Below are 72,089 nucleotides of genomic sequence, written 5' to 3' on the forward strand. Positions count from 1 at the left end.
GGTGACTTAGGATTAGGTATGAGTCAACAATTGTGATTCATCCATATTGTTGTTTAAACCTTCCTTTTACCTGATTGGGTGCATGTAATGCATATGAATTCTAACTTAAGATTTGTCCTTATCACCAAAATATTTCAATTCAATATTTAAGTCAGCTCAAAAATGGTTTACATAGTAGTTTGTGCCAATCCAAACAACTATGACAAAATTGTGTTACTCTTCATGTAAAGCCCCTAGTGCTTGGTACATACTAACTTCAATACTGTAACTCGACATCTGAATGACTTGGCATGTACTAATTTCTTGGCTCCTAAATCACTTGTCACATACTATCCTATCAAAACTTAAGTGACTCAACACTCACTATTTACTCAGCATGCTCTAACTTATATGTTGTGCTCAACATATGTTACTTGTTTGACATGAACTAAGTAAATGACTTAAGTGTATAGACACTCACTATCCAAAACCATTTTGAGATCAAAAATCTCCCCCTTTGACATGAGTGTCAAAAATACTTGGTCATGTATTAATACTCTTATTCTTATGAGCATAACATATTTTATTTGGCTTCTATACAAAATTTTGAAATATTAAAATTTTGCAACATGACTTATACCTCAAAATCTCATAACTTCCCCTGAGTTGATTGATCTATTCTATTTTGTATTCTTTATTAAATTATTTCATGCTGAGTAGATTTACCTCAACTAATACTCTTTCACTTACTTTTTGCTCTTACTCCCTATTTTCTCTTACTCTCCCATTCTTTCTCTCTCTGCTCCCCCATAGCTCTTACTCCCCCTTTTTGACACTGATGTCAATGGGTCATACAGTAATAGTATATTTTTCCAAAAAGGATTTATGGACCTCAAGAATAATCTAAAATGAGGCATCCCAATTGTCACAAGCTACTACCAATGACTTAATTTGGATGGCCAACTTGGCAGCAATGTGTACTAAGCCATATAATGTAGAAAGATTGGAGTCTTTCTTTATAAGTGTTTTGGCATAGCCTAACTCCTTGTGTAAAACCTCTATGTGAGGATTCAATGAAGTCTGGATGATAATAAATTTAGCCCTTTTTTTGGCTTTATTTGCTTATAGAGTGGCTAACTAACTTTGGGTTTGCAATAGGGTCCTGAAGTGTTTCTCAATTTGAACTGGAATCATGGGAAATTTTGTATTTGATGAGTTCATTTTTCTTTCCAATCTTAGAATGTGATTCCTTGTCTCATGTGTGAAGAGTGTAGGATTAAATAGTTTAGTTGATGCAGGAGCATCTAGTGGTGTAAGGGCAATCTTGTATCACCCAAAAAAATATGCTTAGAGTTAGTTTTTATTTAATGTGTTTTCATTTCTACATACCCATTTGGGTCAAATAAAGATTCCAACTCTCACAATTCTACTATTAGTTTTCTAGGTTAGAGTTTTATTAGTTTTTAAGCACCTTGGGATATGTGTAAATGTAGAAAATGATTTATTTTGTAATTGAGCCAAAATTATGATGATTTAGAGGGTGTAAGTTGGAGAGATGATTATATTTGTAATTTAAAGTACTCTAGAAAAAGAATTAGGTCAACAAGCTTTACGGTTAGAATGTTATTACGGTTTTAATTTTCCTAGAGACCTCCTAAGAGTGCTTCAAAGTTAGATTCAAGGCACTAAATGACCTTGTATGGGGCTGAAAAATGGGGGACAAGCTAAGCTCTTCCATACGGCTGTAGAGCACTTTGAGAGATTTTCAAAAATGTAAATGTTTCATCAATTTGAGTCACGATTCAAAAGTTATGCCTCCCAAAAGTGGGACTACCATTTCTAGATTCTTCTAATTTTATACCAACTTCTAACATGATTTATGGAATCTTCTATTTTGGCAGTGGATTCCAACTGGTATATTCTAGAATGTATTCCTAACCCTAAACCATTTGGGGCTTACTTAAAAACACTTCTAGCATTGTAAAGGCAGTTCTTAGTGGAGTTAGAGAGAAGGTACTATGCAAAGGATTTCTTTCTCTAGAATTATACTATTCTAAGCCCATACGGCATTTTTTTTCATTGATAATTTTTTTTTTTTCTTGTGTGTTCATTCTAGACTTTGGTTGTGTCTCCATCATTAGTACACAGAGATAAAATATTCTCTAGTATCTTCTTCACACTATCTATCTTAATTTCCTATGTAACTTGTGTAAGTGCTATTTCACTAGATATCTTCTCATTTACTTTACTCTAAAATTTCTTCTCAAACCATTCTAATAATTTGGCATTGGTATCCAGGTATGTATCACTTACTCTTTCCACTATGTTGGTCAATTGTTCAATGATTGGCTTTGTGTCATCTAGAGTAGGTAGACTGAATCCATCTAAGAAGATGTCTTTAGTATCAAGCAAAGCTTTCTTCTACCTATGCTCCCTTCTAAGTAGTTCTTGATGTTTCTTTCTTGCTAGGGCTTCTTGAAGTATACCTACCTGCTCAATTATTATTTCTACAAGATCAAACTTGGGCAATATAATTTCTTCATCTAGGCTAACGTATCCATAGGTTATTACCTCCTCTGCCATGGATGAACTAGGACTTGGTACTAATAATTTCAAAGGTGTTGCATCTATGATGGGCCTTTGAAGAGTTTGACTAGAAGGAGTGTCAGATTTTGATAATGTTACCAATGCATGAATTTTTTCTAGCTCATTCGGCTTGGGTGTCAAATCAATCTCTTTAGGCTTGTCCTTTTCTGCCTCATTGATTTGAATAACACCTTGATCTTGTGTTGGAGGTGCAGGTGTATCTACCTAACCTGTTCAACTTTGTATCTCATTATTGATTGGTGTTTCCACCTTATCTTCTCCAACTATCTCAACCTTATCTATTGCAAATTTTGGTACATTTCCTATGATTGGAGTGCCAACTATGTGTACTAACGGTGAATTCTACTATCTCCTTCCTCTGATATACAACCAAGGGTTGTGTATATTGTAAAAAAGTGACTTGAGGAGTGATTGTAGGTAGTTCTTATGTTTTCATCTTCTCCTTTGTAGTTATAGTCACTAATTTTTGAATCTCATCTACACTAACCAATATAGGGTTGTCACATACTCTAGCCTATAGTGTAGATTGGACAAGTATCCTTTTCAAATCTTCCTCTATTAGGGGATTGATGTTCTGAGAAGTAGGATCAGAAACATCCTTTACTATAGTAGTTTTAGTATTTACACTTATCACCTGTAGAGGGCTAGCACTTAACATTTGTGTATCTTGTACACTAGTCTTGTTGTTGCTCTTCCTCAATTGTTTCCTACTTATCAACATCCATATCAATTCCTCCCTAAACTATTCCTTCTTCATTGTTATCTTCTTCATCATCTTTGGTTTTTGCTAGTCCAGATGTGATTTTCCGCATTTGTTTGGACTTGTGAATAGCATCCTCTATGTTGTGTTGTAGTATGTTGAATGCCCTATATTTAGGTACAAACCTGATAGCATATTTCTTTATAGATTTAGATATTTGTGCCTTGCTAAGTTTTGGCATAACTTGAGCGAGGGTTGTCTCCCTAATTTTCTTCTTTGTATCCAAACAATAGTGTCATTTTTGCTCAACTCTTTCATATAGACTTTTAGGTATAGAGTTGGCGATTTCTAGAGGAGCCTTCTTATAAGTAGCCATCACGGCATATATTACCTCCTCTACTTGATTCTTCTCAACTTTTCCAAGATTTTCAAAATCAATGTGAGAGAAACTTAATAAATTAGCATTGTTTCTGATATTCTCACATAAGTTATCTAGATCTAAAGATGGATTATGAATCACCACTTGGAATTAGTTTTTTCATCAGATTTAGTCCTTTCCTCATCAGATTTAGCCTGAGCAATATATTTTCTTCTTGGTCTTTTCTTTGCTTCACCTTCCTTCTCTCTAGGCTTGGATTTCTCTTTAGCCTTTTGTGCAATGACTAGTGTACTAGCCCTTATGGTAAGTGTTGTTTGTTTGGGCTAGCTTGGTTTAGTAACCTTTTTAGGTTTTATCACTATTTTTGCCTCGGCCTTTCTCTTCTTCTGATCAATAGGAATAGGTACTTTCTTAGCTACTTCTTCCCTGGCACCTTCTATAGTCTCTATTTCTTCCTCTTGTTAATCCTTACCCTAACCTTTTGTCAATACCAATGGTGCTTGAATATAAGTATCTTTAACTTCATCCTTTTCCTCTTCTTCTTCCTCCTCAACACCTTCACCAAATTTTTCTTTTAGTTTCTTCACTAGTTTATCCTTCTTCCTAATCACTGAAGTAGTCTTCAACTCCATAGTAATCTTTGATTTGGCCAACTCATAGTTACCAAAAGTTTTGGCATCTTTTTCCACTTCTTCTATAAGTAATGTTGTGATTGCTACAGAGGCCTCATCAACATTTATCTCATAACCTAATGGCCTTATCCATCTCACTCTAGGAATTATTGCTTGAAAAAATGTGTGATTAGCACCAACTACGAAACAAACATCATCATAATGTTTTTCCACTAATGAAACTCAAATCCTTAATCTCTTCTTCATGGATTGTTTGAAATCCTTAAAATAACTAGTCATTACTAAATCAAAGTTATCACCTAACTATTCAATGAGCTCTCCTATTTGAACTACAATATATGTATTTGTTTTCCATGTAACATTACCAAATGTAGGAAATGTGTTATATACATTAAAGAAGCTATACCAAAATAGATCTGAATTTACATTGAGCACTCTTTTTTTTCCTTATTTCTCCCATATTTTCAATCAATTATTGTAGCTATAGCTTGGTGAGATCATATGTATGATCCTTCTTCATAATCGTGTAGCCCATATCCACTATAATGCAGGGTACACTATTCAATCTTCTTGATTGATAAAACTTATGTGCAATTACTCTCTCTACAAAAGCTATCAAGGGATCTATGATTTTGTGTATGGTCATTCCCCTCCTGTTCCACACAGCCCCTATGTTCTTTTCAATAAATTCTTTCAACTCACTTATCTTATTCTTTGGCCAATCTAGGGTTGGATGCCCTATTACCCTATGAATTATTCTCCTTGTGATTTTAATTGGCCCATTATCTAATCACACTAAGCTATCATGAATTCTACTCAAAATAATCTCTGATGCACTTAGTTTTGAAAACATTAAGGAAATCTAGGAAATGAGTTAAACCTTTCTTTTCTACAACCTTGAATTCTTCCCTCAACACTCTATTTTCACATATTCTTCCAGACTCCTCTTTGATTTCCATGTCACCAATACTTCCAATCTTAAAATTATAACACTTTCTGACATCTTGAATCATTAAAATTTGTGGTGGTATCATAGATAATGTAGCTGAGGGATCTTGTTTGTAAGCTATGTTTGGAATAGCCTTGAAAATAGGTGGTTTTATCTCATTGCTAACTAACTAAACATTTAAAACCTCTTTTCCCTCTACACCTTTCATTTTGAATGAACTAGATGCCATTATATAAATCTAGGGTTTATGAAATTTGAAATAGCATAGCTTAGCATATAATAAATAACTTATAAATCTTGATAAAATGATGTCGAACAACTACTCAAATCTCCTACAAATTCTTTGAATGATATTTCTAGATCCCCTTTAGCTCTTCATGCTCTCTCTCAAATTTGAATGATGTTAAATGAGTAGAAATTGATCAAATACACCTTTAAAATACTACAACTAATGCTAAGTGCTTACATAGTTATAAACTCAACATCAAATGATTTATGGCTCACTCAGCATCCACATGTGTTTCTATTCACTCAGAAACCATTACGAGCTTGAATTCAACTAGCCAATCTGTTATCTTGGCATCCACTGGCATTTCACTTGGTAGCCATAGGAAATTTTTCATGCTTGACAATAACATGAAAAACTAATAAAACTTAAAGATTCTTCTTTCATTCCTAATAACACTTTGCATCTTTATTCACACTTATGTAATCTCATCATAACTAAATCCTTGGAGCTTATGTATCATGCATCCTTTCTAAATATTAGTCCCACATACCTCTTGATTACTTAGTTTGATGAGGTGCGATCACTTGACCCATTGGTGAAGTGATCCCTTCTCCACTTGGTGTGTTGCAATCCTCCTTTCTCCTTCATGTCATGTTCATCACATCTCTAACATTTTCAATATCTACCTTGCCTTTTTCTTTATTGAACTCACAACTTGGTGCCTTTGACCTTGTTTGACAATATATGCTAATGTAACTATTCTTCAAATAGCTAAAAAATATGGTTTGACTTAACCACCTTTTTTAGTCACTCCTAAAGTGTGTTCTAATATAGATCTCAAGAACATGTCCATACTCTTGATAGTAGTGACAACTATACCTTATATTATAATCCCAATTATAAAAGTTTTCATTATTATTTCCCTTTTTTCTTGTTTGATGACCACATTGGGTCAAATCTACACTCAAAATCTCTATATCCATACTTCTAACAATTATAAAAATATCCTTCAAATATTTGAGTTTACATGGTCTTGGTTTTGCATTCATATGCCTAATGACCTTGTTTGTTGCACTTATGGTAGTGATCCATGCTTTTCTTCTTAACATTCTAATTTATAGTCTTGCTCCTATACATATTAGTAGTATGTTCTTTTTTACCATAATTATGAAAAATAAGTTTAGAATTCTTAACTTAATTTGTTACTCCTTTCTTCAGCACTTTTGGATGATTCTCCTTCTTTAGTACTTGTGTATCCCAATCCAGATGTATCATTGTTAAATCTAGGAGATCTCATCAATTGTTCAAGATACTTGATGGATTCACTAGATTTATTGAAACTTTCAGAAAACTCCTTTTCCCTCTTTAGATGATTGCTCAACTATTCATTCTGCAATTTTAGTGTTGTGATCTCAATGTCCTTTGCATTTAGTTCATGATTTGCAATCATCATTTGACCTAAAGTTTCCAAATGAATGTTAGCAATCCTAGTTACCTTTGATGATCTCTCTTCCAATTTGTTGGTTGAAACTCTTTTTTCATCTTCAATCATGGTTTTTTCTTCCACTACTTTCTTTTTCTATTTGATCAGCTCACATTGTAATATGGCTTTTGATTCTTGTTCTAACTTAAGATTTTTGATCTCTTCAACTTGAATTCTAGTCTTTTCCATTAGACCTACAATAGTTGCATCAAATTCATTGGAGACTCCATTTTCAAATAGCTTATAGTGTCCATCTCTTTGTATTATGTGTCATTTTCCTCAATCAAAATTTATTTCCTTCTTCTCAATGATTTCTTTAGATCTTCTCTTTCTTCATTCGAATGATGTAGAATGAGTTGCATTTCAATCTCCTAGTTCTCAATAATCTTTTCCAACTTGTAGACTTCCATTTCCAAGATCTTTCCTCAAAGCTACAAAGCTTCACTTTTAGAGAACAAGGCTCCGATACCAATTGTTGGAATTAAAATAGGAAAGGTAAGCTTCTAAGAGGTGGGGGGTGAATCAGTGCTTTAAACTTTGACCCATAAAAATATTCACCACACATCCATCTCATACATTCAACAAGTAAACTAAAATACCATGAAAAGCACATACATCTAAAACATGTAAGTAAGTATTCACACATATATGACACAAAATATGATTACCCAAAAACCCTCCAATGAGAAGGTAAAACTGGGGTGGGGATGACACCCACAAATCTTCACTATTGTAGTAATAAAGTCTATAAAATGAAGGTTGCAAAATTTGACCATGAAACATGATCTATCCTATGAAAGGTATGCCCTATTAAAGGCTTACATAGACTATTAGGTATTACCCTATTAAAGGATTTCAACACCCTATTAGAAGTGTATCTAGTTAAAGGACTTCAACTCATTATTAAGTAAGCACCTTGTTAGAGGATTTTAATACAACTTGTTAGGACTACTCTGATAAGAGATTTAACTAATTCATCTATTAGAATTTTTTAGCATTGATCTTGTGATTAGCACTTTGTTTCTTGATGTTAGATCACCTATAAACTAATGTATTATTGATCCTTCTTGATTAGATGTCTCTCTATTGTTCACTATTTCCTTCCTCTATTCTCCTTTAACTGATTCTATAATATAATTTAGATCATAATACCTTGGTCACCATGAATGTCCTAGTTTGTGCATGCAAAACTCTCCTTGATCATTCATTCATTCCCTTTCACGCTCATAGAAATTTGAGGGTTTTTCCTCCTTAAGAAGACCTAGGTGACTTAGGGTTAGGTATGAGTCAATGGCTATGATTCATCCATATTTCCACTTAAACCTTCCTTTTACTTGATTGTGTGCATGTAATGCATAGTAATTCTAAATTAAGATTCATCCTTATCACCAAAATAACATAATTAAGTGTTTAAATCAACTCAAAAATAGTTTAGATAGTAGTTTATACTAATACAAACAACTATGAAAAAACTATGTTACAAGGCATCTAAAGTCCTTTGTGCTTGGCACATACTGATTTCAATACTGTCACTCAACATCTAAATGACTTGGCATGTAATGCTTGCTCAGCTCTTAAATCACTCAACACATACTCTCTACTTGGCACATGAGTGACTTGGCACATGTGTGGCTTAGTACTCACTGTTTACTTAGTATGCTCTAATTTATATGTTGTGCTCAGTATATGTTACTTGTTCAACATGAACTAAGTAAATGACTTAATATATATACACTCACTAATTAAAACCATTTTGAGATCAAAATTTAACAACCTCCTCAATAGTTCTTGTAAACCAAATATAATTTTCTATACTCACAACATCATTCATTCTAATACTCATTATTTATGTTAACTCATTTCCCATTCCTCTTTACTTTTTATTATGCCTAGTCCTTTTAGTACATGGGGGAAAAGATAAAAATTCCTACTAGGATATTTAGAGAAACATATTCTCAATTTCCTTTGTAACATATCTCTTTTTTTATCAAAATTTAGTAGTTCATTTTCTTGGTCATATGTTTTTCCAATCTAATCATCAGTTTTATCAATGACAATAGAATATAGAGTACTGATGTCATCCTCCCTACTAATTCATCTATTTAAAATTCCCCTCAAGGTATTCTCATTGTTCTCTAACTCTCTCAAAATATTTACTAACATTGACATTTCTAAATAGAAAAGAAGCCAATTTAATCTATCTACCAAAACCAAAATTGTGTCCCTAACCCTATCTTTATACCAAATTTGCACCTCTACCTATGCTTCTTTGATCTTAGCTTTCTAGTCACTCAGTTCATCTATAGTGTAAAATTCTAGATGTTGGGGTGTGCTAGGGGTTTCCACAATAGGTCTAGTTAGAGGTAGCTGAGTAGGGGAGGATGCAATCAATAGGTGGTTGGGTTCTTCCCCCACCTTTATCCTTGGTGCTTCTATAAGTTTGAAATGATTTTATCCATTTCACTTATTTTCCTTTTCCTCTCATCATAGGCTTCTAATACTTTCTTGAATTTAGCATTCATCTCAAGAAATTTATTCTTATCTTTCACATCTACCTATATACCAATATCAACTATTAGAAATGCTTTAGAATAATTAATAGGTGGGGTGAATTATTTATTCAAGGTCCAAATATCCTGATAAAACTTTTTTACTAAATATAGCGAGCCCATTTGACCATCCAAGCTTAAACTTTCCTACTTAGCAAGTTACTATAAAATTAACATGCAAGAATAACTCATGAAGAATCAACACATAACACAGTGATTTACATGGAAACCCAATTTGCAAAAAACCACTAGTAACATGCTACTCAATTTTAACTCTTCTAAAGTGATGCCCTATGAAAGGCCTGCCATGTTAAAGGCTACAACACATTGCTAAATGTGACCTACTTAAAGGTTTTAACCACCCTATTAGAAGTGGGTCTGGTTAGAGGACTTTAGAACACTCACTTGGAATGTCACCCTATTAAAGGATTTACAAATGATTATTAAACCAACCTAAGTCAATAGGATTTTACCCTAACTAATACAATTGTTAAAGAGTAATAATAAGGGCTTTTGATCTAATACAACTCACAACATAACTTGTAGATTTCATATCTCAATTCAAATTCACAATTTTTCTTGGCTTTCAATTTCTACAGCTCTAACAACTTGCCCTCCTTTCAATATTTGTCTCCTTGAGTCTCCATGCTTGATATACTAGTATAATCTCCTCTATGGTCACCTATCGAAATAGAATCTCTATACTTTGTTCCTTCATCTCTCTCGTTGCCTTCACCTTGACATCCTACCAACCACTTCAACAACAACTCTTGCTTCTTGACCTATAATTCCTTAAATAGAAGTATGGAATACTTTTCACACTCTATTCTTCCCACTTTTAGTTTTAGTTTGAATGGATTAGGTAAGATTCAATGAATCTACCCATAATCTTGTTTCTTCTAGAAAGATCAAGAAGAATCCACCTATATTCACCCAAAAATGGTTTGCCTAAAATTCTATGCCACCAACTCATCATCCTTATCCTACATCTAGTTCACAAAATTCAAGGTAACAAACTTGTCAGCTCATAGTTGGCGAATCTTTAGCTTTTCAAATAATGAAGCAGCTTGGCACTATTGAAATTCTAATGCTCAACACATACTATGTTATTCAGCACAAACTATGTTTTACTGATGCTCAGCACCTATTACTTGCTCAGTAGTTGAAGTTGCTCAGCTCCTATTTCACTTGGCACACACTAGATTTTTCATTTTCTCGGTATTTACTAATAATCTTCTTAGCATAAACTAGCTTGCTTGACACCCACTAATGAATTTAGTTAAGCTTTGCAAACAACTTTGTTACAACTTATTCTTCCAAAGTTTCTAAGTGTAGAGAACCTCTGTATTTTCAAGTATAGTATCATTACATCATTTTATCATTTTCTTAACTGATCCTTGTACTTCATTACAAAACCATAACTCAACCTTTCCCTTAGGTGCTTTTGTTACATCTTATTGATTAAACCCTCTTCATCAATCAACTAAGTGATAGTACTTGGATCTTATAAGCAATTGTCATTCCAACAAATAGTAGGTTTCACATTAGTGACAAAATAATGATTGAAAACATTCTTTATCAACAATCTCCCTCTTTGTAAATAATCTCTCTTCTTTAATAATGATATTTTCAATCAAATCTCAATAATCTCCCTCTTTGGCATTGATGGAAAACCAAACTAATCAACTAAGTTATCAAAATGATAAATAGGTTAAAATAGTAAATCAAATGCCAAATAGAAAACTTTATCAAGAAATGTTCATTCTATCAACAACATAAACTAGCTTGTGACTCCCTCAGAATTCTATAAGTAACTCCCTCTTTCAAAGTATTAGGAATATCTCTTTTGATAATACATTATCTTCTCATCTTTTATTCTACTCTCTCTCTTTGATTAATTCTTGTCTACATTGTTTTCTCCCTCTGAGCTGCTATTTTCTATTCTCATTTTCTACTATTTTTCTTTTACACATTTCTTTCTCTACATGTCTGATCAATTTTTGTATGACTTCCTCTTTTTTGTAGCTTACCACTTTGATCAGTTTTGCTCTATCTCTTAGCTACTATTTCTCCCTTTACACATTTTATTCTATAGATTTGACATTTGATTTTGTAAATTTGATTAGTTACTGCTATTTCTCCCTCTTTGACAACAATGTCGAAGACATAATATTTCAGCATCTTGTCATGCAATTGTAGCATTTGCAAGAACTTCAATGTCTCCCTCTATCACCTTGCTTTTGACTTGTTTGGACTTTTGGTACTTTGATTACTTCAGGAAAAAACCTAAAGTAAGTATCCTTTGTAACAATTTATAACATTTCAACAATCAACTCATTTGATGCAAGGCAATCTTGTTGTTGCTTAAATAGCCTTGGATAGGGTATCACCCCTAACTTAACTCTAAGATATTCAAATGCATTTTTAGGTAATGCTTTTGTGAAGATGTCAGCAATTTGTTCCTTTGAGTTGACATATTCCATCTTCACTTGCTTTTCTTCCACCAATTCTCTTATATAGTGATACTTGATTGCAATGTGCTATATTTTGACATGCATCATAGGATTCTTTGATATGTTGATGGCATGTGTGTTATCACCATACAGTATCATAGGTTCAGTTACCACTTCTTTCATACCTTTCAATAGGTGCTTGATCCATATGATATTGGTGCAATTTATAGCAGCAACAACATACTTAGCTTCTGTTGTGGACTGTGAGGTACAACTTTTCTTTTTACTAGTCCAAGTGACTAATCTTTTACCTAAGAAAAGTGCTCCTCCACTAGTACTTTTTCTATCATCAATATTGCCTCTCTAATTTGCATTAGTGTAGGCTTTCAATTCAAACTTTTCAATCCTCTTGTAATATAATCCAAAGTCATTAGTTCCTTTTAGGTACCTCAATATTCTTTTTACTACCATAAGATGATTTTCTCTTAGGTTTGGAAAAAATCTTGCCACTATTCCAATAGCTAATGCAATGTCTGGTCTACTTATGTCAAGTTACCATTTGTGTACTGACTAGTTTTGAATCTTCTAAGCTAAATTCTTAAGTATCTCCTTGATATGTTTTGATTGGGTCACAAATAAGCCATATTTTAGTTGATGTACTTGCAGTCCAACAAAGAATTTAATTTCTCCAAACATTGACATCTCAAACTCATGTTTCATCTGATCAGCAAAATCTTTGCATAGTGCATCTTTTCCTCCAAATATTATATCATCAACAAAGATTTCAAATATCAAAATGTCTTTACCTTTTTCTAACTTGATATACAAGTTGTTGTTGTCATCTATTCTTTCAAATCCTATCTTCACAAGATATTTGTGTAATCTCTCATACCATTCTCTAGGTGCTTGTTTCAAACCATAGAGTACTTTGTGCAGTTTACAAACCATATCTTTATTGTTGTCATCAACAAATCCCTCTGGTTGTTCTATGTAGACTTCCTCTTCCAATATATCATTCAAAAAAGCAAACTTTACATCCATTTGGTAGACTTTAAAAACTTTGTAAGCAGCATATGCAAGTAGTGTTCTTACTCCTTCCATCCTTGTAACAAGGGAAATTGTTTCCCCCTAGTCCATTCCTTCCTCTTTTGCACAACCTTTACAAAATACTCTAGGCTTATTTCTTGTGATCTTACCATTCTCATCTAGCTTGTTTCTAAATACCCACTTGCTACCAATCACATTCTTATAAGCTAGTCTTGGAACTAAAGTCCAAGTTTTGTTTTTCTCTATATGGTCAGTCTCTTCTTCCATAACATTATACCAATTGTCATCTTACAGTGCATCTTTTACTATTTTGGGTTCAATCTTTCTTAGTAGACATGATTCATTCCTTAGTTTGTTCCTTTTCATTGGTCTAGCTTCCTTGTCTCCAATGATTTATTCTGCAAGGTGATGTCTTCTCACATACTTGGATAGTCTTGGTACTATCCTTGTTTCCATGTTTGGCCTTTCAGCTTTAGGGTCACTATGCACATCTCTTTTAGGTATTTCATTAGCTCTTTAATGTGTACTAATTTTAGAATCAAAATGTGCATTATCTTAATTCTGCAACTTGACTGGTAGCTTCTTCTTCATAGAAATATACAAAGGATGTGTACTCTTTTGGTTTCTTGTTGGGTTCATTATCTTGAACTTTTGCATGCTCATCAAAATTTATATTTGCACTTTCCACTATTTTTTTAGTGTTAGTATTCAAACACTTATATGCTTTACTTCTAGTAGTGTATCCAAGGAATATGTCGTCATCACACTTTGCATAAAACTTTCCATTTCTAGTATCTTTAAGAACATAGCATCTACAACCAAATACTTTGAAATGTTTTACACTGGGTGTGTGGCCATATCATAATTCAAAAGGTGTTGCATTTGTACCTTTCTTAACTTGTACTTGATTTAGGGTGTAGACAGTTGCACTTATAGCTTCTCTCTAGTACTTTAGAGCAACATTTTTCTCCATTGTTAATGTTCTAGCATAGTCTATCACTAATCTATTCCTTCTCTCTGCAATGCCATTCTATGGAAGAGTTCTTGGTGCTTATGTTTGTCTTTTAATTCTTTTGTCATTGCAAAATATCTCAAACTCTTTCGATGTGAACTCTCCTCCTCTATCTAATCTTAGGAACTTCAGACTCTTTCTTATTTCCTTCTCAACCCTAGCCAAATACCACTTAAACATTTGAAATGCATTAGATTTTTTCTTTAAGAACATGGCAGTCATCATCCTAGAGTATTCATCAACAAACAACATTATATATCTATCTCCTTCATAGCTTTTTACTTCTATTGGGCGATGGGCTAACTCTAATACTTCTTTAGAAGTGTAGGTTTTGCTTGTGAAACTTGACTTGGTCATCTTTCCTAGTTGACATTGTTTGCACATTGTGTTGTCAGGCTTCTTTAGTTTTGGTAGACCTCTGACTTTCTTTATTTTACTACTGTGAATCAGATTATCAAAGTTGACATGACATAGCCTTTTGTGCCATAGCCACACATCATCAAATCTAACAACAAGATAGGATGCATCTTCCATATCCAGGTAAAAAAAATTACTCCTAGTTTGTTCTCCTTTTCCTATTAGATTTCCATCAATATCATAGATTTTGGAGTTTTCTTTCCAAATTCTACTTTGCATCCTACATTGCCTAACTATGACACTCTTAGTAGATTGTAATTTAATCCTTCAACATAGTATGCATTTTCACATGAAATTTTCTCTGTAATTTTAATACAACCTTTTACTTTGATTATGCATGGAGCATCATTTTCAAATCTAACACTATTTCTATCATACTGAGTAAAGGTAACAAACTTACTTTTGTCTCCTGTCATGTGATGTGAGCATCCACTGTCTATGATACATCTATCATTCTCATTCACACAAATTACTAGTGTTGTTGCCTCATCTTGATTCAACTCATCCTTCATGGCTACATAGACTACCTTATCATTATTTTCATCAAAATCCTCTTCTTCAACAATATAACACTTTTTGCCTTTGTCTTTATAATCTCTACTATCATCTTCTCTTTTGTTCTTGTTCTTGTTTCCTTCTCTATAGTTCTTTTTCTATGTGCATCTCGTAGCAATATGTCCTACTTCATTGCAATTGAAACATATGATAGGTATCTTACCTTTGAATTTACCTTTGCCTCTTTGAAATCTTCTAGCCAGTAGTGCTTCCAATTGTTCCACATCTTCTTCATCTGTGCTGCTATCACTGGATGCATACTTTACCTTTTTCTTCTTCTTCTTTGGTTTCACTCCTCACTATATTTCAATGATAGCTTGACCTTGAAAGTAGTTTCAAGATTCTCAATTCTATAGTTATAAAATTTAGACAACTTAAATGTAGTGAGTCTTCCCACTATACCTTCAAGAGTTAGTGTGTTTCCTGGTACACATCTTAATTCTTGTATGCCTGAAACTCTAATAGCATAGATAGGGAGAAATATCCTTAATAATTTACTATTAATATTGTCATCATCTAAATGACCACCCAAATTTCTTATTTCACTTACTATTTCTTTCATTCTAGAGGCATATTGAGCATTGTTCTCACCTTCCTCCATTCTCATGTCATCAAACTTTCCTATAATGCTTTCTCTTTTTGCTCTTTGAACATTCTAATCTCCTCCATAAATACAGAGTCACATCCCTTGATGCCATCAAATTCAGCATAGTTGAGGGTAGAGGCAATCTCCAGCATTGCCTGATTGTGATCCTTCTTCTTCATATCTTCTGCAGTGGGTATAGCTAGATCAACATGTTCTACTTCAATTGAGGTTTGTGCATGCTCACTTATTGATCCAAGGTGTAGCTTCATTAAAATTTTCTATGTAGTGAAGTTATCACAGTTGAGCTTGGGAGCTTCTCTCTTGAACATCTTGATCTTCTTGCTTCTAGTACCTTTAAACCAAATCAATAGATGGCTATGATACCAATTGTTAGAAATGCTTTAGATTAACTAAGGGGGGGGTTGAATTAGTTATTCAAATTCCAAATGTCCTGATAAAACTTTTTCACCAAATATAGTGAGCCCATTTGACTAATCATGCATCCAAGCTTAAACTTTCCTACTTAACAAGTTACTATAAAATCAACATGCAAGAATAACACATGAAGAATCAACACATAACATAGTGATTTATGTGGAAACCCAATTTGGGAAAAACCAGCAGTAACATACTACTCAATTTTCACTCTTCTGAAGTGATACCCTATGAAAGGCCTTCCATGTTAAAGGCTACAACACACTATTAAATGTGACTTGGTTAAAGGATTCAACCGCCCTGTTAGAAGTGGGCCTAGTTAGAGGACTTTAGAACACTCACTTGGAATGTCACCCTATTAAAGGATTTACAAATGGCTATTAAACCAACCTAATCCATAGGATTTTACCCTAGTTGATACAATTTTTAGAGAGTAACAATGAGGGCTTTTAATCTGATACAATTCACAATATAACTTACAAATTTCAAATCTCAATTCAGCTTCACAATTTTTCCTAGCTTTCAGTTTCTATAGCTTTGATAGCTTGCCTTCCTTTCAAGCTTTGTCTCCTTGAGTCTCCACACTTGATATACCAATGAAATCTCCTATGTGGTCACCTATCAAAGTAGAGTCTCTATACTATGTTCCTTCCTCTCTCTCAATGCCTTCACCTTGGCATCCTATCAACCACTTTAATAACAACTCTTTCTTCTTGACCTATAACTCCTTAAATAGAAGTCTAAAATAATTTTCACACTCTATTCTTCTCACTTTTAATTTCAATTCGAATGGATTAGGTAAGATTCAATGAATCTACCCATAATCTTGTTTCTTCTAGAAACATCATGAAGAATCCACCTATATTTGCCCAAAAATGGTTTACCTAAAATTTTGTGCCACCAGCTCATCATCCTTATCCTAAATCTAGTTCACAAAGTTCAAGGTAACAAACTTGTCAGCTCAGATTTGAAAAATCTTTGACTTTTCAAATAATGAATCACTTGGCACTATTGAAATTTTGATGCTTGGTACATACTATGTTATTCGGCACCAACTATGTTTTATTGATGCTCGGCACCTATTGTGGATTCACTCAACATCAACTAAGTTGTTACTAATGCTTGACACCTATTACTTGCTCAACACTTGAAGTTTCTCAGCTCCATCTATTTCACTCGGCACACACTAGATTTTGCATTTGCTTGGCACTTAGTGATAATCTTCTCTGCATGAACTAGCTTGCTCAGCACCCACTAATGAACTCAGTCAAGCTTTTCAGACAACTTTGTTACAACTTATTATTCTAGAGTTTCTAAATGTAGCCAACCTTCGTATCTTCAAGTATATTATCAATACATCATTTTATCATTCTCTTAACTTATCCTTGGACTTCATTACAAAACCATAACTCAACCTTTCCCTTAGGTGCTTTTGTTACATCTTATTGATTAAATCCTTTTCATCAATCAACTAAGTGATAGTACTTGGATCTTATAAGCAATTTTCATTCTAGAAAATAGTAGGTTTGACATCAGTGACAAAAAAATGATTGAAAATATTCTTTATCAACAATCTTCCTCTTTGCAAACAATCTCTCTTCTTCAATAATGATCTTTTCAATTAGATATCAACAATCAACTACCTCTTTATTCATTCAAACAATTATTTTATTGTCCACTTCCCCAACTCTATATACAACTAGGCTTCATGTGTGCTCTACATATGAAGCTTCTAATAGTCTTGATTTGTCCTTCTTTTGGATGGACCATATTAGCAATGCCTTATATTCATTGATGTATTTGACCCATTTATGGGCTTCTTTGACCTCTTCCTCAATGGTAAATTTATTTTCTTTCTCTTTCTTGATAGTATCAAAAACCATTGCATTAGCAATGTCCCATTTTGGAAGTATGAGGACATGTGTATATTTAAGTAATTGCCTTCCCCTGAAAGGGTTATTTGACTAAAATCCTGCATCAAATTAGCTTGTATTTCTTCCTCTATCTTAAAGTCTTGTTTATTAGGTTTCTCTATCTTTTCTCTTTTGCATTTTTCCTCAAAATTTGTTATATTTCTTCTCCACAAAAATTTGATAAAGGTTCTAGATTTCAAAAAATCATTATCTTCCAAAAATCTCCTAGTAGCATGTTCTATAATAGGACCCATCTCTTTCCCTTTAAAATCTTCAACAGTGAGGGCTAAGAGTGGCATTGGGAGTTCTTCAGGTATTCCCTCCTCACTTATGATTTTTTTATTAAAACATCATCCTAACCCCCTATCTATTTTAGTTGCTCCCTCAAGGAGTCCTCATTATCAAAATGGATGGGGTTTGGGATGGAGAATATTCTTCCACTTTTCATGAGGCCTATCCTCCAATTTCTATCTTTTTGCTATACTCGCACTAACGGTGGACTCTCTAAATGTTATAACAATCCTATTTTTCATTCTCCTCTCTAACTGCTTGGCCTAATCTTGGTATGCCTTTAATAGTACTTCTTTCTTTTCATTTAATGTTTGCATAATCCCAACAAAATGTTTCATTAATTTATTTACTTTATCTCACTACAATTTGATGTTAGCCAAAGGGTCATATTTCCTATCTAAGGAATTGACAAACTCCAAAACCCTACTTATAACCCTCCATTTTTCTTTCTTTACTTCATCTTCTTGTAGAGAAAAATCATTTTTAATCATGTCTTCAGGAAAGTAAAAAATTTGTTCATAGGATTTGGCCATAGTTTTTTTCTTTGAACATTTCATAAAATTCTTCTAAATCAATAAAGAGAGAATGAGATTGGGACATTTTATATTTGTCAAGAAACTTAACCAAATGTCTCCATCCTCCTTTGGTTAGCAAAAATTGTCAATAACTATAAAATTTGGAAAGATGGTTCCCCTATATCTTCCAACCAATTTCTTCTCTTCAAGTCCTCCAACCTACCATAAGAACTCAATAATTCCTAATTTCAAAGGAACTTTTTATGGAAGGACATGAGGTTTCCTTTACAAATAACACACTCTAAATATAGTTGAAACTAAATAAGGGATAATGTCTCCCTAGTTGTGACTAACTTTCATACCCCTAGAATTATCTTTAGGCATGATTAGCTCCAGTAAGGGTTGGGGAATTTGAGGGTTGTCTCCACTCAAAAACATCCTCATATTTGATGCAAAATGCCTATCAAAATGGAAAAAAGTAGCATTTGTGACTTCCCAAGTCATATCTACACTCCAGAGCTAAATTGGTAGCTTCTCTCCATCTTTTTCTCACTTTGTTTTCATGTATTTAGCAAACACATAAACACCCTTGTATAGAAACATATACATCAAAAAGGAATACCAAAAAAAGGGATTATAAACCTTACCCTTTCTAATACCAATCCCATTATGTATCTCTTCAGCTAAATGGGATGCAAAATTGAAAATGGAGCTCATTCCATACTCCAGAGTTTGAGAAATCATAAAAAATAAAGACCCTAGGATGTCGTCCTTCTCATCCATGCCAAAAATTTTGCAAAGGGAAATATAGAGGGTCTATGCCCTAGGTTTAAAATACTTTTTCAACAAGGGCTCTGGGGTGGAAGGTGTCACGAGTGTTAGATGCCCTACCTTTGCAAAGTGCTCTTGTAGTGGTCCCCCTTGAAGGTATATTTTCTTAGCATCATACCTTGATTACAAATCATCTAAATCAGTCTATTCATGTAGAGAAAGGTTAGGGTTTAGCATAAAAACTTTTCTAATCACCTCAGTAATTACCTTGAAAAGGTTGTCTCTAGCAAGGTTCTTCACAACCTATAACATAGGGTCATACCATTTTGCTTGCATTATTAGTAGATCATCATCCATGAAAATCTGGGACAATCAACTTCCCAACATTGAATTCCTAGACATTGCTCAGTGGTGTATCATGATTCCTCTACAACAAATACTTTCTAAATAATTCCAAACCACCTATTGATGTCTCTACATCTCTTTTCTAGTTTCCCTTATCACAGAAACCCTCATCAATTATCAGTTTAGGGTTCTTGGGAACCAGTTCCTTTCCTTATGTTGCTTTATTAGTAGGAAGTGGCATTTTTTTTAGGAAATTATCATGTACATTTCTATGTTGGTAATTCATCTTTCCATAAAAATCTCTTTGGGTAGGCATTTTATCAATTCAAAAATATTTGAAACTAAAAACTCTTCATAGCAATGTCAAGGCACTTACAAATCTTTTGATCTAAGGAAGACAATTTGTTCATAATAGTTAATTGTATGGAGGCTAAAAATAAAATCTATATTTTACTCTTCTTCAAATCTATTTTTCTTTGTAATGGATCAAGGAATGGATTATAGACTTTATGCAAAAAAAATTCACACAAGGTTTCCTTGAAACACCATTAATGCTTCAATAGTCAAATTGTGCATGTTATGCTAAGAATTTGAAAATTTTTCATTGATCTAGGAAAAATTCAATGGCTATAATTCAAAATTGATACTGCATCACCTTTTACTTACTGGGATATGTGTTGAGTTCTCATATTGTCACTTTTGTTAAAACCTAAACACTTTCACTCTGTGAGATCAAGATAATTCTTGATCCTTTTGTATCTGACGATCAAGAAATGTCCTTATTTTCTTAACATTCCTTTTAGGAAGTGATCCCACTAAGACATGTGTCATTTCCTCACATTTTTTCTTTGGTTATAAATCATGCACTTTGATTTTGCTAGAATGCAAGTCCCACAGATCTTTTGATACTGGATGGTCAAGATCTCTATGCGTTGTTGTGTTATGAAATAGGCCCACTAGGACACATGGAAAGTCCTCACATTCTTGCATTAGTTAAACTTTGAACACCTTTATTTTGCAAGGATATGAGAATCATTGATCTTCTTTTGATCTCACAACTAGGAAAAGACATTAACCTTTGTTATACATAATACTTAGAGTGAATCCAAACATGCCATCTGGTGCTTTATGTTAACATCATCCTTTTTGCAACTCATAACATAGACTGGTCCCACAAATCCACATGTCAATCCCTCACATTCTCACTTTAGTTAAAAACCTTCATGTTTCCTTTGTGAGAATATGACCATCATGGATCTTCATCTAAATTTGTGGCTAAAAAAGGTGTGTTAGAGCAAATAATTAAATATTTATTAGTTATATATTCTATTACTTAAGCTTACTTAGGTTAATGCATGTAGTAAATAGTTGTAGTGATGAGTTGTTGACAACATGGGAGTTTGTGTTGGAATATTCAAATGGGAAGAGTACTTCTAAGAGTGGGGGGGGGTGAATCAAAAGTAACACACCTTAACCTTTTCAAATCCTTTAAAACAAATAACTGAAAGTAAATTGCATGCATTTAAACCTATCAAATAAACATGAAGTAAACACATGCAAGTAAACACATAACACCAGAATTTGATAACCCAGAAACCCTCCAGGAATAAGAAGGTAAAACTGGGGTGGGGATGATACCCACAAAATCACTGCAACAATAATTGTTTGACCACTTCTGATGGTCTGCCCTATTAAAGGCCTACCATGTTAAAGGCTTTACACTGTGTCAATAGTGATCTAGTTAAAGGATTTACAAACACTTTACATGAAGTGTGACCCTATTAAAGGATTTAGTCACCTCTTCAAAGGATCTACAAAATATTTGTTAAGCTAACCTATTACTATAGGATTTTCATTATCTAATACAATTGCTAGAGAGTATTAGAAATATTTGACCTAATTGCTTATAATCTTCAATTGCTTATTTTAGGAACTTGATCTGCTCATTCTAATGTGATCCTTTCTTGATCTGATATCTATTTGTAACCCTTGTTCTGTTCTAATCAATTGGATATGTAATTGTTGCTCAATTCACTAAGTCTTTGATGCCCCTGCTATTTTCCCTATTCTGCAATTTTGCTATCTTCTTAGCAACTTACTTAACTTCTATTCTACAACTTAAAATCATGGGGTCTAAGCCTTCTTATAAAGACTTTGTAGATTTAGGGTTAGGTATGGATCTATGATCCATATTGAATCTTGAATTCCCACTCATTTCTTGCATTTTTCTCATTGGTTGCATGCCTTCTCCTTTTTTCTTATTGGCTGCATGTTGATTGCATAGGAAATATAAAAATTTCATTCTTATCCTTATTATCCCTTGAAAGATGGTTTACATCTAATTTTTTGAAGGCACAAACTCATATGCTAATTCTATGTTACTTGGGACATACTGGACTACTAATGCTCGGCACATGTTTGATCCTAGTTTTCTCGAAACCTATTACATTTTGTCTTGCTTAGCACATGCATAGTTCTGGCTCACTTGGAATCAACTATGACTTGGCACCTATATATCACTCAGCACCTATATAATGCTCAGCACCTAAAGTCACTCAGCACTTGTTGGAATTTTAGCTCTACACATATTGTGGCTCGGCATGTATACTATACTCAACTTCAATGTAGAGAGTGGTTAAGTGTGTTGACACTCAAATGTCAAAACCAAACTGAGACCAACAATCTCCCCCTTTGACATGAGTGTCAAAAACAATTAACTAGACATTATTCATCTGTGCATATGTATAAAATTCCAAAAGCTTGTTCAAAATTTTGCAAGGAATAATATACCTTAAAATTCTTATAACTCCCCCTGAGCTAATTGTGCCATTTCATTCTTAAAACCAAAATTCTTGTGCTAATGTATCTGATACTCCTTGTCTTTTCCCTGTTTCTATTTCCTATACCTACTTTCTGAGCTATTCTATCTACTCTAACTATACTTGCAAGCTTTATTCATATATCCCCCAAAACATTATTTCTTCCTCGTACTATTTACACATTATGTCTTATCTCCCTCTTTTTGGCTATCTACAATCTTTTCCCTTTTATTCTCCAAAAGAATGAATGAAAGAATGTTATTACTAGAATACTTAGTATCCTCCCCCTTAAACATTATATCTATCTCCCCCTTTTTGATACTTATGTCAAAGAGTGCTAAGGAGTAATACCATATTTAGCCAAAAATGTATTGTTTACCTCCATTATCATCTTGAGAGTTGCATCCCAATTCTCCAAAGCAATGTCTAGTGACTTATTTTGGATGGCATTCTCTATAGAAAGATGTAAAAGTCCATCTAATGTAAAAAGATTAGGATCTTTCTTTAAAATAGTTTCAGCATAGACTTGTTCTTTGTGGAGGACCTCCAAATGTGGGGTAATGGAGGACTATATCTACATCAATTTGGCCTTTATATTGGCCCCTTCACTTGTTAGTGTAGCTAATTCTCTTTGAGTGTGAAGTGATTGGGAAAAATGCTTCTCACTTTGAGCTGGATTTCTTGGTAATTGCATGCTAGAAATCTTTATATTTCTCTCCAAGCTCATTATCCTTTGGCTTGTCTCTTGTGTGAAATTGGAAAAATCACACAACTTTTCGTACAGTGAGAAGATATTCTCAAGTATAGTTTTGACCTTTTCAATCTGCTTGACCAATTCAACTTGTTGGAGTGTTATGTCACTTCATATTTTCTCATTTACTTTTCCCTAAAATTTCCTTTTAGATCATTCCATGAGTTTGACATTTGTGTCCTAGTCTTCACTAGTCACCTGGTCAATTATGTCTAATAATTGTTATAGTATAGGCTTTGACTCATCTGGTGATTGCAAGCTAAAGGCATCCATAAAGATGTCCTTTATCTCATGTAGTGCTTGCTTATGTTTATACTCTTTTCTAAGTATTTCTTGCCTTTTTCTTCTATTTAATGCATCTTGCATCTTTGTAATCTGCTCTATTGTGATAGTCTTTAAGTCATAAGCAGGTATGACTATTTCTTCATCTAACTCAGGGTCTCCATAGTGAAGTACCCTAGTCACCTTTGTAGAACTCGAGCCTGGTGTGGAGATTTGCAAAGGTATGGCTTCAGTGCTTAGCTTCTGAAGATTTTTTGTAGGAGTGCCTATTTTTGGTAACTCTACTAGTGTTTGAAATACAGCCTACTCCTCTTCTTTAGATGTATCCTCCTTCTCATTAGACTTCCCTTCTTCTACACTCAGCTTCTAAATGGTGTCACTTGCTATTATTGCAATTGTTGGAGGTGATGGTGGAAGCATTAAAAATTTAGTGCTAGTAGCTATATAGATGAAAGGTGGTTCTTGTGGTTTCACCTTGTCTCTTTTTGGTTCTACTACTACCTTGTGTAACACATCTACACTCTCCAATATAGGATTTGTGCATAATTATGCCTATAAAGTGGATTGGTGAAGGATCTTCGAGAGATCCTCTATAGTTAAGGGATTGATGTTTTGAGCAGAATTGTTAGGAACATCCTTGATAGTTATTGTGTCTACAAGTGTGATGGTTACATGAGGAGGGCTAGAGGTGGCATTTGTATGTCTTGCACACTTTGTTCTTCTTGTTTCTATTGCTTAGTTATTTTCATGTCTTCTCCCTTTTGTGTTTCCTCCTCATCTTTATCCTTATCTTCTTCATCTTTCTTCTCTTCTTCTCCTTTCTTTTCTTCATCTCCTTTTTTTGTTGCTTCCTCCTTCTTCTCTTCTTCTTACTTCTCTTCCACTTTCTTTTCCTCTATCTTTTCCTTGGCACTAGCCTCTACCTTATTTGCTTCTTCATCCTTGTCATCAATTATCTTGTAGACTGTCTTCCATAATTGTGTGGACTTATTTACTACATCCTTTATCTTATTCACTATAGCCTTTGTTATTTGACCTCTTGTTAGGTCAGGCATCACTTGTGCTAAGGTAGATTATCTTATCTCCTTTTCTATTTTCAAACAATAATGCCATTTGTTTTCAATTATCTCATATAATTCCCTAGGCATGGTATTGTCTAGCTTTAGAGGTGTGTTTTTGAATTCAACCATCATGGCATATACAGATTCCTCTATTTTGTTTTTTTCTTCTCTACTTAACTTGTTCAAATCAAGGTTTTTCAAATCATTCAAAATTGCATTCTTAATATTTTCACAAATTTTATCTATAGCAGATTTGGGAGGATGGCTTACCACTCTAAATTGGTTGATATCCTCTGACTTTGTTCTCTCCTCATCATCAGTGTCTCGTTGTGCCACATATTTTCTTCTTTTCTTTGGCACTTCATTAGTTAGTTTAATGGCTTTTTTCTTCTCTTTTATTTTCTCTTTGGCCTTTTGTGTGGATGCCCTTGTGGTAGCTCTTGTTACTGGTGCCCTTGGTTTGGCTTGTGTAGGCTTGGTTACCTTCTTGGGTTTGGGCTAAGCTAGAGGCTGAGTTTTGGCCTTTCTCTTCTTTTGCTTGGCTTGTGTAGGTGCTTCCTTGGCTTCTTCTTCCTTGGCCCTAAGTCAAGTCCATTAGGCCTTGCCCTTGTTCTTCTTCTTCTTCACTTTCATCTTCTTCTTCTTCTTCCTCTTTAGCACTTGCTTCTCCTTTGATATCTGCACCAAATTTCTTCTTTATATTCTTTACTAATTTATCTTTCCTCTTAATTATAGATGTTGTCTTCAATTCTATTTCAACTTTAGATTTCACAACATCATATGTGCCAAAATGAGGAGCCTCTTTATCAATCTCTTCTGCAAGAAATGTTGTGATTACTGTTGAGGCTTCATCCACATCAAGTTTATAACCTAATAGCCTTAGCCATCTCACCCTTGGAATTGTTTCCTGGATATAGGTATAGTCAATGTCAACCAAAAAGCATATATCATTGATATGTTTTTCCACTAGGGAAACTAGTATTCTCACTCTTTGTTTCATGGATTTCTTAAAATCCTCAAAATAGCTCATCATTTGGGCTTCAAAATTGTCACATGTCTGATCAATGTACTCATTAATTTGAGTGATTACAATTTTGTTTTGACTCTAGTTCACCTTTCCTATTGATGGAAACTTTTCCATGACATAGAAAAATATGCACACAAGAACTAAACCAAACTTGCATTGAGCACCTTTTGAGCTTCTTATTGCTCCTATGTTCTCATTTATTTGCTGCAACATCAATTTTGCTAGATCATATGTATGATCTTTCTTCACAAGCTTGTAAGCTACATCAATAGCTATACATAATACACTATTCAATCTATTGGATTGGTAAAATTTATGAGATATCAGTCTCACTACAAAATCTAGAAGAGGATTTGTTAGAGTATCAATTGACATACCCCTCTTATTCCACTTAGCTCTTGTATTCCTTTCAATGACCTCTTTGGAATCACTACATAGGGTCTTAGGTTGATCTAGGGTTGGGAAACCTGTAACCCTATGCACTATTTTCTTAGTAATCTTAATTAGTTCTATTTCTAACCACAAACATCCATTGTAAATTATGTTGAGAACAATTTGTATCCATTCTATTTTGAAACCTGTGGGATAAACTAGGGCATGGGTCAAACCCTTCTTCTCAACTATCTAAAACTCATCCTTCAAAATTTTGTTATCACACAGCTTGTCATAGGCTTGGAATATCTCAAGGTCTCCTACTACTCCTATTTTGTACTTGTAACACTTCCTTACATCCTGCACCATGACAACCTTGGGTGGAATTATGGACAATGTGCCAACAGGGTCATTTTTGTATGCTACCTCAGGAATGGGTCTAAACTCAAGTTGTTTTGCTTCATTACTAACTAGCTAGACCTCATGACTTTCCTTTCCCTTGGGGTTCTTGGAACTAGAAGTCATTATACCAAACTAGGGTTTTAATATGTTAAAAACTTCAACACTACATAGCTTGCCACTAGATAAATACCTTGGATCGACAAAATTTATGCTGAATCACTGATGAAATTGATGCAAATGGCTTCAAGGTTATTGTATGATCACTTCTACACTCTTCTTGTCTTTTCTCTATGTTTGAATGGCATAAAAATGATCAAAATTTGGCCTTATACCTTTCAAAACCTAGCATTAAATGCTTAGTACATATAGCTGTAAACTTGGCACTTAAAGGTTTCAACATGACTCAACTTCCATTGGATTTCATTCACTTGGCTTCCATTGACATTTCTCAAGTCAGCACTAACTATCAACTCAGTCACTACTAGCAACTCAACATGCACTAGAGCTTTACTCAGCATCTAAGGACAACTCGGTAATATTTACAAAAACTTCAAATTTTGACTTGGCATCTTTGCTCATGCTGATTTCTTCTTTACAGTACTTCTTTGTCTTGGGACTGATGTATGATATAACTTTGTATATTAGTCCCATACACCTATCCTTGCTTAGTTGGACAAGATGTGATCACTTGACCTCTTGGGTGAAGTTATCCCTCCATTTGATGTGTTGCACTCATCTTTCTTTTTCCAAATCTTGTTCATTTTCCCTCTAATTTTCTTCAACATCTACCTTCTCTTTTCCTTTTTTGACTTTTGACTTGTGTACCTTTGACTTTTTTGGGCAATTCTTGCTAATATGACCACTCTTCAAGCAACTGAAACATGTGGTTTGGCTTAACCACTTGCTATAGTTCCCTCTAAAATGTGTTCTTATGCAATTTTTAGGAATGTGTCCATATTCTTGATAGTAGTGATAGCTCTGCCTGGTATTTTAATTCCAATTGCAGTGATGACCATGGTTATTTCCTTTTGTAGGCTAATTGGGTGTCCATATAGACTTTGATCTATATTCAAATGCTCTATGTCTATATTTTTTGTAGTTGTAGAATTGACCATCAAATATTGGTGTCCTCATGGTCTTGGTTCTGCATTCATGTGCTTGATGTCCTTGCTTTTTGCACTTGTGACAAAAGCTTACATTTTTAGGCTTATTATGTGGATGGCCATCCTTGCTCCTACATAAATTAGATGTCCCTTTTTACCATAGAAATGACAAGTAGGTTTAGTGTTCTTACCTTTTTTACTCCTTTCTTTTGTAGTCTTGGATGATTCTCCTTTTTCAATGCTGGTGTAACCAAGTCCTAAAGTATCATTACTGGCCCTTGGTGATTATAGTCATTGCTCAAACTATTTGATAGCCTCATTGGGTTTTTTGAAACTTTTTGCTATCTCCTTCTCTCTTTTCAAGTCATTTTGCAGTTGATCATTTTTTAACTTCAATGTAGAGATCTCAATGTCCTTCATATTCAGTTCATGATGTGCATTCATCATCTAGCTTCAGGTCTCAAGCTACATGTTTGAGATTCTTTTAAAATATTTTGTCTTTTTCCTCCAGTCTATTGGTAAGATTTCTCTTGTCATCTTCTATTATGGCCTTGTCTTCAATGGCTCTCTTCTTTTGTTCAGTTACCTCACAAAGCATTATGGCTTGTGATTCTTTATCAAGCTTAAGTATTCTAATTTCTTCTGCTTGAGCTCTATTTTTCTCCATCAATTCAACTATTGTCACATCAAATTAACACTTGTGTGGTGTCAATCTCTTTGTAGTGTATATCATTTTCAACTATGGCTATATCCTTCCTTCTTTTCAAGGATTTTCTCAATTCCTCTCTGGCTTCCTCCAATTTCTATAGAGCAGGGTGCACATCAATCACTTGATTGTCTACGATTTTCCCAAGTTTGAAGACTTCCATCTTCAGATCTTTTCTCTAAGTTGTTAGGCTGCTCCTTGTGAGAACCTTGCTCTGATACCAATTGTTGGAATATTCAAATGTGAAGAGTACTTCTGGGGGGGGTGTTGGGGGGTGAATCAGAAGTAACACACCTTAACCTTTTCAAATCCTTTAAAACAAATAACTGAAAGTAAACTGCATGCATGTAAGCATATCAAATAAACATGAAGTAAACACATAACACTATAATTTGGTAACCAAAAAACCCTCCAGGAATAAGAAGGTAAAACTGGGGTGGGGATGATACCCACAAAATCACTGCAACAATAATTGTTTGACCACTTCTGATGGTTTGCTGTGTTAAAGGCCTACCTTGTTAAAGGGTTTACATTGTGTCAATAGTGACCTAGTTAAAGGATTTACAAATACTTTACATGAAGTGTCACCCTGTTAAAGGATTTAGTCACCTCGTCAAAGGATCTACAAAATGGCTATTAGCTAACCTATTATCATAGGATTATCACTATCTAATACAATCACTAGAGAGTATTAGAAATCTTTGACTTGATTGCTTACAATCTTCAATTTCTAATTTTAGGAACTTGATCTGCTCATTCTAATGTAATCCTTGCTTGATCTGGTATCTATTCATAACCCTTGTTCTATTCCGATCAATTGGATATGTAATTGCTCTTCAATTCACTAAGTCTTTGATGCCCCTATTGTTTGCCTTGTTCTACAATTTTGATATCTACTTAGCAACTTCCTTAACTTCTATTCAGCAACTTAAAATTATGGGGTCTAAGCCTACTTATAAAGATGTCATAGACTTAGGGTTAGGTATGGATCTATGATCCATATTGAATCTTGAATTCTTGCTCATTTCTTGCATTTTTCTCATTGGTTGCATGCCTTCTCCATTTTTCTTATCGGTTGCATGTTGATTCCATAGAAAATATAAAAGGTTCATTTTTATCCTTATTATCCCTTGAAATCCTTCTATGTCAACTCAAAAGATGGTTTACATTTGAGTTTTTGAAGGCACAAACTCATATGTTGATTCTATGTTGCTCAACACATATTGGACTACTGATGCTCAGCACATGTTTGATCCTGGTTTGCTCAGCACCTATTACATTCTATCTTGCTTGGCACATGCATAATTCTTGCTCACTCGGCATCAATTGTGACTCGGCATCAATTGTGACTCAGCTTCAATGTAGAGAGTGGTTAAGTGTGTTGACACTCAAATGTCAAACCAAACTAAGACCAATAGTAAAAGGATTTGTACAGCAAAAGGAATCAATTTTTGTTGTTAAAATGACTTCTATCTGTATTGTTTTATTTGGCTATTGAAGATTTTCATTTGGAGTAGCTTGATGTTAAAATAGCCTTCCTTCATGGTGATCTGGATGAAGAGATATATGGCTCAACCATGGCAATTTGAGGTCAAAGGTAAGGAGAACTTAGTGTGCAATTGAAGAAAAGTTTATATGGCTTGAAGCAAGCACCTCGGCAATGATATCTAAAATTTGATAGTTTTATGCATGAGTATGGATACAATAGGTAGCATTCAGATCATTGTGTTTATTTTAAGAGGTTGGATGATGACAGCTACATTATTTTATGTTTATATGTTGATGATATGCTTGTAGCTAGGTCTAACATGGATCATATTAAGGGGTTGAAATGCTAGTTAGAACATGCATTTGCTATGAAGGATTTAAGGGCAAAAAAACAAATCTTTGGTATAAAGATTTGTAGAGATAGGAAGAACAGAAAATTGATGCTATCTCAAGTTGATTATGTTGAGAAGGTGTTGCAATATTTTTCTATGGAGAATGCTAAAGTTGTCAACACACCTTTACCTGGTCATTTGAAGTTGACTAAGGAGATGTATCCCAAGACACCAAAAGAGGAGGATAAGAGATGTCAAAGGTACCCTATGCTTCATCTATAGGAAGCTTGATGTATGATATGGTATGTACTAGGCCAGATATTACACATGTAGTGGGAATTGTTAGCAGGTATATGAGTCATCTAGGAATTGAGCATTGGAATGAAATCAAATGGATTCTCAAATATTTGAGAGGAACATCCAATAAGTGTTTACACTTTGGGGGCTTCACTACTAATTTACAAGGTTATGTTGACTCAAATTTGGTAGGAGATATTGATACCAGGCAGAGTACTATAGGTTATGTCTTTACTATTGGTGGGGTAGCCGTGAGTTGGATTTCTTGGTTACAGAAGGTTAATGCTTTATCCACTATAGAGGTAGAGTATGTAGCTACTACAGAGGCAGCCAAGGAGATGATATGGCTTTAGTTCTTAGAAGAATTGGGACACCCTCAGAAGGATAATTATTTGTTTATTGATAGTTAGAGTGTCATTCATCTTGCAAATAATTTAGCTCTGCATTCAAAGACAAAACACATATAGTTGTGGTACCATTTCATTCGGTTAATTTTGGAGGATGGACAGTTAAAGTTGGACAAGATACATATAGATGAAAATCTAGTAGATATGTTTACAAAGGTAGTAACAAGGGAGAAGCTGAACTCCTCTTCAACTTTGGTTGGTCTTCTGGACTAAACATGAATAAAAGAATAGTAGAGTCTAGGGTGGTTTGATCTAGTGGGAGCCTCATGGAGTAGAGGCATAGCTACAGGATTAGTCTCCAAGTGTAAGATTGTTATTTAGTGTGGAGCCTAATCAGTTTCCAAGTGGAAGATTGTTAGATTGTGGTGACTGATTAGGAAAGTAGTGTACATACTTCACAAATTCTTTGGGGCTCAGGGCATCATCCCAAAAAAAAATTTGGGCCTATTCTATTGAGATTTTGGGCCAACATGCAATTATTAATTAACCTAAAGTTATAAAAATACTTGTATAAAAGAGCTTAGGGTTAGGGATTGTTTCATAGTTGTGATGTGAAATTGCTTCTTGTAGTGGTATTGAGCTATAAGGTATTATATATTGTAATCAAGTTGTAATCATTGGATTGTAATAATATTGGACTTGTTGTTTAGTGGACGTAACCCAGGGATTGGGTGAACCACATTAAATCTTTGTGTCTTGTGTTCTTTTCTGTGTGATCTATTATTCTCTAATATTGGATATATTTTCATGTAATTGTTATTTCTATATATGGTTTATTCCTAACAACCAAGTCCTTATGATCATTGTTGTATTTGACCCCTGTATGGGCTTCTTTAACCTCTTTCTTTGTGTTAAATTTGGTTTCTTTCTCTTTCCTTATAGCATAAAAAACCATTAAATTAGCAACATCCCATTCTAGAAGTATGAGGACACGTGAATATTTAAGTAATTTCCTTCCCCTAAAGGGGTTATTTGACTAAAATCCTACATAAAACTAGCCTTTATTTCTTCCTCTATCTTAGTTTCATTTTTATTAGGTTTCTTTGCCTTTGCTCTTTTATATTTTTCCTCAAAATCAGCTATATTGCTTCTCCACAAAAATTGGATAAAGGTCCTAGATTTCACAAAATCATCATCATCCAAAAATCTCCTGCTAGCCTAACTTTTAATAGGATGCATCTCTTTCCCTTTAAAATCCTCAATGGTGAGGGCTAAGAGTGGTATTGGGGGTTCTTAGGCATTGCCTCCTATACTTCTAATGTTGTTATTAAAACATCATCTGGCCCCTTATCTATTTCAATTGCTTCCTTAAAGAGTCCTCATTGTCAAAATGGATAGGGGTTTGGGATGGAGAATATTATTTCACTTTTGATGAGAATCCTTCCTCCTATTTTTTCCTTTTTGATGTTGGCACTAAGGGTGGACTCTTTGAATGTTGTCTTTTATAGAGTGGCACAGGATGTGCTCCCATATTCCTGGCAACTACATATCTTGCCTTCCTCTAGAGGGTGTACTGCCTTGGACTTATAACAATCCTATTTTCCATTCTCCTCTCTACCTCCTTGACCTAATCTAGGTATGCCTTTATTAGTACTTCCTTCTTTTCATTTAAGGTTTGCATAATCCCAACAAAATGTACCATTAGTTTATTTACTTTATCTCCCTAAAATTTGATGCCAGTGAAAGGGTCATATTTCCTATCTAAGGCATTGAAAAACTCCAAAACCCTACTATAAACCCTCCATTTTTCTTTCTTTACTTCCTATTATTGTAGAGAAAAATCATTTCTAATCATGTCTTTAGGAAAATAAAATATTTGTTCATAGGATTTGGCCCTAGTTCTTTCTTTGAACATTTAATAAAATCCTTCTAAATCAATAAAGAGGGAATGAGATTAGGCCATTTGATATTTGTCAAGAAACTTACCCAAATGTCTCCATCCACCTTTGGTTAGCATAAAATTGTGAATAACTATAAGATTTGTTGAGAATTGTGTTTCAACATTGCAAGCTTTTTCTAGAAAATTCTAGAAAATTGTAAAATGTTGTTTGTGGTAATTTTCCACATGTTTATGAGTTGGAAAAAGGTGTATGAGTTGTTAAAAACATGTCTTATCCCTAGTACAATATAGGAGGACTATTTTTAGAGTATGAACAACTCATTATATGACTTTTATGGGGGTCTAAACTAGAGGACAAAATTATGGAATAAAATGCTATTCTTGGAGTTACAAATGACAAGTGGGTAATGTTGGTGTTTTGAAATGTTACAAGCTTCAAATTACCCTGATGAGAACAAGACATATCCAAGGGCAGCTAACTCCCATCTTCAACATGTCATTTCAGACACCAAGCCAACTATAAGGCTTGATCCTTCTTCTACTTCAAGCTATGCAAAACCAAAGTGGGTGGCCCTCAGATTCAATTAATATGGTACCAGTGCAAAAACATATTCCTGAATCTATTAAGAAAATTTAACCCTTATTTCTCCTAATGACTCATGAAATGACATAGATCTACAATAGCTAAATGCAAGACAATGTTATTCATAGGCTAAGTGAGGGCATTCTATTTTGGCTCTTTAACATGAAAGGGAAATATAATTGATTAATGATGTTGATTTCAACAGAACCCCAAATATGCAGCAGTAAGAACAAATTGATATTATAGCTTATCAGTGTCTAATCCATTGGGAAATTTCATGAATTCAATACATACATTTGTGATACTAGGACATATTTCATATACCTAGACATCAGATATATCCTATCACTTTGTGAATCAAACATTGGTGTTCATCAAGACCTCATTCTCATGAAATATCCTTCTCAAATAATTAGCAACCCTGTCAAACACATCAAGCATTTACTTGGCCCTTTGTTCCAATAGCAAAACATATTTGACGTACAACCTTAAAGGGATGTAAATGGATTTCAGCTCTTTATTTCTAAACCACATAAGATTACAAATTACTTAGATAGGAGATGAGAATCAGAATGAAACTAATGAAATTCTTGCTCATTTGTATTCATTTCCTTGAAACAACACAATCAAATGCTTGAAATCAAAACATGAAAACACCTAACATATCAAAACTAGTTGTATTATCTTTTCTCTTGTTGTTCATACAAGAGAAATATGTTGAAGAATGTGGTGTCACAATATTGGGAATACATCAAAATTGGAACCAAAATCTGGTATCACAGCAGTGAGTAGTTTCTCTCTAGAAAACCTAATGAGAAAGAAAGAGAATGATATAGACAAGAAGTGAATTCTCGAATCTAATCTAAAGATGACATGTGTCCACTTGAAATTCCCTCCTTTGCAGTGAAAAGAATCTCTCTAATCTCTCTCCCCTTTGATCTGATTTGGATGTCATCAGTATTGTATAACTAACTTAAAACATCTCATATTCAATGATGAAAACCATTTTGTTAGCCAAAATTCTGAAAACCTTATGAAATGTTGGTGAAATTTTGGGTTTAGACTGAATAAAAGTGATCAAAATTGACCCCAAGTGCATTCTTACCATGTTTTACCAATCCTCTAACTAGATTTTCAAATTTTACCAATTCCACTAAGAAGGCCCCAAATTTTACATTTCTACATATAACTCAAACCAATGAATTCATGTGCAAAAACTAACCTCATAATTGGAAAGTTCATCTTCTCTCGATTCTAGTTATATATAATATCGCTATATTTGCCTCTCAGAAACCCCCTGAATCTCAAATTGGTAAATACCCTCCTGCTATAAAAATTTGGTCTGCAACTTGAAATTAAAAAATTTAAAATATTTGAATGCATAAACTATAGGATATGTTGATTTTGAATTTAAAAAACTTAACATGACTTCCTTTTTTTCTAAAAGGCTTTTAAATTGTTTTTTACCACTTTCAAATTTGCACTCTACCCTTCAAATTTGGGGTCAAACTTAGTTTGATTGAGTGCCATGTGTCACTTCATGATTGGTTCATCTATCCATCTAGCCAACTGCCACCTCATCTTTGACCTAGGCCCACTGCCACGTGGTGTCTAGGTGTATTCCCACAAAATGAAGTTGCTTAGACATTAAGGAATGCCAAAGGAGAAGTGAACAAAATTGGACAACAAAGTTGTCAAATGTATATTCATTGGATATAGTTATAGTGTGAAAGGATACAAGCTTTGGGATCTTGTTGCATAAAAGGTATTTTATTCTAGAATTGTTATTTTTAGAGAAACTAAGCCTTCCTGTATTACAGTGCAACTAGAATAGCTAGAAGAAAAGAAAGATGTGATTCAACTTCCTACTACACCTAAGAAAGTAGAATCGAGGCCTTTAGAAAGGCAAGATGTTGAAGAGAGCTCTACAAGTTCTAAATCATCAAAGGAAGAGGGAGAACCTGAACATAAACTAGATCTTGTTCAAAGGTCTAGTAGACAAAGGAAAGCACCAAAAAGGTATGGATATCCTCCTAATGATTGGAGGTGTGTATTTTCGTTGACTACTAACAAGTATGAACTGAGATCTATAGAAGAAGCTCTTGGTATGAATGATTCAAAGTCTTGAAAAATAGCTATGGAAGAAGAGATGGCATCTCTTAAGAGGAATGATACATGGGACCTTGTATTATTGCCTAAAGGATGGAAGCCTATTGGTTGTAAATGGGTGTTCAAAAGGAAGATGAATTCAAGTAGAAGCATTTAGAAGTATAAAGCACATTTGGTTGCAAAAGGTTACTCCTAGGTTACAGGAATTGATTATGGTGAAATTTTTTCTCCTATAGCAAAAATGGCATCCATTCAATTTTTACTTTCTATTGTAGTAACCTATGATCTAGAAGTTCAGTAGATGGATGTAAAGATAGCTTTCCTTCATGGAGATTTGGAGGAAAAAATTTATGTCATAGCTAGAGAACTTTGTGGTGAAAGGTAAAATTCATTTGGTTTGTAAATTGAAGAAATCCTTGTATGGTTTAAAACAAAGTCCTAGGATGTGTTACCAAAAGTTTGATACATATATATTGAGTTTGGGATTTGTGCAGTCCAAATCTAATCGTTGTATATACTACAAGTCTAATGGTGATTATTTCTTATTTATTGCCCTATATGTTGATTGTAATGAAATCACTTTCATAATAGAAGAAATAATATAATTACTATATAAATACTTGATAATAACTAAGAGTAATAGGCCACTTCAAGGGGGCAACCTCCAAATATCTCCAATGAGAACACACTTCACAATATAATATTCAAATAAGACTCAGAACCTCCTATATATACCTAATTATGCTTAGGTTGAATAGAAACAACCCTACATAACATCTATGCTGACCTACCTACCTAAATAATAATATAATAACGATATCATGAATTAATTAAGGATTAAGATAGCCACAAGTTGACTATTCATAACCCTATATACACCAATATTAAGGGTGTAACATGCCCCCTCTCTTCAAATAAGCATTTTCCTCAATGCTAACCAAGTGTAGATTCTTTTGAATGAACTCCTCATCCTCCCATGTGGCCTCTTCAACTAGTAAATTCTTCCATTAGATGATATATTGGGTGAAGGTTCTATTCCTTAGCTTCTTTGTGCATGTTTGAAGAATGCACTCTAGTTCCAAAATTATTCTTCCTTCTTCATAAAGCTCTAGTAGTATTGTTCAAGTAGGAGTATTCTACCCAATTACCTTCTTCAAACAAGAAATGTGAAAAACTAGATGTATCTTTGTTGTTAGTGGCAACTCTAGCTTGTAGGCAACACTACTAATCTTTTGCATGATTTGGTATGGTCCATAATATTGTAGAGACAACTTATTATTATTATTTTGTTGCTTCATTGAGATTTTTTCAATAGGTTGCAATCTCAAGAAGACCCAATTGCCAACTTTAAAATTTCTTTCACTACGATGTTGGTCTGCATGTTGTTTCATTTGATTTTGTGCATAGCTACATTCTCCTTGAGTCCTAGAAGTACCTATTATTAATGAAGCAAGTGGTCCTCTACTACCTGAACTCTTGGTGACACCTTTAACGATGATTTGATGGAAGAAGGATGATATCCATAAAGTGCCAAAAATGGAGACATTTTTTATGAGCTATGAAAAGAAGTAGTGTACCACCATTCTGCAAGAGGTAGCCAATCTACCCATTGAGATTGTTTCTTTGAAGTGAAAAAACATATATATCCTTCCAAACATTTGTTAACAACCTCAATTTTCTCATATAATTGAGGATGGTATGAAGAACTATGAGCCAATTGAGTACCCAAACATGAGAATAAATCTTTTCAAAAGTGACTAGTAAAGATAGGATCACAATCACTAACAATAACCTTTTGTGTACCATGTAGCTTTTGGATATTCTCCAAGAAAACTTTTTCCACTATACTTGTTGTAAAAGGATGTAATAATGCAATGACGTGTGCATATTTAGTGAGGTGATCAACTACTACCATGATGAAATTATGACCTTTAGATTTGGGAAGCCCTATGATGAAGTCCATGGATACCTCTTCCCAGCGTTGGCTAGGTATTGATAAAGGTTGCAATAGACCTAGTGTCTTAATTTTTTTTCCCTTATTTCTTTGACAAACCAAACATTTAACCACAATTTTTTGAACATCACCTTTTAGCCCTTCTCAAAAAAATCTTGCTTAACCCAATGATATGTCTTCAAAAATCATGAATGACCCCCAACTAGGGACTCATGTAGCTCTATGAGAATCTTATGTTTAAGAGTGGAATTATTGCAAAGATATAGGTGCCCTTTATACCAAAGAATATCCCCATTTAAAAAAAACTTATTTGAACTACTAGGATCACTTTTTAATTGTTGGATGAGATTACTTGTTGCGACATCATTTTGCCACTCTACTTTGGATTCTACCACCCAATTTGCTTGCAATAGTGAAAGTGCACACAATAAGGATTCATCTTTTTCATCCTTCCTAGAAAGTGCACCAGCCACAATATTTTCCTTTCCTTTCTTGTATAAAATTTCAAAGTCATATCCTAACATCTTAGTGACCCATTTTTGTTGTTCTTTCGAAGATAGTCTTTGTTTCAAAAAATATTTTAAGCTATCATGGTCTATCTTAATCTTGAAGTGTCAACCCATTAAATAAGTCCTCCATTATTTAACTGCATGAAGGATTGCTAGCATTTCCTTCTCATAAATAGGTTTGATTTGATTTTTACCTTTTAATTGATAACTCTCAAAAGAAAATGGTCAACCTTCTTGCATGATAAATGCTCATATCCCATTTCTAGAAACATCACATTCCACAATGAATTCCTTGGTGAAGTCTAGAGTGGCAAGCACTAGAGTTGTACACATAGCTTTCTTCAATTGATCAAATGCTACATTAGCAGATTCATTCCAGTGAAAAGAATCCTTCTTCAATAGAGTGGTGAGAGGTGTTGATATATGACCATAATTATTCACAAATATTCTATAGCACCTTATCAATCCCAAGAAACCCCTTAGCTTCTTAATGGTTTTTGAAATAGGCCATTACATGATAGCCTTAATTTTGTTAGGATCCACCTTTACTCCTTCATGTGGAACTATGTGTCCCAAATACTCCACCTCCTTAAGACCAAAAGTACACTTGGAAGGCTTAGCATAGAGTTGATGATCTTTGAGTAATTGTAATGCTTGATTTACATGTTGCAAATATTCCTCCCAAGTCTTTCTATAAATCAATATATCATCAAAAAATACTAACACAAACTTTCTTAAGAACATCTTATAAATGCAATTCATCAAACTTTGGAATGTAGATGGTGCATTGGTAAGACTAAATGACATCCCCAAAAATTCATAATGACCCTCATGAGTTCGAAATACCATCTTAAAAATATCTTCTTCCTTAATATAAATTCAGTGATAACTCAATGTAAGATCTAACTTGGTAAAATGCATAGCTCTATTTAATTCATCCAGAAAATTATTAATGACTGGAATAAGAAACTTATATTTAATGGTGTACTTGTTGAGCACTCTATAATTTGGACACATTGATCTAAAGTATATTTTCACCAAAATCTAAAGTATCTCAAAAACTTCAAAAATCAACACCATGTTAAATTTCTCAAAATTTTGAATCCAACGCAACTTGAATGAATGAAAATAATGTCTATATGCTTGAGATATGACCATTTAATGTTTGGTCAAACCAAGTATAGAGGTCAAAAAAGGTGAAAAATAAACATCTCAAAAGTGATCAACAATGGATTTCAAATTGAAGATCTCATAGTGAGCTTTCCAACGAGGTTTGTTTTGTCAAAATCAGAGTTCCTGTGTGAAAGTTACAACAATTTGAATTTGTTAGAAAAAAAAGACCTTGATGATGTTATGTTGATGCACTACTAGAAGTAGGTTGGAAAAAATTTGTAGTGGGATTCGAACCCACAACTACCCCATTGCTAATGGCAATGAATTACCACTATACCACACATTGCATTTAAGCATAATGAGGGCCTTATTTTATTTGAAGTTTAAACACCACCCAAGTCCACACAAAGGGGGTTGTTGGTGGGGTTGGAACCCCTGATCGGCAACCTAACCAAAACAAAGCCTACCATTGCACTATTTTAACACCTAAAGATATAAAGGCTAGATATGATATTTAAATTTTAACCATATCCTGCCTACCTTAGCAAATAAAGGTTATTTGCTAAATTTTAACCTCTAAAATAAGATAAAATTAAATCTCTTAAAAGGGTATAGGGGTTATTCCAAGAGGGGAATTAATTGAAGGGCTTATTTTTGTAAATTGTTGTTATAGCCTTATTTTGGCTAATTTTGTGTATAAAAGGGGGGTTAGGAGGCTCTTATTTTCATTCTAAAATGGAGAGAACATCCAAGTGTTGAGAAGGAGAGAGAAATTATGAAGGTGTGATCATTCTTGTACTTTGGAACAAGCATGATGTTGTTGTACTTGAAGGGACTGATTCTATAAACACTTGTACCTAATTTTGGATTTAATCAAATCGGTCCCCCTATTGGAGCAGGACACAGAGACGTAGTTCATACTAGACAAACTCTAAGATCAAATGTGTTTTGTCACTATCTCTCGTTTCTCATTTTGTCATTTAATTTTGTGTTGTTCTTTCTTTTTAGTTATGTTAATTTGATTCATTAAAGTTTTAAATTAACTTTATGTAATTGGTTAGCATTTCTCTGTAATAGTCCTAGATCCTAATCAGATCAAATTTGGTACTAGAGCTATTGTGTGACTAGTATTGTAGATTTGAATGCTAACAAGATCTAGGATTGAGAAAGGTGAAGGAAAGATTGAGGAATACAAACCTAAGATCGAAAAATGAAGGACTAAACCATCATCACAAATGGCAGATGAAGGTGGTGGACAAATTTTTCAAGATAAAAGTATCCAAAAGACTCTTCAAAACTTGTAGACAATGGTAAAAGTTTTGGTATAGGAAAGAGAAGAAAATATGTGAAGACATCAAAAGGACAAAGGGAAAAAGAAAGGAGGCAATCTGTAGTGCCTACCCCTAGTTCGCATTTCTGTTATCATTGCTAAACTCTTTTAGGCCAATTTTATGCTTGATGTTTAGTAGCATTACTTTTAGATTATCAGATATTGTTTCAGATTTATTTGATTTATGATGAGATTACTTGGTACTCTATACGTCATGTATGCATGATGATTATTACAATGTTTTTAGTTATTGATGATGATTCGTTAGATGGATTATCATATGTGTTTTCTTATGTATACTTATCCCATACTGCATGTGTATGGTGTGCATTTTTTTTTCTTTATGTATGGCATTTCTAATGTGGTTAAGGAAGGGAGTCATAGTCACCTACTAGTTAGGATCTACACAATGCACCACTTCCTGACATTACCTATTTAGCTTAGAATATTGTGTTTGTACATGTGTGGATCCTTGAATTGCTAGGATGAGCGTACCCTATCGCATTATCTCAATGGTAAGAGAGGAGAGATAAATTCTTAGGTCCAAATCTTAAATGTTTAAGCCATTTGTCTTAGAAAATTAGGGCAAATATCTGAGTTGACTACCCTCTGAATGCATCGAATGATGTTAATTTGTGATTATGACCCTTTAGTTTGATTTTGTATATGTTTTTCTCTGATGGGTTTTCATATTTTGTTTTATGAGTGTTTGGTGACTTTTCTATTAATTAAGTTTAATTAAAAGATTAAATTAATAGTTTAATTAAATGGAAAATTATTATGATATTTTAGTATTTAATTATTTTAAATTAATTGGGAAATTAATTAAATAAAAAGAATTAAATTTGAAGATAAAAGTTATAAGAATAGATTTATAACGTGATGATATTTATTTTATTTAATAATAATATATTTAGAGCTTATTTTTAATTAAATCCTAAATAATATTATTATTTAAGTTAATAAATATTTTATCGATTGAGTTTCAAAAATAAATTAAAAAGTGAAAAAAAAGTAATTTATTAAAAGTTTTAAGTTTGCATGATACGTGCATGAGATTAAAATATAAGAAATTAATAAAACAAGTGAATTTAATAAAGATATTTTAATTGCATAAAGTGTGCATGAGATTGAAAATTAATAAATTAATTAAAAGAGAAGTCAAGTGAAAATTAAATAAAGTCATTTAATAATTCAATTTAACATGCATGGAAAAAGATAAAAGAAAGATAAAGGAAAGTTAATAGGAGTTGAAGTCTGGTGAGCATAGAGTTCTCCTAGGTGAATGCACAATTAGTGTCCCGATTTAAGGAGAGAACTCTTTATCACAATTGGAGGGTTCATTTTTGGTAGATGCAAATTTGGATCATGAATTTTGGAAGCAAATTTTGGAAGGGAAATTTTGGAAAATTTGTTAGAGAGAAGTTTTTGGATGGAAGCGAATTCTCTCGCAAATCTTCTAGGTGTTGCAATTTTAGCATCAAAACCAAGTAGGTTCTTGAGTTTTGTTCACTCAATTAGAATTATGTTATTTAGATAATCATGTCTTCTTCGTGATTGTTGAAATCAACTCTCTAGATTTTGTTGCATGAATCTATCGCTCTCTTGCTCTGAATATATGATATTTGTATTGTATTAGATATGTATAATAAGATTGAAAAAAAAAATCAATTCGAAAACCTTGACCATAGCTAAAAGGAAATTGTATTTAATCATGGAGGGTTTGAAATTAATAGAATTTTGGTTGGAAAATTCAAATAGTTTGCCTGAAGTTTCCTATCAAAATTGTGATAAGAGATTCAAAAAAAAAATTATTAATTAAAATATTATATATATATATATATATATATATATATATATATATATATATATATATATATATATATATATATATATATATATATATATAATTAAAACTATGTAAAAGAGGGGGGGAGATTGTTTTAAATAAACAAAAAATAATTTAAAAATAATATATAAATAATTTGGGAGGTGGGGGCCACCACCTCCCCCCATTCCCCTTCTCCATGCAGCTGCGACTTATGCAGACTCTGTCTGCTTGAGCAGACCACGGTTGCTAAGTGCAGTCTATGGCTACTTTTGTTGCGGCAAAGTAAGGGGTTGTGTGTTTTTTTAATATTATTTATTTATTAATTATTATGATTAGAATATTAATTATTAATTAATATTAATTTTATTAAATGTTATTTAATATATTAATTATTAATAAATTTTAATATATTAAATATTGATAATAGAATTATAGTATTAATTATTATTATTGTATTAATAAATTAATAATTATTTGGTAATAATTTAATATAAATTATTCTTTTTAAATAAATAAAAATAAATTATTATTATTATTAATGATTAAGTGATTTAGTAACCATTTAATTATTAGGTTATTATTAAAACAACTTAGAATCGTGAATTGTGAATATTTAATTAACTTAATTAATATTAATTAATTGAAATTGATTATGAATGGAAGACGTTCAATTAAGCTTTAAATTTATTTAATTATTATAATGCAATTTTTGATAAAATCATAGATTATCTTATTTGGAAATCAACAAGTGTTAATTATAATAATTTAAATTAATAATTACCTTTCGAATATTTAGAAAATTGACCTAAAGTCAAAATAGGGTAATTGTACATTTTATAGGAATATAAGAATGGGTTAAGTTACAAGGGTAAATGATGAATCTTATCTACTTGAATCTTACATTGAAAACAAAGACTAAAAACCTTACATCTAGTATCATAGCCCGAGTTTCTATATTTGGAGCTCTGGGTATATTGGAATGCCACTAGTTGTTAACTAGTTGAACAAAAATGAAAACTTTAAACTATCATGTATATCCTTTTCAAACTGAAACTTGAACTAGTTGAACTGAAACAAAAGTTAGTTGTATATTTTTCATACTTCAGCACTTAGACTTCAAAACTAAAATATGCAGAAACCTAAATATAGGCAAAATTGAAAGTTGAACTTAAATTGTTTTCAAAACATGTGTCTTTCATGTATGCTTTACAGTAGTATGTTTTATGGTTATTATAGTACCTTGCTATCTCAGATATTATTGTTGTAGTGTTTTCAATAGAGTCATATCTTCCCATAGGGGGAAAGGGTCCAATGGGACCCGCACAATGAGTTCTTTAGTTTTTTTACCATTCTTGTAGGCTTCCAGGAGTAAGCCTAAGTCTATGGGGGTGGATGTAGTGCCTGCCCCTAGTTTGCATTTCTGTTATCATTGCCAAACTCTTTTAAGCCAGTTTTATGCTTGATGTTTAGTAGCATTACTTTTAAATTATCAGATATTATTTCAGATTTAGTTGATTTATGATGAGATTACTTGGTACTCTATATGTCATATATGCATAATGATTATTACTGTGTTTTTCAGTTATTGATGATGATTAATTAGATGGATTATCATATGTGTTTTCTTATGGATACTTACCCCATACCACATGTGTATGGTGTACGTGTTTCTTTTCTTTATGTATGGTGTTTCTGATGTGGTTAAGGAAGGGAGTCATAGTCACCTACTAGTCAGGATCTACATGATGCACCACTTCCTGCCATTTTCTGTTTAGCTTAGAAGATTGTGTTTGTCCATGTGTGGATTTTATGTAGGTTGCAAGTATTGGGTATCAACTTCCCTAAATTGCTAAGATGAGTGTATCCTATCGCATTATCTCAATGGTAAGAGTGGGGATATAAATTCTTAAGTCCAAATCCTAAACCTTTAAGCCATTTGTCTTAGAAAATTAGGACAACTATCTAAGTTGACTACCCTTTGAATGCATCGAATGACGTTAATTTGTGATTATGACCCTTTAGTTTGATTTTGTATGTGTTTTTCTTTGATGGGTTTCATATTTTGTTATATGAGTGTTTGGTGACTTTTCTATTAATTAAGTTTAATTAAAAGATTAAATTAATAGTTTAATTTAATGGAAAATTATTATGATATTTTAATATTTAATTATATTTAATTAATTGAGAAATTAATTAAATAAAAAGAATTAAATTTGAAGATAAAAGTTATAAGAATAGATTAATAACATGATGATATTTATTTAATTTAATAATAATATATTTAGAGTTCACTTTTAATTAAATGCTAAATAATATTATTATTTAAGTTAATAAATATTTTATCGATTAAGTTTCGAAAATAAATTAAAAAATGAAAAAAAAGTAATTTATTAAAAGTTTTAAGTTCGCATGATACATGCATGAGATTAAAATATAAGAAATTAATATAACAAGTGAATTTAATAAAGATATTTCAATTGCATAAAGTGCACATGAGATTGAAAATTAATTAAAAGAGAAGTCAAGTGAAAATTAAATAAAGTCATTTAATAATTCAATTTAACATGCATGGAAAAAGATAAAAGAAAGATAAAGGAAAGTTAATAGGAGTTGAAGTCTGGTGAGCACGGAGTTCTCCTGGGTGAATGCACAATTAGTGCCCCGATTTAAGGAGAGAACTCTTTATCACAATTGGAGGGTTCATTTTTGTGGGACACAAATTTGGACTGTGAATTTTGGAAGCGAATTTTGGAAGAGAATTTTTGGGAAAATTGTTAAAGAGAAGTTCTTGGATGGAAGCGAATTCTCTCGTAAATCCTCTAAGCGTTGTGATTTTAGCATCAGAACCAGGTAGGTTCTTGAGTTTTGTTCACCCAGTTAGAATTATGTTATTTAGATAATCATGTCTTCTTTGTGATTATTGAAATCAACTCTCTGGATTTCGTTGCATGAATCTATCACTCTCTTTCTTTGAATCTATGATATTTGTATTGTATCCCCTCTGTATAATAAGATTGAAAGAAAAGTAAATTAATTTGAAAACCTCGACCATAGGTAAAAGGAAATTGTATTTAATCTGGGAGGGTTTGAAATTAACAAAGTTAGTTGGAAAATTCAAATGGTTTGCCTGAAGTTTCCTATCAAAATTGTGACAAGAGATTCAAAAAAATATATATTAATTAAAAAATATATATTACTAAAACTATGTAAAGGGGGGGTTTGTTTTAAATAAACAAAAAATAAAAATAAAAATAATATATATATAATTTGGGAGGTGGGGGCCCCCACCTCCCCCCAACTCCCCTTCTCCACGCGATTGCGGCTTATGCAAACTATGGCTGCTAAGCAGTCCACAGCTGCCTAACGCAGACTATGTCTACTTGAGCAAACCACGGCTGCTAAGTGTAGTCCGCTGCCTGCGGTAAGGTAAGGGTTGTGTGTTTTTTTAATATTATTTATTTATTAATTTTTATGATTAAAATATTAATAATTAATTAATATTAAGTTTATTAAATTTTATTTAATATATTAATTATTAATAAATTTTAATATATTAAATGTTGATAATAGAATTATATTATTAATAATTATTATTTTATTAATAAATTAATAATTATTTGGTAATAATTTAATATAAATTATTTTTATAAAAATAAAATAAATAAATAAAGAAAAATAAACAATAATTATTATTAATGATTAAGTGATTTATTAACCATTTAATTATTAGGTTATTATTAAAATGACTTAGAATCATGAATTATGAATATTTTATTAACTTAATTAATATAAATTAATTAAGATTGATTATTAATGGAAGGTGTTCAATTAAGCTTCAAATTTATTTAATTATTATAATACTAATTTTGATAAAATCATAAATTATCTTATTTGGAAATCAACAAGTGTTAATTATAATAATTTAGATTAATAATTACCTTTGGAATATTTAGAAAATTGACCTAAAGTCAAAATAGTGTAATTGTACATTTTATAAGAATACAAGAATGGGCTAAGTTATAGGGGTAAATGACGAATCTTATCTACTTGAATCTTACATTGAAAATGAAGACTAAAAACCTTACACGATCGTGATCCTCCAAACACACCTCCCTCTTCTCCCTTTTCTCCTTCTTCTACCCATTCTAAGTCTTCTAACATTTTTAAGGTTGGACATAAGCCTTGAATCAAGCTGGATGTAAAGTTTGACTTGCCAAAGTATTGTGGGGAGTTAAATGCTGAGAAATTAGATGATTGGATCGAGCAAGTAGAAGTCTACTATAGAGTTCAAAACCTTGTAGATGATGTTGATAGAATTTAGTTAGCCACTCTTTGATTAGGTGGTGTAGCTCTAACCTGGTGGGAGAGTAGGGCTTGGGATGAAACTTCACAGCATGGTAAGTTCAAATTGTCTTGGTCAAAATTTGTAAGTGCTTTAAAGAAGAAAATCTACCCCCTAGGCCATATGCAGCAGTTAATGATGAACAAGAAACATTTTAGGCAAGGGAAAGGTCAAACTATCCAAGAGTACACCCATGAATTTTGTAAAAAGGTTATTTCATTAAATGTTTCATTGTATACTCAGGATATTTTACTCAAGTACATAGGAGGTCTTCATTCTTATCTTAGACATTCTATTTTGGTTTTGAATCCATGTAATTTGGATGAAGTATGTGTAAAAGTGACACACTTAGAGTCAAGGGGTAAGGGTACTTTCATTGATAAGTTTGATAAGAAGCCATCTAAGTCTAAGGAAAAGTCCAAAGGCAAAGGAAAGGGTAAAAAGATAGCTATTGTAAAGAAAGAGGGTGAGAAACCCACATGCTCACATTGCAAGAAAGAAGGGCATGATGATTCTAAGTGTTGGAAGCTGCATCCTGAAACGAGGCCAAAGCGATATGGTGGAAAAAAAGGTAAACAAAAAACTACTGTTGTAATTCAACAAGATCTTGGATCTAATTCTGGAGATGAAACAAGGATTGTTGCCATCGTGATCCAAGGTAAGGGAAAAGGTATATCTCTCATTAGCTACAAATTCTTCTAGCATAAGTGCAAGTACAAGTAAAGAATCTTCTCCTAAGAATGATAAGCAAAGGAATAAATTGTTTCACATCCAAGTTGATATCAAGCATACTAAGGTGAATACATTATTTGATATAGGTTCTCAAGTTAATTTGATATCTAAGAAAGTTGTTAAAAAGCTTAATTTGACTACAACACCTCATCCAAAATCATATCCTTTTGGATGGGTTTGTGATGATGCACAGTTACAGGTAACTAAGCAATGCAAGTTAAGATTTTTGATCACTAAAAATTTTGTGGATGAGGTAGAAGCTGATGTAGTCCCTTTAGATATTTTTGGTCTTGTACTTGGGATTCCCTATTTTGATGATCGACGGGCTATCTTCTATAGGGGGGAAAATAAGTATCATCTATTTAAAGATAATATTGAATACATTGTATGAGAACATAATGTTAAGACTAATCTGGAATTAGTCAATGTTGGTCAAATGAAAAGGTTAGTCAACTCTAGTTAGAATTTTGTGTTGATGATTATAAAAGCCAAAGAAGATGAATCATCTGAGGCATTTAAGGGATGTGATCCTAAACATAAGTCTAAAATGGTTAAAATTGTTTCTACTTATGATGACTTGTTTTAGGAACCGAAAGGACTGCCTCCTAAGAGAGAGATACAACATGAGATTTAGTTGTAGCAAGATGTGCCACTTCCTAATATTAGCATGTACCACTTATCAGTCTTGCAGAATGAAAAAATCAAGAAGCAAGTTTAGCAGCTAGTTGAGAAAGGAGTTGTCCATCCTAGTACTTCTCCTTGTGGCTCTCCTATTGTGTTGGTTCCAAAGAAAGATGGGACTTGCAAAATGTGCATTGACTATAGGGCTCTGAACAAGATAACAGTAAAGAATAGGTACCCTCTTCCTAGAATTGATGATTTACTTGATCAGTTGAAAAATGCAATTTATTTCACTAAGCTAGACTTATGTAGTGGATATCATCAAATAAGATTTGCAAAAAATGATATTTTGAAAATCACTTTTAAGACAAAATAGGGACTTTATGAGTGGTTAGTTATGCCATTCAAGCTTTGCAATGCACTAGCTACATTCATGAGACTCATGAATGATATCTTTCATCCTTTTATTGATGATTTTTTCATAGTCTATTTAGATGATATTATTATATTCAGTAAGTCTTGGGATGATCATGTAATTCATGTAAAGAAAGTATTTGATATACTGAGAAAAGAAAACCTATATGTAAAGATGTCTAAATGCAAATTTTCTAAGACATTGTTAGTGTACTTAGGCTATGTCGTAGGAGATGGTCAATTGAAAGTAGACCTTGCGAAGATCAAATGTATTGTAAAATGGCCTACGCCAAGTACAATTACAGAAGTTAGGAGCTTTTTAGGTGCAGTTCAATATTGGAGGAAGTTCATCACAAACTTCTCTTACATTGCATCACCATTACATGCATTAACTAGTATGAAGGAAATTTTTCAGTATGGAGGTCTGCAATAGAAGGATTTCAACACTTTAAAGGAAAAGTTGAGTACTACACCAATTCTGGCTCTACCTGATTTACATCAACCATTCAAAATTGATAAAGATGCGAGTGGGTTTTCCATGAGAGTTGTATTAATGCAAGGAAATAAACTAGTCTGCTACCACTCCAAAAAAAAATTCAGGAGCAGTAGGTAACTATCCCACTTATGATAAAGAACTTTATGTTTAGTTCAGAGTGTTAAAAAATGGAAGCACTACTTAATGGGAAAGGAAACTATAATCCACACTGACCACCAGCCACTACAATATTTGTACTTACAATCTAAGTTGCAACAAAGTAGGCACTTTAGGTGGATGGGTTTCCTACAATAGTTTCATTTGGTAATTAAGTCTAAGAAGGGTGCCCATAATAAAGTAGCATATATGCTCTCTATTCCTCCCATTAAGAATGCCTTGATAATCCTTCAGAATAGTTCTATGGTTCATGAAATTTTTCAAGAACAATATGCTAATGATGAGAACTTTAAGAATATCTATGCAGCTTTAATCTAGGGTAAACATCTAGAAGAGAAATATTACTATGTACAAGATAATTTGTTGTACCACTTGGGAAAACTATGCATTCCTAAAGATGAACAAGAACATTTAATCTAGGAAGCACATACCTCTTTGATTGTAGGATGTTTCAGGGTAAGTTATTGGCTCAAATGAAAAAATATTGTTACTAGCTTCAAATGCAAGAAATTGTTACTAAGTATATAAAAGGATATGTAATGTGTGCAACTAGCAAACCAAGTACTAGGAAATTCAGTTTGTACACACCATTACCTATACCATCCCATCCATGGGAAAGTGTATCTATGGACTTTGTGGGAGGTTTACCTATGTCTAGGAAGGGTCATGATTATTTATATGTAGTAGTTGATCGGTTCAGCAAAATGTGTATTTTAATGCCTTGTAAAAAGTAGGTCACTACTGAACTAACAGCTCATTTGTACTTTCAATTTGTATGGGTTCATTTTGGGTTACCTACTTCTATTGTATCATATAGATATTCTTAATTCTTAGGGAAATTTTAGTCATCTTTGTGGGGACTCATGGATATGAAGCTGAAGAAGATTATAGCCTTCTATCCATAGACCGATGGACAAATAGAGGTAGTCAACAGGATAGTGTTTCATCTACTTAGAATTTATTTCAGCAAGCATTCTAAGTTGTGGGAAGAAAGTCTTCATTATGTGCAACATTCTTCCAACCATGCAGCACATTCTCCTACAAAGAGGTCTCCTTTTGAGACTTGCTTTGGTTATTTGCCTAAGACACCAATGGATTTTTCTTTTGGGAAGGAAGAAATTATTGATGGATTCCATGATGCAAAAAGGGCTTTAAAGTTCATCTAGAAGGCCCAAGCAATCCATCAGCTAGTAGAAGAACAATTGGAGTAGAGCCAAGAAAAATACAAGGCTCGCCATGATAAGCATCACATCAATCATCATTTCCAAGTTGGTGATAAATTTTGGTTACATATCAGTAAGGAAAGAATGCAAGGTGAAGGAAGGAAGCTCAAGCCTATCAGGTATGGTCCTTTTGAGATCTTGGATAAGATTTGTACTAATGCTTTCCACCTTAATCTTCCTTCATACATGCAAATTTACTCAGTTCTCAATGTTGATAATCTGAAGTTGTATGAACCTCCAATGGTCTTGGATGAAGACATCAATGTTTAGATTCCATTAGTTGATGATCTTTCACTAGAGTATATGTCAAAATTACCAAAAGATGTTATCCTAGACAAGAATGTTAGAACTTCACGAAGAAGACCAGTTGAATACCTCTGAGTGGGATTGAAGGGTATGTATCCAAGCAAGGCAAGATGGATGGAGATTGGCAAAGTGAGGGAACTATTTCCTCACCTACTTTCTAAGTAATCCAAACTTTTGGAGGTTCGAAAGCTCTTCAATGAGGAGGATTGATCCAGAGGATATTTTCAACAAAATTTGAAGTATCTCAAAAACTCCAAAAATTAACACCATGTTAAAGTTCTCAAAATTTTGAATCCAACATAACTCAAACAGATGAAAATGAAGTCTATATGCTTGAGATATGACCAGTCAATGTTTAGTCAAACAAGGTATAGAGGTCAAAAAAAGGTGAAAAAATAAACATCTCCAAAGTGGTCAACAATGGATTTTGAATTGAAGATCTCATTGAGAGCTTTCCAATGAGGTTTGTTTCATCAAAATTGAACATTGTATGTGAAAGTTGCAATAGTTTGAATTTGTTGAAAAAAAGACCTTGATGATGTCATGTTGATGTACTACTGGAAGTTAGTTGGAAAAAAATTGTAGTGGTATTCGAACCCACAACTACCTCATTGTTAATGGGAATGAATTACCACTATACCACACATGGCGTTTAAGCATAATGAGTGCCTTATTTTATTTGAAGTTTAAACACCGCCCAAGTCTGCACAAAGGGGGCCACTGGTAGGGTTGGAACCTCCGACTAGTGGCCTAACCAAAAAAAAGCCTACCGTTGCACTATTTTAGCACCTAAAGATATAAAAGTGAGATATGATATTTAAATTTTAACCATATCCCACCTACCTTAGCAAATAAAGGTTATTTGCTAAATTTTAACCTCTAAAATAAAGATAAAATCAAAACTCTTAAAAGGGTGCAGGGGGTTATTCCAAGAGGGGAATTAATTGAAGAGCTTATTTTGTAAATTTTTGTTATAGCCTCATTTTGGCTAATTTTGTTTATAAAAAGGGGGGTTAGGGACTCTTAGTTTCATTCTAAAATGGAGAGAATGTCTAGCTATTGAGAAGGAGAGAGAAATTATGAAGGTGAGATCATTCTTGTACTTTGGAACAAGCATGATGTTGTTGCACTTGAAGGGAGTGATTCTATAAACACTTGTACCTAATTTTGGAGTTAATCAAATTGATCCCCCTATTGGAGCAGGACCCAGAGATGTAATCAAATTGATCTCCAATTTGGCAAGATGTGAGAGATATGTAGATTTCAATAAATTGTGTAGAAATTAATAGGCCAACACTGGGGTAAATAATAATAAAGAATTAATGATTTATAATAAATTTTTGCTGGTCTATAATTTCAATCCAAGAGCATAAGCTTGTGAAAGGTTTCTGAGTAGTATGCCATCAAGGGATGATAGTTGTGAAATGAGGAATTATGAATGCAAAAACAACACATGGAATTGAATCTATGAAAACTAAAGAAATCCCAGCAACATGAACTATCACTTCCTAGTGACAAGAACATCATAAACATAAATAACTCAATAAAATTAATTACAACTCTTAATAAATTATTGTCTCATAATCTAATTAATATGAAATATTATCATCTAATTAAATATGGATATTGAATATATAAACTAATATACTATGATTAAATATACACTATGTAATACTAAGCTAATTAAAATACAAATGGAAGCTAACTTAAATGCACTTCATATAGAAATAAAACAAGATCATGAGGTAACTTTGGAGTGGTTCCTTCCTCCTCAACTACTTGGTGATGAAACCAAGTAGTAATCTTAAGTCTCCATAATCATGCAAATATAAACTTTATATTTCCAAATGATAATGATCTATTACAATGATGTGTGTTTTGTAAAACCTGTACACTACCCTCCACACTATATCTTGCACTGCATATATATACGTAGGCTTAACAACTTATTAACTATGATGATATGCATGTCATCTAAAGAATGGTTATTACATAGCAAAATCTATAACAGAAATCCATAGCTTTGCAAAGAATAGGCAATTTTTTCATATTAGTTCAGAAAACAATATTGTTTTCATCAATCATTCTTGAGTCATGGTTTTGAAGAAAGTTCAGCTGTAACAAACTACAAATATAGAGCAAATGGCATGTATTCTATCCACGTGATTATGCAAGTACAGATAGAATAGGTAATTTTTTGTTATTGTTTATAGCAGCAATATCATCTTCAGCCAATATGGTTTTGAAATAATTTGCAAATAGTATGGTTTTAAAATGATTTAGAATATTATGGTTTGGTTTCCACATGAGACTCATGGAGTAATATTTGATCAAGTTTGTTTTGATGTTCACATATACACTATCCTTCTTGACATCTTCTTAGTGTAGATAATCTTTTGGCACAAATATGTGATGGACAGAACCATGGGTTGTTTCTAGTTGATAAATATGCACCATAGATTTCTTAACATCTTCACATAAATCTCCTTTCTGTCAACTCCATGTATTGAAATATTTGCAGCAAATGTGTCTATTTCAAAGTTGATGGAGCTTTATATTGGTGAAAGAGCTATAGGAAGATGCATAGTGGGTGATAGGAAGAATCATAACATATTACCAACTTGTAGATAAATACAATTTCATTTGTTTATTCACATATTTTATATAATAAATATATTAAATATTACTCATAAATATTAGATCATATGCAACATAGAAGGATAAAATGGAATATTAAAATAAGTATTGAAATGAACATGAAGGCTTGTATGAAAGTTAAAATGTGGCATAATCTAGGACATAAATTGCTCTCATTAGAGATAGTAATTCTACAATAATTTTCTCAAATTTACTCCAATTCCTCTAAATTTTGGACCATGGCTTCTTTAATATGGTATTCAAAAACCCTTTAAAAATCTTTGAAAAATTGCTAAAATCTAAAAGTTATGCTCTTCACAAAATTGCCCCAATGTTGAGAAAAAATCTTTACCTCTATGGTACTAAGATCATGCTCTAATACTAGTTGTAATCAAATAACTTGCATAATAGAAGAAATAATATAAAATATTATATAATTACTTGATAATAACTAAGAGTAATAGACCACTTTGAGGAGGAAACCTCCAAATATCTCCAATGAGAACACACTTTACAATATGATCTTCAAATAAGACTCACAACCTTCTATATATACCTAAATATGCTTAGGCTAAATAGACAAAACCCTACATAACATTAAGGTCAACCTACCTACCTAAATAATAATGATAACATGAATTAATCAAGGATTAAGATAGCCACAAGTTGACTATTCATAACTCTGTATACACCAATATTAAGGGTGTAGCATTGATGACATGTTGTTTATTGGCAAAGGAAAAGGTTTAATTGTAGAATTAAAATTTTAGCTCTCAGCAAAGTTTGAAATCAAAGATCTTGGTATAGAAAAGAACATTCTAGGAATGGATATTATAAGAGATAGACAAAATAGAAAGCCTTGGCTAGGCTAGAGTAAGTTGTTGGTACTATTCTAAAAAGATTCAATATGCAAGATTTCATACCATTAAGTGTGTTGGAAATAATTGAAAAGATCATGAATGAAGGAAAATGGAACTGGCAATGAATGTTTTCAATCATTGTTTTGTCATTGATGTCAAACTTGCTACTTGCAGGAATGAGAATTGCTTTAGTGATCCAAATATTATTAATTGATTGATTGACAAGGAGGTGGCAATCAATAAGATGTAACTAGAGTACAGAAGAGAAAAAGTTGAAGTTATGATGATGTAATGAAATACAAGGATCAGCTAAGCCATTGATGAAATAATATATTGATGACATATTCTAACACATGTTGTAAGGATTAACTAAGTGCCAAACAGATTCTCAGTTGAAGCCAAGCAAGCTCAACTTAGTGTATGCCAAGTGATCCTCAAGTGCTGAGTAAATATCAAGTGCCAAGCAGTCTTTAGGTGACAAGTGAAGATTAGGTGCTGAGTAGTAGAAAAGATACTAAGTTTCAAGTAAGTCTTCAAGTGTTGAGCAAAATATAAGTGTCGAGTGATATTGAAGTGCCAAGTGAATTCTGAGAACCGAGTTTCACAGAATTGATTCAAGTACTGAGCATCAAAAAATCAATAATGTTGAGTTGCTACATTATTTTGAAAAGACAAAAGTTCACTAGATCTAAGCCGACATGGTAGTTATCTAGAATTTTGTGAACTAGATAAAAGATAAGAATGATGAGCTGGTGGCACAGAACACTATGTAAAATGTTTTTGGCGAATGCTAATGGATTTATCATAAAGTTTCTAGATAGAAACAAGATATGGGATAGATACATTATATCCTACCTAATCCATTGAAAACCTAAAGATAAAGAGGGAGATTTGAGTAGAAAATGAAGAATAGAACTTCTTTATAAGGAGTTACAGGTTAGAGATCAAAAGTGTGTGCAAGAGAGGGAATTGGTCATAAGTGTGATTATGCAAAAAAGCCAAAGAGGAGTAAGAACAAAGCATCAAGACTCTGAGTTGATTAAGTGACTAGAGATTGTATTGGCATAACAAGTGGAAGAACTGAAGGAGACAGATCTTCAAGGGTGAACAAGCTATCAACACAAAAAGGAAGAAAAGCCAATCAAAGAAAGGAATTGAAGAGTGATCTGAAATCTACACATTTAAGGTTGCAAATCTGTATCAGGTCAAAACCTTTCTAATACTTTCTTACCATTGTATTAGATATTGAAATCCTACATTGCTAGGTTAGCTTAACAGCTAGGTAAATAAACCTCAGGAAAAGGACAAAGAGATCCCCAAGAAAAGGACAAAGAGATCCTTAGGAGGAGGATAGGAGATCCTTAGAGAGGGATGAAAGATCCTTTTGAGAAGGTGACTAAAAAATCCCATGGACTTGGGTGAGCCTAATAGCTCTATGTAAATCCTTTAACAGGGTGACATTCCAAGTTGAATGTTCTTAAATCCTTTAACAAGGTCACATTTAGCAATGTGCTATAGCCTTTAACAAAGCAGGCCTTTAATAGGGCAGACCATCAGAAGTGGTTGAAATCAATTGTGTTGTTAGTTTGTGGGTATCATCCCCACTCTAGTTTTACCTTCTTATTCTCGGAGGGTTTCTGGGTTATCAAATCCTTAGTGTTATGGTGTGATGCATGTTTACTTTTTATGGTTGTTTAATGTTTAATTACATGCATGATAATTTCAGTTGTGTAAAATTAAGGATTTGTAGAAAAAGTTTTATTGGACATCATTGGATCTTGAATAACTAATTCACCCCCCCTCTGAGTTATTCTAAATAATTCTAACAATTGGTATCAGAGCTCATTGCTGATTTGTTTCAAGGTACTAGTAGTAGGAAGATCAAGATGTCCAAGAGAGAAGTTCCCAAGTTAAACAAAGACAACTTTGTTGCATGGCAAAGTCTGATGAAGCTACACCTCAAATCAATAGGTGACTATGCATAGACCTCAATCACAGTTGATCATATAGAACCTGCAGGACCCCTCATTGCAGATGATATGAGCAAGAAAAAGGAGCATAATCAAGCAATGTTAGATATTGCTTCAGCACTAAGCTATGCCGAGTATGATGACATCAAAGGATGTGATACATCACATCAAATGTGGACTACATTATCAAGAATCTATGGAGGAGATGAAAATGTCAAGAGAGCCAAAAAAGAAAGCCTAAGAGAAAAATTTGATGATATGAAAATGGAAGAAGGAGAGAATGTTGCTCAATACGGTGCAAGGATGAAAGAAGTAGTCAATGCCATAAGAAGCCTAGGAGGACAGTTAGTAGAAGAAACAGTATGCAGTAAATATCTAAGAACTTTGCTTCCCATCTATGTTATAAGAGTATCAGCCATCCAAGAGCTAAGGTGTGTACCAAGAAACACAATGACATTTGAAGGAATAATTGGAAGACTCGCTGCCTTTGAGTTATCTAATTTTGATAACTACAAGCCAGAAAATTTTGAATCTGCATTCAAAGCTATGATGACAATAAAAGACAACAAGGAGGCTCAAACAAAGAAAAAGAATGGAAAAGGAAAGTATGTATCTAGTGACAGCAACACTGATGAAGACGATATGGACCAATTGGAGGCATTACTAGCAAGGAGATTTCATAAAGGAAGAGGCAAATTCAAAGGTAAGCTACCAATCATTTGTTTCAATTGTAATGAAGTTGGTCACATTGCAGCTAGGTGCACACAAAATAAAAATTACAAGGATGGAGGTAACTTCAAGAACAAAAAAGAGGAAAACAAGGACTACAAAGGTAAAAGCAAAAGATTCTACATTATTGAAGAAGACTCTGATGAAAATGATGATGAAGTAGTCTATGGGCTATGAAGGATGAATTAGATGAAGAAGAAGCAACTACCCTGGTAACTTGCATGAACAAGAATGATAGATGGATCATAGGCAATGGATGCTCTCATCACATGATTGGAGACAAAAGTAAGTTCATTACCTTTACTCAATATGACGAAAATAGTGTTAGATTTGGTAACAATGCACCATGTCAGATCAAAGAGAAAGGTAGTATCAAGCTTACTGAAAAGATATCATGTGATAATGCATACTATGTTGAAGGAATAAATTATAACTTGTTAAGTGTCTCATAGTTAGGCAACATAGGATGTAAGGTTGAATTCGAAAAAGGAATTGCTAAGATTTATGATTCTCAAGGAAGTCAAATAGGAAAAGGTGATCAGACTAGGAGTAATTTGTTTTACCTTGATATGGAAGATGTTTCTTTTTTTTTTGTTCAAACTGATGATGTATGGTTATGGCATAAGAGGCTATGTCATGTAAATTTTGACAATCTAATAAGCATCAGCAAAATGAAGAAAGTCAGAGGACTACCAAAGTTGAAGAAACCTGATAACATCATGTGTAAACAATGCTAACTAGGAATATGACCAAGTCAACTTTCAAAAGCAAGACTTATACTTCTAATGAAGTATTAGAGCTAGTTCACACTGACTTGTGCGGTCCTATAGAAGTACAAAGCTACAAAGGTGACAAATACATAATGCTATTTGTAGATGACTACTCGAGAATGATGATAGTCATGTTCCTGAAACAAAAATCAGATGCACTTCAAATGTTCAAATGGTACTTGGCTAGAGTTGAGAAAGAAACTAGAAAAAGCCTAAAATTTCTTAGATCTAATAGAGGAGGTGAATTCACATCAAGAGAATTTGAAGAATTCTGCAATGAAAGAGGAATCAAAAGGTAGACATCAGCACCTAGAACTCCACCTCAAAATGGTATAGCAGAGAGAAGGAATAGATCATTTATTGATTGTGCCATGACTTTAACGATGGAGAAAAATGTTGCACTCAAATACTGGAGAGAAGCTGTAAGTACTGCAGTCTACACACTCAATAGAGTTCAAATCAAGAAAGGTACAAATGCAACACCTTTTGAATTATGGTATGGGCATTCTCCTAATGTAAAACACTTCAAAATATTTGGATGTAAATGTTATATATATAAAGAGTCTAGGAATGGAAAGTTTGATGCAAAGAGTGAGGAAGGCACATTTCTTGGTTATTCTACTAGAAGCAAAGCTTATAAGTGCTTGAATGTTAACACTAACAAAGTAGTGGAAAGCACAAATGTGAAATTTGATGAGCTTGCAGAAGTTTGAAATATTGAAAACACCAAGAAAGCAGAAGAATACAAGACCTTTGTATACTTTTATGAAGGTATACCTAATAATGAAGAAGTTGCAACCTAGAATGGCAATCAACAACAGAATCCAATATCTGCCGAGTCACAGACAGTGGATGTCGAACAATAGACACATTCAGAAGCCGAACAACAGAATACAAAAAATGTCCATTCAGATTTTGAGAATAGCCAACATGAAGAAAATGAAAAAATATTTGATGAAAATATACATGAAGATTTAGATTCTAAAAGAGACAATATGCAAATAAGGAAAGAACTAGTATTGGCAAAGTATGTAAGAAGAAATCATCTTGCAAAACAAATTATTGGAAATAAAGAGGCAAGACCAATGACAAGAAATAGACTCAAAAATGAAACATGTCTACTCAGCAAAATGGAACCAAAAATAGTAAGTGAAGCCATAACAGATGATGACTGGTATAAAGCTATGAAAGAAGAAATAGAACAAATTGAGAAGAACAAGACATGGACCTTAGTCTCAAGACCAGCTAACAAAAATGTGATTGGAACCAAGTGGGTGTTCAAAAACAAGTTACATGAAAATGGTGAAATCACAAGAAACAAGGCAAGACTAGTTTGCAAAGGATATGCACAAGAGGAAGGACTGGATTATGGAGAAACTTTTGCTCCAGTTGCTAGAATGGAAGGAGTAAGGACCTTACTGGCATATGCAGCTTTCAAAGGATTTAAGGTTTATTAGATGGATGTAAAGTCTACATTTTTGAATGGTATACTTGAAGAGGAAGTTTACATAGAGCAACCAAAAGGTTTTGTTGATGAAGAGAACAAAAATAAGCTATGTAAACTGCATAAGGCTCTATATGGATTAAAGCAAGCCCCTAGAGCTTGGTATGAGAGACTTCACAAGTATTTGATGCAAATAGGATTTGAAAGAACTGATGATAACAACAACATGTACATCAAATCAGAAGAAGGTAAGGATATTCTTGTATCTAAAATATTTGTGGATGATATAGTTTTTGGAGGAAAGGAAGTTTTGTGCAAAAGTTTTGTTGACAAAATGAAACACGAGTTTGAAATGTCTATGTTTGAAGAAATCAAGTTCTTTGTAGGATTGCAAGTACATCAACTAAAACATGGCATATTTGTAACACAGTCAAAATACATCAAAGAGATACTCAAGAAGTTTGGATTAGAAGACTCCAAACCTATTAGCACACCAATGGCAACAGGACATAAGCTATCTAAAAGTGATGAATCAGCTGAAGTTAATCAAAAAATGTACAGATCCATGATTGGAAAACTACAATATGTTATACATAGCAGACCAAACATAGCACTAGCAGTTGGAATAGTGGCTAGATTCTCTGCCAATCCTAGAGAAAACCATCTCATGGCAGTAAAAAGGATAATGAGGTATCTTAAAGGAACTGATGATTTTTGCCTAAATTACAAAAAGAATGAAAAGTTTGAGCTCAATGAAAACACAGATGAAGATTGGGGAGGAAACATTGATGACAGAAGAAGTACAAGTGGAGGAGCATTATTCTTGGGTAAAAGGCTAGTTACTTGGACTAGCAAGAAACAAACATGCACATCTTAGTCCACTGCAGAAGCAAAATATGTGGCAGCAGCAGTCAATTGCACAAACATTGTGTGGCTCAAACATCTATTAAAAGGAATGAAAGAAGAAGTAACTAAACCTGTGATATTGTATTGTGATAATATAAGTGCTATAAACATATCCAAGAATCCAGTAATGCATGCAAAAACTAAGCATATTGCAATCAAGTATCACTATGTTAGAGAACTGGTAGAAGACAAACAAGTGAAGATGGAGTACATTCACACAAAGGAACAAACTACAGATATCTTCACCAAACCATTGCCTAAGGATGCTTATGAATATCTTAGAGGCAAGTTGGGGGTAATGCCCCTAACTCAAGTAGTTTAAAGCAACATAGAAGCTGCCCTGCATCAATAAGAGCAGATCATTGAAATATCAGAAGTATGATGCAGAGGATGACAACAAGAGCAAAAATTCTAGATCAGTCACAAGCATGGTGACAGAGGGAGAAAAACATGAAGATGCAAAGTCTTTATCTACAATGTTAAAGATGCTACATCTTTGGCATTTATGTCAAAGAGGGAGATATAGGTGAAACTGATCAAGATCAATACAAAGAGGGAGATATATGATATATATATATATATGAAGGATCACGAATATAGAGTAAAGATGTAGCAGTACAGAGGGAAAAGCAGAACAAAGGATTAAGTTATATACCAAGCAATAAACGTATGTAATTTTGGTGGTAACTAAGTTGATCAGCTTAATCATTTGATCAGTTTGGTTTGCCATCAATGCCAAAGAGGGAGATTGTTGGAAATAATTGAAAAGATCATGAATGAAGGAAAATGGAACTGGCAATGAATGTTTTCAATCATTTTTTTGTCATTGATATCAAACTTGCTACTTGCAAGAATGACAATTGCTTTAGTGATCCAAATATTATTAATTGATTGATTGACAAGGAGGTGGCAATCAATAAGATGTAACTAGAGTACCTAAGAGAAAAGGTTGAAGTTATGATGATGTAATGAAATACAAGGATCAGCTAAGCCATTGATGAAATAATATATTGATGACATATTCTAACACATGTTGTAAGGATTAACTAAGTGCCGAACAGATTCTCAGTTGAAGCCGAGCAAGCTCAACTTAGTGTATGCCAAGTGATCTTTAGGTGCCAAGTAAATATCAAGTGTTGAGTAGTCTTTAGGTGTCGAGTGAAGAGTAGGTGCCAAGTAGCCAAAAAGATACTAAGTGTCAAGTAAGTCTTCAAGTGCCGAGCAAGATAAAAGTGTTGAGCGATATTGAAGTGCCCAGTGAATTTTGAGAACCAAGTTTCATAGAATTGATTCAGGTGTTGAGCATCAAAAAATCAATGATGTCGAGTTGTTGCATTATTTTGAAAAGATGAAGGTTTGCCAGATCTAAGTTGACATGGTAGTTATCTAGAATTTTGTGAACTAGATAAAAGATAAGAATGATGAGCTGGTGGCACAGAACACTATGTAAAATGTTTTTGAAAAATGCTAATGGATTTATCATAAATTTTCTAGATAGAAACAAGATATGGGACAGATACATTGTATCCTACCTAATCCATTGAAAACTTAAAGATAGAGAGGGAGATTTGAGCAAGAAATGAAGAATAGAACTTCTTTATAAGGAGTTATAGGTTAGAGATCAAAAGTGTGTGCAAGAGAGGGAATTGGTCATAAGTGTGATTATGCGAAAAAGCCAAAGAGGAGTAAGAACAGAGCATCAAGACTCTGAGTTGATTAAGTGACCAGAGATTGCATTGGCATAACAAGTGGAAGAACTTAAGGAGACAGATCTTGAAGGGTGAACAAGTTGTCAACGCAACAAGGAAGAAAAGCCAATCAAAGAAAGGAATTGAAGAGTGATCTAAAATTTTCACATTTAAGGTTGCAAATCTGTATCAGGTCAAAACCTTTCTAATACTTTCTTACCATTGTATTAGATATTGAAATCATACATTGCTAGTTTAGCTTAACGGATAGGTAAATAAACCTTAGGAAAAGGACAAAGAGATCCCCAAGAAAAGGACAAAGAGATCCTCAGGAGGAGGATAGGAGATCCTTGGAGAGGGATGAAAGATCTTTTTGAGAAGGTGACTGAAAAATCCCATGGACTTGTGTGAGCCTAATAGCTCTATGTAAATCCTTTAACAAGGTGACATTCCAAGTTGAATGTTCTTAAATCCTTTAACAAGGTTACATTTAACAATGTATTGTAGCCTTTAATAGGGCAGGCCTTTAATAGGGCAGACCATCAAAAGTGGTTGAAATCAATTACGCAATTATTTTGTGGGTATCATCCCCACTCCAATTTTACCTTCTTATTCTTGGAGAGTTTCTAGGTTATCAAATCCTTAGTGTTATGGTGTGATGTATGTTTACTTTTCATGGTTGTTTAATGTTTAATTGCATGCATGATAATTTCAGTTGTGTACAATTAAGGATTTGTAGAAAAAGTTTTATTGGACATCATTGGATCTTGAATAACTAATTCACCCCCCCTCTTAGTTATTCTAAATAATTCTAACAAAGTGTTCCTATTACTATGGGAACAAATATTTATAGCTCATGGTGTCCTACATCCCCATTGGATATGGAAGAGATGAGTCAAGTACCGTATTAAAGTCTTGTTGGAAGTTTGATGTATGTTATGGTTTGTATAAGACCAAACATTGCCCAAGTAGTGGGAGTACTTTCCTATTACATGTCTAAACCAAGAAGAGCACATTGGGATGCAGTAAAAAGAGTTTTCAAATACTTGCATGGTACCTCAAAGCACTATATATGTTTCTATGGAATAGGAAATGAGCATTCTTTAGATATTCAAGGCTGTGTGGATTTAGACAAGGCTAGTGATGTTGATAGAAGAAGATCCACCAATGCATATGTGTTTACATTATTCAGTGGTGCAATCAATTGATGATAAAACAACAAATCATGGTCACTTCTTCCACTACAGAGGCAGAATACATGGAAGCTACTCATGCCTAAAAGGAAGCTATTTGGCTAAAGAGACTATGTTTAGATATAGAGTTCAAACAAGGTGTAGTGACAATTTATAGTGATAGTCAGAGTACAATCTACCTAGCAAAGAACCCTACATTTCATGCAAGAATCAAGCACATTGATGTATAATATCATTTTATGAGAGATATGGTTGAGGATGAAAAGGTGAAGCTAGAGAAGGTGGAGATTTTGGTGAATGTTTTTCATGCATTAATTAAGCTCGTGAGCTTAGAGAATTTTAGATGGTGTTTAGAGTCTATGGGCCTCTAAAACCCTAGCATTTAAGTCCATGACACTTTAGATTCCCTGACTCTTGCAAGGTGTTTGACAATTGGGAGAATATTGAGAATTATGTCTCAACCTTGCAAGCTTTTTTCAAAAAATTCTAAAAAATTGTATAAAAAAATTTGTGGTAGTTTTCCACATGCTTATGAGTTGGAAAAAGGTGTATGAGTTGTTAAAAATGTGTCTTGTCCCTAGTACACTATAGGAGGACTATTTTTAGAGTATAAACAACTCATTATATGACTTATATGGGGGTCTAAACTAGAGGACAAAATTATGGATGAACACTAGTACAAAAATAACAATATGTGACTAAAAAAATGATTAAAATGTGTATATATGTGACTAAAATCAGTCACATGACTAATAGTAGTTAATATTCAATCATTTATAATGCTACTATATTTACTACTAAACTGTTGTAGTCACTTATTTGATCACTAATTTTGATCATCAATTTAGTCACATATCTAGTGGTATGTTTAGTAGTATATTTAGTAGTATAATAAATTGCATATTTAGTCATATATTAATAGTTGATTTAGTCACATATTTAGTGGTACATTTAGTAGCATATTTAATCACATATTTAGTATAGTTACTCACATATTTGGTAGTGTATTTAGTACCATATTTAATGGTATATTTGCTCACATATTTAGTCACATATTTGGCACATATTTGATAGTGTGTTTAGTATCATATTTAATAGTGTATTTGGTCACATATTTAGTCACATATATGGTAGTGTACTTGGTCATGATAGGGCACAATGGAATCAAACCACCATCCTCCTGCTTGTAAAGTAGGTGCTCTTCCATATTTGAGCTAGCACCCTTTCAAGAATACATAATAAATTATTATTTATTTTATTTCATTCTCAATATAGCACCCAAAAAGGTTATGGGCCTATATTTATTGAAATGGGGGCAATAAGGCAACATCCAATCAAGCTGATAGTTTAAAGGCTCCTTTTATTTCAAAAAATAATTCCATTTTATCAAACTTAAATCAACAAGAGGAAAAGAGAACTAGGGTAATGGATTTTAAATTTAAAAATGGTGTCCAACTTGTTACTAACAATGTAGAAGTGCATGTAGTGACTAGAAGATTACTTCAAGTGTGTCATCCAAAAATAGACACTTTGTACTAGATACAGTTCCATTGCCTTAATGACACTCTGCACTAGCCAATGGCATGACACTCCATTAATAGATGAAAAGTCACAAGTCATAAATAGATGAGCTAGAAAAAGCACATGTTGAAATCTTCTAATCCATAACATCCATGTACCTATCAATACAAGAATGTTTTCTTGTGCCTCATTTTTGCAGTTAGCCACCTCTAACAATTTCTACAAACTTCTAGTGTTGATAGTAATAATACAATGAGAATATTTACATGACAATAGATAATGTAATTGAATAACATTCTTAGTTCACACAAATAAAAATTTCTAAAAACTTAAATGTAACACTAAAATATAGTGAGACTATTTATACAACACTAAATAATGCAAAACAGTTATGGTCTTAGTGCATCAACATCTTCAAAATTAGCTGCGATCATTCACAAAATAAAGTATTAGTCTCTATAAAGTATACAACAAAAAATAGTTTGGAGTTGGACGAGGATAAAAATCTCAAACTATGTCCTTTAATCCCAAAAGTAGAGTTCTTGTAAAACATTATCCAAACATTTGAGTTGATAAGTGTTTACTAAAAAATATGCAAATAAATCCCAATAAAATATCACATAAGAGTAGCAATCACCAAGCCAACCAGGAAATGATCTAGTAGTGTAGCAAAGCAATTTCCATGCTAACGACAGGCTCAAGATGTATTGGCCTTGCTTCAGAAGATGGTGAATCTATAATAATGCAGGCTACACTAGTAAAGGTTGGATCACTAGTACAAAAATAACAATGTATGATTAAACAAACTACTAAAAATTGTAAATATATGACCAATTTTGATCATGTGACCATTGGTAGTTTATTTTTGGTCATTAATATTACAACCAAATTTATGACTAAACTTTTAATCATTAATTTGATCATTGATTTGGTTGTTGATTGTTGTTAAATAGTAGTTTATTTGGTGGTTTATTTGGTATTTTATTGTTATGAAATAATAATTGATTTGGTAGTATATTTGATAATATATTCAGTAGTTGATTTGATAAATGATTTGATACTATATTTGGTAGTTGATTCTGTGGTATATTTAGTAGTTGAATTGGTTGTTGATTTCATAGTATATTTAATAATTGATTTGTTAGTATATTTGTTACTATTTTGGTAGTTTATTTAGTAGTTTAATTAATTATATTAGGGCACAATGGAATTGAACCACCATCCTCCTACTTTGAAATCAAGTTCTCTTCCATTGAGCTAGTACCCTTTAAAGAACAATGGAAAAAAATATTAAATTCATTCGAAGATGTGTGCTAAGTAGCATAATCAAGCATAGTAATATGAAGTTGTCTAGACTATAATAAAGAAGTTTTCATGTATTTTAAATATTATTTTCCTAGGGAGGATTTTATAGATCAATGGGAAAGATGAATGTTGAGATAAAAATATCAATTGCCTTTGATACTTAAAGCATTGATTATAATATGGGGTTAGTTGTAGTGGCTATGATAGAATTGCAAGAATAGAAAGGTTTAATAATAAAGAAAAAGGTTTTATTCATTGTTGGGTTCAATAGTGAGACATAATACATGACTTAAATTTTGTTTTGCATATTTCTACAAAAAGTTTAATTTCAGAAATTAAAATATTGGATATTTTTCAAACAAATTATAAAGAAGTAATTAGGTTCAAATCTGAAAATAAACAAAGAATAAAACAAAACAAAACAAATATATGTAATGTCTACCTTGTGGTTGTTTGATAGCCTAATGGTGAAAATATGTAATCCCAAAAAGCTTTACAAAGAATTTATTTCATATTAACTTACTATAGTTGGGCTGTAAACTATGCAACTTTAAGTTGGCATTGATTAGTTGTACTTGTAACTTCTTCACGTCAAAAGAGCTTTGTAGCTCGCTCAAAATAGTCTAGAGACAATTCCAAATTTTCTTTAGACTCATATATTTCACTAATCTCCTATAGAAAATAATGTTATCAATTTCAATAAAATATCCCTAGCTAAACAAAATAAGTATATATTTCCATTATCTTATCATCATAGAGATAGGTATTTTCAAAATGAACATTCAACTCCTGCAATAAATAACTAAATACATCAACCAAGAAATTTATAATTTTGACAATGTATTCACACCCCAAGGTTATATACAATAGACTCATTATAGAATGGACCAAAAAAAAATTGTACGTTATATGCTTTACATGTTCTACATGCCACCATTCATAATGGGGCCCATCATTTATACTTATACCTCTATACACTGAGCTATGCTTTAGAAATTAAAAAGCATTAATTAACCACCATATTATGATTAGAAAAAGAAACTAAATAAACAAGTGAAAAATGAATGCTAGTCTCCTTGATTCAATGATGTGTTCTTATTTACACTTTAGTTATTAACTATTCATAATTATAGTTTAGTGGTTAAAACTAATAATTTAAAATTTCCCTATTCAATCATTAGGTTTCACAATTTATTTGAAATCTATTGACACTTCAAGCAACAATATTAAGTCCAAACCAAGAAGTTATTAAGAAAAATATTATATACTCCCAAACTTAATGAGTGCTTACCTAAGGGAATATTAGTAGCTGACATAGCATGTGATCACAAAATTTTGAGATGGATATCAACCTTTAGGTGGGGAAAGATGCAATGAGAAATCAAAACTAGAACTATTTTCTTGGTTAAAGTTATGCAAATCATGTATATCTCAAGCACACAATATACTTCTACATCAACAACATTCAATAATAAGATCATATAGCACAAAGACAAAATATACTTCTACATCACAACACCATTCAATAGGGAAATCATGTAGCAAATACACAAAATATACTTTTACATCACCACCATTCAATACAAAAAAAAAAATGTAGAAAAATACACTTCTACATCAGCACCATTTGCTAATAAGTGACACAAATCAAATAAATTTTAAAAGAGGGAAAAGTTCCCAATACTTAAATTGTCATTTCTTGCACTTCACCAGCTATAAAATTATGCACATTCTGAGTTGCACATTCGTATTTTCATCATAAAATATATAATTCTTTGTAAAGAGTAGATAGTGAATTTATTGGCCATGTATTGTTTAAGTACCAATATTTATTATAAATGTTAATTTTCTATAAAATTCTCTCCCACAATGAGACTGAGTACATTGTGTTGGCAAACCACATTTCTAAATGCAATCAAATGCCAAAATTTTAACTCGCATATAAGGGAAAATAAAAACTATTAAAAATCTAAAATGGTAGAAAATGTTGGGTTGTAAGTTTGTTAAAGTTAGATTACTATCATCTCCTGAGTTCAAACATATAATATGGTCATAGCCATCCTTGGCATTAGGATTAAATCTATGGAAAATTGGATTTAAGTTGCTAAAATAGATTTTTTTAACCAGGTCCTTAAAATATAATAATAATCATAGGATTTGGATATAGTAACCAACCAACATTCTTCTAATATGCTCTAAAGATCTTTTAAGCTAATAAAAACAAGTTGACAAAGCTTGCAAAGATCTCAAGGCATTTCATATATGCAAAACACAAAGTAATGTTTTAATTTTATTTACCTTGTCATGTGAATTGAAATTGCTAATAAATAGTGTGTCAACCACATTAAAAATTAGATATGTGCCTTCCCTATCATAATTTAAAGTTGTAGGCTCATTGGTTGTAGATGAGATACCATGTGTGGAAGAACTTGTCATGCTTCTTGCAATATTTTTACTTGTTCTATTTCCCCCTCCAAAGCTTAGTGTTTGGCTTCCATTGCCACCACCTAAAATATTTTGAGCAAACCTCACACTAGTGTTGCTACTTGATATGATTGAAGGTAAGGTCTATTAAATTATCTTTTCCTTCAAATGAGCAAGGGTTTCTTGCAAACATGAACCTATTAAATAAATTTCATTGAATGATGATTTCCACAAGTACTACTCCAAAAGATATAGTAAGCATATTAGTCAAACTAGGGACATAAAATAGAATAGATAAAATAATTCAAAAAAAATTTATAGTGATAGGAAGAGAAATTCATAATTTTTCTCCAGTTTAGGTTCACATATGATTCCCTAGTACAAAATAAAAAAATTATAGTAACACTCACTAACAGAAGCCAACACTATCTTTAAATTAATCTATCATGAGTATTAAAAACTATATTTATAAAAATTACTTAAGATCTGAACCTAATCCAAATTCAATTAATGTCATGTAGTTTTCATAACCTACCCATGAAGATGTCTTAAATATTTATGACTTAAACTATGTATATTTATTTACTATTAATATTTTAGATCATATTATGATGAAACACAAAAAATAATATGCAAAACATTATTGAATAAAAATTATTCTAAACAATTTATATCTATATTTTTTCCATTTTATGTTTATATATATAATTAAATCCTTACAAAGATATTCTGACTCTGCCAGTCTAATAAAAAAACCAGGTCCTAGTGAAAGCAACATACCCCTTTCATAAAATTATGTTGGAAAAAATATCTTTCTTTAGCTTGGGGTCCTCCAAATCTCTCTGGTTCAGTAAACTTCTCATTTTTATCTTTGGACACATGCTCCCTCTTACTGTCACCTTCTTCTGAGTTACATCCACCATATATTCTAACAAATCTACATATGCAACCCCAAATACATTCCCAACAATTAACAAGAGAGTCCAACCATTAAAAAAATGGAGCATAGTAGGTTCAAATAGAATTTATATGGATAGTTGGCTTATGAGAACCAACTATCTATTTTGAAGAGAACTTTGGAGACTCGTTACATTAGCATTTAGAAAAATCACTTGAACATGCAAAAACATTGGTTTTAGTCATGGGAGAAAATAGCAAGCTCAAGCTAAATACTAAAAGCTCTAATTTAAAACAAAATATGTGATAAAATATAGTAATTTTTAATGCATTGTCTTTCCTTTGAGGTTCATCCAATCTTAGTTTTTTATTGGCTTCAATGGTATGCAATTATAATGTTCCATGAATTCAACTACAAGACAGGTTTTGATTTTATCAACTCTATTTTTGGATGGTAAAGAAGATATATTTCTTAATGGGTTTACAAACCAACATAATAAATTATGAAAAATGAAAATAATTTAGCATCTAGTACCTAAAATTCACACAATTAAGTAATGATAGCTAGTGATTCCATCATAGGAATACATTGCATACCTGTACCCTTAGAACAAGGTTGGTAGTAAAGGACTTTCTTTGTGTAATTAAAAAGGGGTTTGTCTTTATGTGTAATTGAAAAAGGGTTCTCTATATTTCATGTATTCATGTAAGGCTAAGTGTATTACAATGATGTAATGATTTTTCTTGAGGAACTTACTCTATGTAGAGAAAAGTATAAATCATGGAAAATGTGTAGTTATAAAAAAATCTTAGTAGAAGAAAAAAATGCGTTTGTAATTTTCATGATTTAATCTATGGTTTTAATAAGGTAATTTGATTGTTTTCATCAAAAATAAAGCTATTGTTCCAATATAATTAATAAATTAGCTACCTACAAAATAAAATTGGATAATGGCATCAGTAATTAGTATCAAACTCAATTAGTCCCAATCTCTAGTCATTATCCAATGCTCTCTCCTAACCAATAGATCTAGTTTCCTTCTTTAACCATTGCATAAGATATTACCACATGTAAAGATTTTCCTTCTAAGGTTAATTGTGATCAAGTTAGTGTTGGAATTATTTAGGATAACTGAGAGGGAGGGGGCGAATAAATTATCCAAGGTCTAGATGTATAAATAAGACTTTTCATAGCTTAGTGAACCCACAAAACATTTACCATCATGCATGCATCCATAAGATTATGCAATCACTTAAACTTTGTAGGTTACTGTCAAATCAACTTGTAAAAATGTAAACATGAAACATAAAAGATTTAGCAACACATTTGACACAATGATTTACATGGAAACCCAATTTGGGAAAAATCACCAGTAACATGCTACTATTTTTCACTCTTCTAAAGTGATGCCCTATGAAAGGCCAACCCTATCAAAAGTTACAATACACACTGTTAAATGTGACCCTATTAAAGGATTTCAATCACCCTATTAGGAGTGAGCCTTGTTAGAGGACATTAGACCATTCACTTGGAATGTTAGCTAGTTAAAGGATTTATAAATGATTGTTAGGTCAACCTTAATCGAAATGATTTTACCATAGATTGATACAATTGTTAGAGAGTAATAGTAAGGCTTGATTTGATAAAAATTTACAACTCCATTTGTAGATTACAAAACTCTATTTCAGTCCTCCATTCTACTTGGCTTTCACTCATTGTAGCTCTGTTAGCTTGTTCACCCTTCAAGCATTCATACTCTTAAGTCTTCTTGCTTAGCATGCCAATGCAGACTCTTCTCTAGGTCACTTGATGAAGAAAAACCCTTGACTCTCTATCTTCCTTAAGTTCTCACACATGACAAACTTGCTTCATGACTAGCCATTCCTATAAATAAGAAATTAAGATCTTTTTCTGCTCATTCTCCATTGTCTAATTTAGGGTTAGGATAGATTACATAGAATACAATGCATCTACCCTATATTCCATATCTCTTCTAGAAACTTCTCCTTTAATCCTCTTTAAATTCTCCTAAAAATGGTTTACCTTGAATTTTATGCCACTAGCTCATCAACCTTATCTTCCACCTAGTTCACAAAATCCAAGAAAATAAGCTTGTCAACTCAGATTCATCGAATCCACAATCTTTAAAATAATTTAGCAACTCGGCATTAACTTGCTTTTAATGCTCAGCACATACTGTGTTACTCAGCATCCTCTATAAAATCACTTAAAATTAACTAAACTTTACTTGGCATCCACTATCTTGCTTGGCATCCACTAGAATTTTCTTTTACTCAACTCCAACTGATTCTCTACTCAGCTTGCACTGACTTGTCTCAGCATTTACCTTCCACTCAGTCAATCTTGGTAGACAAACTTTGTGTAACTTGTTCTTCTAAACTTTCTTAGTATAGCCAACCTTTGTGACCTTAAGTATATTATCAATACATCATGTTATCACTGTCTTAACTGATTCTTGTACTTCTTTACATAATCATAACTCAACCTTTCCTCTAAGTGTTATTGTTACATTTTTTGATCAAATCCTCTTCATCAATCAAATAAGTGATAGTACTTAAATCATATAAGCAGTTGTCTTACCAACAATTAGCAAGTTTGATATGAGTGAGAAAACAATGATTGAAATATACAATCTCCCTCTTTACGATCTTTTCTTCAACAATCTCTTTTCAATCTATTATCAATAGTTAGTATATTAAATTATATGGTCTTCATTATGTGTAAGTGACACCACATCTAATACCTTACAAGTAGAAAAGATAGTATATTAGGCTTATTTTTGAAAAGTAAACATTATAAACAAAATAAAAGGTATACCTAAGCATCTACAAAAATTACTAAAATATCAAGTTTATGGATCAAAGTTGAACTTATTTGATCTAAGGTTGGAAAAATTGCATAAGAAATATCCAAATGCTCATATGTAAGTGTCAAATTAAACTTAATTTAAATGGATTGTATATTCAAAAAATATATATATTATAATTGCTAATATTCTTTGGGAATTTCACGTACATTAGAGAGCATCTTTTTTGCATTTAACTCTATTCTTTGGGACTTTTATGTAAATGTTATTGCATTGTGTTTGAATGAGAATTTATTGTGTACATCATATGTTTATTAAAGATTGGTGTGTGTTCTTTCTCTAGTCTACTAATTGGCAGCATGTTGTACCTTTATCACAATATTTAGTATTAGCTTTTTCAAATCCAGTATGCAATTTGAGGGATCATTCAAGGGTGGTTGTTTTTCCTCACATATTGGCAAGCT

This window comes from Cupressus sempervirens, chromosome 7, assembly GCF_028749045.1.
Source record: "Cupressus sempervirens isolate cs-2001-9-10 chromosome 7, ASM2874904v1, whole genome shotgun sequence".
Lineage (NCBI taxonomy): Eukaryota > Viridiplantae > Streptophyta > Pinopsida > Cupressales > Cupressaceae > Cupressus > Cupressus sempervirens.